The following is a 72,089-nucleotide window of genomic DNA, read 5'->3' on the forward strand; positions in this document are numbered from 1 at the left end:
ATGCATCTAAAAACGAGACAACAGTAATTGATTTAAATACGTAACGTAGGGAGTAATAGAAGAAGAAGGAGCAGCCTCAGTGATCTGTTGGATGAAAAGCTGCAGGCAACACACGCACCTCCAGCTTACCCTGTGCCCTGCTATCAATATTATGACAAAAAGGACAAATATGGCATGTCAGTCAAAATGACAATAGTTTGTCTTGCTGCCTCAGAACTTTGCTGTTATCAGCAAATGAGATTTAACACTACAGGTCACAGTCACTAAAGGTGTCGCTGAATCAGCCACAACTGGAATTTTCTCAAAGATTTCAGTGATAAGACTTCATTTATTAAAATGTGAACTGAACAATTGTAAATTATTGTTATATCCGTATGTTACAACCCTGGAAATCATACAAAAATAAAATAACAAATTTAATAGCTCATTCTTATTAACTTTGTTATGTATTTGCAGCGTGTGCTTTGCCCGCCCTTGGCATCTGCTTAAAGATTTTGCTATGGAACTGAAAGCAAGAGTGTTTGAAAAATCAAACAACCGAAAACCCTCTACAGATCCCTTTAAATCCAACCTTGCATGCCTCCATATACTTAGAGAGGGCATTTCTGCATCAGTCAAAGCTGCTTTGAAATACACTGCGAAACTCATATGTGAATATTGATTTCATTTGTTTTTTCCCCATTCCTCTGCTCCCATTTACAGAGCACCAGATAATTGCTGCCAGGTTGAAAGGCAGAGTGCATCTGTTTTGGAGCTATGTAAGTACTGTTTGAGAAAAAACAAGGAGACCTACGTATAACTCAACTCACTCAAGGAGCATCCATTGAATGCCCCACTGGAGGAAATTACTGTCAAGACAAGAGGGCTTGGAGCCATTATGAGAAGAGCAACGAACAAGTTGAAAGAGCCAGAGATGGCACGAATCACAAGTTACGGTTGCCACCGGACACTTTTTCCTCACCGACTTTCATCGTGTGCATGATGTTTAGTGTGTCATAAAGAGGGGAAGGACAGACGCAGAGAGAAATGCAGGTGGGATACAATGCATTCACACACACTCTGTTTTAGATTACTCTGTTTTGGTCTGTTGCTTTTCACTACCAGGCAGAACACTCCATCTGTGGGCGCCTCTCAATCCTGAGTAGACCAGACACTCTCTCCACTCCAGTGACTGGATGTACAGGAGCGGAAAACTAGCATCTCAGCATTGCATACTGAATTCCTCTTCAAAAAAAGACATAAAATCAGAGGTAAAGATGTTCCACTAGTAAAAATAAATATGCAGGGCTGCCGCATACTATTAGTACAGAGACAGAGATATAGTTCCCATTGTTTTGGCTTTGTACTCCAGCACAACAGGATTTGAAACAAAACATTGAATCGAGGTTAAAGTGCAACTTTTAGCATTCGCTGTTCATTCGTTTGAGATTTTTCTTTTAATCCTTTAGTCCTTTTAATGTAGCAGTAAAATAATCCTGACATGCTGATAACAAAGGAATGAGCAGAGAGAGAAAGAGAGAGAGAGAGAGATGTAAGGTGTATACAAATAGCTATTGTGTCCGCATTAAATTAGAAATTAAATATTTTCTCATTCAATTATTTAGTCATCTAGCTGGAGTTTTGTTGGTTTTAGTTGTGTTCGTCAGTGTTTACCCACTGAATCTATATGAAGATAGATGAGCCTTGTATGACTAAATTCATAGGAGTCCTGTAAAGAGTGGTTTGAATCTCAATGAGGACCCTGGTTGTAAACATGTTTATATCTGCCGTAAAGTTGGGCATTTTATCATTTTATCATAGTATATGGTTATTGACTCGCAGTACTAGACGCAGGTTTGTAGCCAACTGCTACAGCCTGTTTGCTTCCAGTTGAAGCTAAATCTCGACTGGTGATTGCCAGTCTGTAATAAATGTCTTACTGTGCGTAGACTGACATGAAGACGATGAACCATAATATCAAATAGAACAGCCGACATTATGTCTCTCAGATGCCAGACGAGCACAAGCACAGCAAAATCAACCTCCTGCTGCCTCCATCACTTTGGTGTTGGCACACACCACCTCCTCCAGGCAGGAATGACCTCCTGTGGTGTTCTGTGGTGCACTTTGGTATGATGAGTCTACACAGATCAGGCATTATGACATTATGACCATTAACCATCTTGTGACAATTCAATATTCTTCTGGGAAACTTTTGGACATGGCATTCATGTGGATGTTACTTAGACATGTACCACCCACCAGGACAAGACCAGGCACCCCCACCCCATAGCAATGACACTCCTTGATGGGAGCAGCCATCCCCAGCAGGATGCAGCCTGACACAGACACACACACAAAAACAGTTCTTCAAAAAACATGAAGAACAGCACAAGGTGTATAGCCACTAACAACATTCTGTTGCCAGACACCACAGGACACCCTCAGAAGGCCCATGTCCATTCTCTGATGAGTCACAACTGTTTTAGAGTCACAACGGCCAAGGTCATATTGTTATGCCGAATCAATGTATATGTTGAGGGAGGAGCAAACAAACGTCGAGTTGAGGAAAAACTAAACAGAAAGTCTAAAACTCAATAACATGAAGGAACAGAAAAGGCAGAAAAGGTTCAAAACTCAATGTCATGACGGGGCAATTAAATATGACACTGCTGTATCGTTCGTCCATTGTTTTTTTTCTAGCATACTGCTGTACTTTATGATCTCTGACAGCTGAGCAGAGCGAGTGGCGTTCATGATAACGCATATATTTACTCTTAATTGAGTTCACAACGTGATGAAATATTCCAGCTCCAGCTGTGTGTCACGCCTCTGTTATTTGTCACATGTGCTAGAAAGCAAAGTGTACATCTGTGCCCCCCTGCTCACAGTCCCTCCGGCAAGCCTCCTCTCTCCTCGAGATGCAATTTAGGAAGCAAGACATCCTTCAAGATGCCACACTGAGATTGATTTCTGGGTTCCAAGTTTGCATGTTCTCCCTGTGTCTGCGTGGGTTCTCTCCAGGTACTCCAGCTTTCTCCCACTATCCAAACACATGCTCGTTAGGTTCACTGGTGATTCTAAATTGGCCGTAGGTGTGCATGTGAGCGTGAATGGTTGTCTGTCTCTCTGTGTTATCCCTGCAATAGACTGGCTACCTGTTCAGGGTGCACCTCTTGTCCAGTGACAAGATAGGCTCCAGTCCCCCAGCGACCCTTCACAGGGCAAGCGGTTCCAAAAATGAATGAGGCAGGTGACGGAGGAGAGAGGAGATGAGCACAAGATGGCACAAAATAGAGAAAAGAGTGGCTTATTGTTGGAGAACCTGCTCTCAGAGACTTGGTGTCTGTCTCGAAGCCAGTGGTGAATAGTTGTTCCTGATCAGTGTTGTACTTTTGTGCTGACTTGTGAGTGGTGTGTTTGCATGTGGTCTTTTAAGCACAAACTGGTTTGAATATGCTAGACATCTAGTAATCCATGCTGTACTGTGCGATAGAAGTGGGTTTAAAGAATAATAATTCAGCTATATGCCATGTTCTCTCATTAGTAATCTTGCTGCGGTCTCTCAAGACTGGTTTTGCATGATGGGTCTCTGGAGACAACACAACAAGATTAGTCCGCATGAGAGGGAGATCCAAAACATGGCACTGAGCTCACCGTCAGGCCTGAAAGCTGGTGTGTGGCAGCTTTTAGATTAAAGAAGTATGATGACAGCTGGGTTAAAGTATAGCCATAGTCAAGATGTGGCAATTAGAGGTAAAATATTGTGTAAACATCTGTCAAAACCTCTGCCATAACTACACAAAATCACATTTAAACTCAAATATCTGCTGAATCGTCATTGTACTGTCCATTAACATTCAAATAAGGTCTATAAAAATAAGGATTGAACTTTTTTCTGTGACTGTTTAAAAATTCTGTCACTTCTGGATTGTCTTCTGTAGCAACACACACTGCTACTAACACAAACCAGGAATTGTTTGCAGGTAGTATTCACAGATTTTGCATAAGCACTCGCATCCGTATCTTCATTCAAACCTGCGCCTGTTGACTACTTTCATAAAAGTGTCATTCATCATGCCTCAGCGGCGTCACTGCTAGCTGCGGATGACAACGGCTGTCAAGATCTGACAGTGCCATCACAGCAAGTGGGCCAAGTGGGAGCGGCTTGAGATAACATAAAGCAGGGTTGTTTGACTTGAGGAGAGCGACCGGTAGTTAGACACTCAATCAGGAGGGGACAGAAGGTCCTGTGAATCTCTACGGGTCACAAAGCAGCCTCCATCTGTCACTCTGAAGCCCCCCAGCTCTCCAGCGCTCCTCCACATGCAGACAGAAAGACGCTGGAAACCACTAAAGGGAGAGGTACCACACAGAGCCAACATAGCAGGAGGAGAGAAGGCGCTAATGAGGAGAGTTAAGCTCTTTATGGGCCAGTCGCAGGCAATGATAGACCTTAAAAGACAGTCAAGGAGCCAAAAGGGGACGGGAGAAGCCAACATTATCATTTTGATTTCAAGCCAAAGAAGGAAAAAAAAAGGCTGCCTTAAACAACCCAGTATCGCGCTATTCAAAACCACAAACACTTGAATCCACAACCCAAGAAGAGCAAAGGGGAATTTAACGCAAGCAATTAAAGATAGCAGGCTGCATTTATATAGCTTTTATCTGCATACGCTGACACACAAACCAAAGATAACAGGACCTCGGATCCACAGATTCACCAGTATAGCTATTATTTTTGTCACGTCAGGCAGTTAAATTGAGCCCTCTTTTCATGCTTTAAGTTATTTCCGGAGTTTGATACATTTCGCAGCATATGGTACACAGACACCGGCCTCGTCGAAGCACCTTATACAGCGGCGGAGAGCCTTCCACAAGAAAGCAAAGTGTACATAATTTACCGCGCTCGACTCGGCAAACTTATGAAATAATGATGTGGCGTCTGTTTATGCGAAGGGTCCGTTTTATTATTCTGGCACAAATAAGAGGGGGAAAAAAGCAATCAGCTTGTGTAAGTGGTACATTTAAACAATTTGGTTTGCTTGTCTGCTGTCACTCAAATGGGGCTATTCGAGATAAAGGGGCTTTCAGAAAATTCCCTTGAGCTGAAGCTGCCGAACATAAGGAGTTGGAGTGGAAGCCCCAGACTGCGCTGTTTACACAGAGCACACAGCGCATCAAATTAGGATGTGTTTAGAAGTTACTCGATGTGCATATTTGAACTCTGATATGTGCCTACAGTATTATTTACAACGTTATTTTCTCCCCATTCAAGCGTATTTGCAGTTTGAAGAAAGACAGTTCACATTTAGCTATACAAAGTGCACGTTTTTCTTTTTTACCCCCTTATAGGATAAGCTCGATCAGCCCTTAAATCTAGTGTCTGTTTCGTGTCTGACTGCTGAAACAGTTTAAATTATGAATATCTCAATGTAGCACATCCCCGGCGTGCTCAAGACAGACGCAGAAGAGAAAGGGCCAAAGAATGACAGGCGGCGCGGCTGGCAGCACCGCCGCCGGTGGCACACGGGGCGCAATCTTGTTGTGAGAACGCTGATATGCCTTGAGACACCACATTAGGAGGCCATCCTCGCTTGTCATCAGAGCTTTAATTGCCACGGCCAGGTGCAAACAGCATGTAATCTTGTTTGTCAGCCGCGCAGTTTTATTTTCTAATTTCGTCCTTTTGACAAGCGATTTGGGAATAGGGAGGGATACGAGGGAGCGGGCGGGCCGTGAGCCGGCGGGGTGGACCCGGATTTGGTGGAAACCGTGGGAGGAGGCAGCGCGGGTCGCCGGTGTGCGCGTTTGTGTGTGATGGAGACCCCTCACCGCTCATGTTCAACCTTGTAATCTGCGTATCTCCCCAGTCCTTTTGTCCTGAGGAATGAGTGAAGAAAATGATCCTCCTGCTCAGTTCTTCAGCCTCACACACATACACACTTGCATACACACACAGTACCCTGAGCTCATCTAGTTAAAATTCTAAGGGATGTCAAATGGGATCATCTGCTTCCATTTTTTTTCATGGCCACCGACTCTATGCTTTGTCCCTAAAGCCACAGAGGAGTTAAGCTGAAACCTAACCAATCCACGACCTAAACTTCACTAATGGCTGGATCTATTGAGCTTCACACTGACGTCTCAAGTGCTGACCCCAAATGCTTAAGTGTGATCAGAATGGAAGCAGTGGGTTCTGTACGAAGAAGTCCTTTAGTCAAGTTCATTGTTCACTTGTTTTCATTTCTTTCTTTTTTCTTCTTTTTTTTTTTTTTTTTCTCGACTGCCAAAGCAGCTGTGACTAATAAGCCCAAGTGTGTATGCCGGTGCGTGTATATGTGTGTGCGTGAGTCATCGTGTTTGCATCTACGTTTGCGCGCCAGTACAGGCTGCCCTCAGACCGACCTCCCCATTATGTATCCGTTACAGGCAGAAGAGCTTGTTTGTCCACCCTTTCAGGTACGAGCCCCTTTAGTGCTGCTCCCCCCCCCCCCATTTCCTGTGGGAGCTCCCTGACCCACCAGCAATCTCTATTCATGTATTTGTCAAAATGTTTAGCATAGGCAAGAGCCGTTTTGTGTGGCTCAGGTCCCTGCTATGACTTTTGTTATGACGGGAATATTCAGAGCGAGAAAGAGGACGGCTTTTGCGCTCGGAGCACTTAGGCTGTTCTGTTGCCTCTGCCTTGATATGTAAATGCGGAGCGCAGCCTTAGGCCGAGCATGTCAGGTAGGTAGAGGTCAGGTGCAATAAAAGGCTTCTTTCAGAGACTATGCTGATGGTTTTTGCTCCATAAAAGATGAGGCCTGGGTCTGCGCCAGTGTCAGTGAGGGCATGCGAAAGGGATAGAGAAGAAAAGAGCACCTGCCAGCGAGGTGTTCATCACCCCTCATGTCCTCGCTGACAAGACTCTGCGGCTTCCTCTTGTGGATTCCCGTCAGTGTCAGAGGAGAGCGGAAATTAATTTCTCAGTTTCTCCGCTTGGAAAAAAAAATAAAAGAAATTTGAAAAATGAGCTGGGATTTGAATATATAATTGTGACAATGAATGGCAAAGTTCACACACACCCACTTTGGATCTGCAGAGGTGGCGCATTAATAGCTGCTGAAGCAAAGCGTCTGCATGCGTGTAGGAGAAAGAGAGAGCGAAAGAGAGAGAAAGAGGGAGAAGAAGAAAAGGAGAAAAAGAGGGCGACAGAGAGAGGAGAAGAAAAAATTGTGCCACATCCATTTGAAAACTCAGAAATTGTGAAGTATAATGAGTTTTTTAATTAAGTCCCCCACTTTATCGTGTTTCACATAGCACAAGCCACCATTAATACCCTGGTAATTAATTGTTTTGGAAACTTTTCACAGTGTCTGCTGATAAAGTTTTAATCAAGCAACTTGGCGCACTTGCCAAACCATGTCACCCAGATATTTAATTATTTACAGTTTGGTACTGGTTAATGCATTTTGGCAGTCAAGTAGCTGTAAAATTACACCCGCCTCTTGCACTATGGAAGCAGTCAAGGCAGACGTCACGCTTTATTCCTGGTTCACGGGGAAGCAGGAGAGCGCAGGTATGTCTCACCTAAGGGGGACATCCTTCTTTCGCCTGACTGCATACTTGCTGAGATGTAGAGTGAAGAATAGCGGAAGAGTGATCAGGCAACTACACGTGATGAGTAAAGGGGGTCTCGATGTGGAGGATAAAAATATATTATCCATGTCAGAATAAACAAGAAAAAGGCATTTTTCATAGTTGGCACACCTCAGGTCTGACTCACAGTGAAATCCCAAATCAGTTTATGTTAAAGGAACGGTGCATCATTCAGCCCTGTCACCCCGTTACTTCACTTTGTATTATAAATGAAAAACAAATGTATGGCTATATAAGCACACAACTGAACTGTAGGACATTTGGGTTCTGAGAAATAGGATTTTACTACTTTACTACTTTCTGGCATTCACCAGTCAGCCGACAATATGACTTTGATTACGCCACTGCCACTTTCACTGTTCCTTTCCTGCTGATCATTCAGTGCCATTAAGTACACTAGAGAAAGTGCATTGTAATGCAACAGCCCTGCACTGAGTCTTAGCTTCATGAAGGTTATGGTATTCAGCATTTGTTTAAAATAAGAGAGAGAGCTGTTCATTCAACTGTGTTTTTTTTTGTGTGTGTGTGTGTGTGTGTGTGTGTGTTTTTGTGGAGGCCGTGGTTTGCAGTCCCATTGGATTGTATTGTGTTGTACGGACACGTGTTTCTATTATTCTGACAACCCCATTCTAGCCTGTGGGCTAGGCTAAATAACAGAAACACTTCTTAATTCAATAAACTTTATCAGCACCACAACCTACATCCTCCAACATGATCATACTCTAAGATTTAGTGCAGGACATTGGAATATATTTGTTTACAACAGTGTACCTAATGAACTGGCAAGTTACTGTATGTCTCTGCTTGAAGTTAGAGCAAAGCAGATATTATCTAAATACCATCTAAGTGGGCATCTGCATAACGAAGTAAATGCTCATAAAGATATTATAGCAATACTTGGAAAGGTGTTTATTAAATCATGTAATAATGAGACATGCTTCCCAAAATGACATTCTTGCACATAATATATGCAAAAAAAAAAAAAACAACAACAACAAAAAAAAAAAAACAAGCTTAACCTAGCCTCGTCAGCCAACATTAGCCATTTCAGAAAATTCCCACTAAACAAAATGTGTTTATGTTCTTGTACTGGTCATAAGAATGCTCAAAACTTAAATCTACACAATTATAAACTAACACATTTAGTTTTCCAGAAGACAGCGTAGGCAGTGATGACATTTCCTTTAACATATATATGGGAAAAGCAATCCAAACACAGCGTAATAGCTAAAATGTCATTAGCATATGTTGCATTTCTAAATACAGCACATTATAGCTGCCCTCCGTTAAACGCCCTGAAAACATTACGATTATGCAGCTGATTTGTGTGTAGTTGCCGCCCAGCCGTAGGACTGAGGTGTTTAGCCAATATATCCATTCAGGGATATGCTGTTTGGAAAATGAATGCATTTCACTGAAGTTCACTTTCACCAGCTAAGGCCTTGGAGACAAAATATTGATCAGTTGCTATTGATGTGTATTGCTTCTGGCAAGATTCACAGCTATATGAAATGTTGCTTTGATTATTGTGTTTTCCAAAGTTTGCCTCGACTCGATTCAGACTCAACTTTCGAGGTTGCGGTGTCAAGACAGCAGAAGCTGAAATCTCACTTCTAATAATAAAACAGACATTTTATTGGGGATGGCAACCACAGGAAACTCAAGAAAGCGCTCTTTATGTGTCCTGTATGGCAGTATGATTTATACATCTAAAGCTCTGGTCTCCTACTTAAGATATCAATCAAACACTGGACAACTTTCATCCTTTTATCTCAGAAGCAGTAATATAATTATCCTGTATTCACTCACTGGTCAAAAACTTTTCCTGGACTTTGCAGAATCGGCCTGAGGGCTGCGTGCATCTACTTGCAGAGGCTTTTCATTTTTATTTTAGTTTTTTCATACAGAAAATCTTATGACTTCCATGCTCGACCATAAACACATGGCTGTTCGTGCATGCACAAACACACACAAACAGAGGCACAAATCCCTCTGGCCTCCCAGCCCGCTTTCTTCCCCCGCTGCGCTTGATCAGGCGTCCTTTCTTCATCTGCGGAACATAGAGACATGGCTGCGGTCCCATGTAGCCTTGTTTTCATCCTGCCTTTTCCATTTTAAGCCCCGGAACAGCACAGAAAAAGGCAGCTTCATTTTGACAAACTTTTTAGGTGTCCATCTAGCTACTTGTTAGTCTGCCTGGCCAGCCGCCTGCGGGTCCGGCAGCAATCCCATCGGTGACTTCTGTCTCTTGTTGGATTCAAGGCTTCACCCTGGGAAGTCATATTGATGGGGGGACAACTGGCACTTTGGTTTTGATCCTGGAGAGAGAAGCCATTGGAAAGGTTTCTAATAAGACGAGAGGGGACTGAAAGTGGTATTTTTAAGGGTCGCTTGAGTAAGATGGGAGGCGTGTGGGATGAAACGTAAGAGAGAGGACTGAAAAGAAAGGCTGAGATGGAGGGAATGATGGAGGATTTAATGGATGTTTTAAAAACTACCCGAAGCCCTCACAAATCAACCACTTTTGCCTATGGTACCTTGTGCAATCGAAGGAAGATGTGAATTTAACAGATCCTTTGGCTTGAATTTTGTTCTTCTAGGGAGACTATTTAAACACAGTCAGTAAATGCACTTCAGACAAAATGGGAACTAAAACAGTCTGTGTGTGTGTGTGTGTGTGTGTGTGTGTGTGCTTTTGAGACTGTGCAAAAGCATTAAAACATAAACTATTTGATGAGTTCTGATGTTTTAATGTACAGCACTTGCCAACAAAACCAATGAGATCAGTAACAGACGGAAAGGCATGTCTATGAACCTGTGATGGACAGACACTGGTGTTTAGGTCAGCACCCCTTCCGTTTGATGGACTTGTGTCGGCCCAAAGTCTGACCAGACAGACACCGTTACTGATAAACATTACTGTCGTTCTTTCTGCCAGTACCATAAAACATTTGTTTTGTTTGGCTATCAGTGGCATTCATTCAGTTGTGATGGATTGCCAACTCACTAAATATATTCTAATTATCTGTATGTCATAGAACTATATTTATTTTAAACCATGACAACTATGAACTGCTTCGAGATGGAGAAAGAGGAAGAGATATGCTCTACCTGTATCTTATATAAGAATGATCCCAAGGAGTCTGGTACCTGGTAATGGCAGAAATAACACATTTCAGCATTGAATTGTGAATAGAAAGTCATATTTTTGAATTCACAACTTTCAAACTCCTTGCTTCGATCACTTTTTTTTGGATGACAGAAGTTAGTATCAGCTGTGTGGAGTTTGCATGTTCTCCCTGTGTCTGCGTGGGTTCTCTCCAGGTACTCCAGCTTCCTCCCACTGTCCAAACACATGCTCAGTAGGTTCATTGGTGATTCTGAAGTGGCCGTAGGTGTGCATGTGAGTGTGAATGGTTGTCTGTCTCTCTGTGTTAGCCCTGTGATAGACTGGCGACCTGTCCAGGGTGTACCCCGCCTCTCGCCCAGTGACAGCTGGGATAGGCTCCAGGCTCGAGTTAACCAGGTTTGTCCTGTTGAGATCTGAGGTCTGAGTGCTAACATATAAGATAACATAAAATCACATCAGTCTCGACATCGGAATGCTCAGGTAAAACATTTGCACACAGGCAAACAGGACTCAACAGATTTTACTGTATTTTGAAACTTGTTCAGGAAGAATACATTTTTAAGTTTGAGATTAGACTGCAGATTTGTTCCATGCAGCAGGAGCAGAAAGTCTATCCCAATTCAGTTTGTACTTTAGCAACCAGAGAGGGCAACACAGTTTTTTATTGAGTCTATTTGCCTGATCAAAATCCTAACTAAATGTAAGGCTGTGATAATAAAACATCAATGGTAGCACAGACCAGGCTGTTCAACTCGCAGCTTACTTGCAGTTATTCAGGAATTTCTTTAGATCTTGACAGTTCTGATTTTTGTGAGCACACTGACCTGCAGCAAACAACAAACTACTCTTTCCACTCCACTGATCCACACTTTCCATGCCCTTCCCAGCCGTCCGTCTGTTTCCTACCTGCACAGCCCCACTGTATTCCCAAGGCCTGGAGCTTATCGTGTTGATCTCAAAGTGTGAATCAATTAAGCTCTCACCACATTTGCAATCAATAAACAGCAAAGCCACTGACACGCTTTTGCCTCAATGCTCCTCCCATTGTCAAAATGCCCAAAGCACCTAAGTTCATACTCCCGTATGGCAGCCAGGCAAAATGACTATTCCGCACATGTCTATATCGATGGGTGCCAAACAAGGGGACTTGGGGGAACCGTGGGTAACAACAGAAAAAGAGGTTTTCAAGAATCAGAGATGGATTTGTGTCATGATTGTCAATGATCTGTTCTCTTGCCCTCTCAGTCAGACAGTGATGCCCAATTTGTATTCCTGTTTCTTTTTTGTAACTGTCAGGGAGACAGACGTGTGTCCATGTCTGCTGCTGGGCCAGTCAATGAGCCATTGATTTGGAGACCCGTGCTGATGCCTGAGATGCCTCTGTGATGGATGGGCCCTATCTTAAACAGAGGGTGAAAAAAAAGAAAGAATGAGAGAGAAAACAATAACAAGACAACAAGTAAAAGTGTGAGATGTGAGAGTTTCGAAACTTTATAAATTATACACCCACTCCGTGCCAAGTGCCTCTATAGCCATGTTTGTCTTTGAAGGTCCTTTGTTTTTTGAGTTTCTTTTGTCTTTTTTTATCTCTTTTTGTCTCATACAATTACTGCAGATTCTTTGCCCATTACTGATTCAGAAATGAAAAGGTCTGAATCCACTTTTGATGATTTCAAACAAATTTCACATCAAAGGTGGCCATTTCAGCTTGGAACACAGAAAGTGATCCAAGTGAGCATATGTATGTAGGTGTGTGTTTGCCGGTGCGTTTCGCAAATATCCATAATAATCTGCTGTAATGTCCTTTCATTATGCTGCTGGGAAGCTTCCTTTTCTTCTACGCTTTAAGCTACTTTATAAGCTGTTCCTGCGCCATTATGTGAAACAAACAGATAAATAAATTTGAAATAACCACACAGTATCATCAAAGACATAACAACATTTATTAATTTTTATTTTTGTATTGATGAGTTTGTCTGTGTCTAACAACACACACGTAAAGGCACTCATACTGTTTATGCTGACGGCCCAGTTTTTCCCATTTTTGTTTTTTGTTTTTCAAGAGTGCGTTTTATGCAGTCTACACTATTGCAAGGGCGAAACACAAGGCTAAATTAAGCCAGCTGATGCATGCATACGAAGCTTAAAAATAAGACTTGTTAGTTCAATAGAGGATGCGAGCGAACCCTCATTATCCCATTCCATCATTGTGTATTCTGTGAGGGGAAAAAAAATAAATAAATAGATTCAACCATGTTCGTTGGGGAGCGAACAAATGATCTGCTTTGTGAGGGCTGTATCAGTTGTGCTTGCATGCTGGGTCGGTGTGATTGGGCTGGAGGCGCATGGAAGAAGCTCGAGGGGCACTAAAAAATTTGCACAGAAAATCAACCGACGATGCACTCATACTATTCAACGCAGCCGGCGTAGGCAGGGGAAACGTTAACTAAACGCACACCAAAGTGGTCTTTGCTTTGTATGTTTGTGCATTCACTGCTACTTTCTATTGATTTGGAAGATTTAAAAAAAAAAAAAGTCGCTGTGGCAGGTTATTGAGGTTATTGGCTTTGCTTTGGTATCTGATTCCTACACTGTTCTGGGCTTCTACAGCAGTTTTGAGTTTTTTGTTAAAATAGCAATTGTTTTCTGACGCCATGTGCATGAACCCCTTTCTTATATTGAGCTTTTTGGAAAAGGAAAACATCACCTATGAGTCGAGTCATTTCGGAACAACAAGTCAGTGCCAATGCTCCATCTTGACCGGAAATTCACACATACTACTGGCCCCAAGTATCTCTGTTAGATTTTAGGCTGATCAGCGTGAATATACAGTATGTTAGGCAGGTGAATACGGGCTGGAGCTAGTCGCGAATGCTGCCGTTTGGTCAAATGATGCCCAAATGTGCTGTGATAATGCAAAATGATAGGTTAGCACCCTCAAGTCCTCCTCATCACCCGGCAGCATCCACATTAGTCTAAGTGCCCTGATCATTCATGTGCAAAGCCTCTGGGAGAAAAGGGTGGGAGGTGTTGTTGGTGAAGGTGTGGCGGCACGGTCCTCCTTGCATCATACGAAACTCCCATTTCATGGCTGACTAACCTGATGGAAAGTAATAGGGGGGTCCAGGGAAATGAAGTGACATGGCCAATAACTTTCATTATGTGTCTGTAACCTTGTCCCATACGCTAATTAATTTTCCACTGGCAATCATATGCCACTATGTGTTGGACCACAGAGAGACACCCTGGGTAATCTCTCTTCACTGGCTTCGGCCTGACACCGGTGGTATTGCTAGGAAACAGCAGGCAAGCAAATATTGCTGATACTCCAGCCTTAGGTGAGGTTTACTGGTGGAGACCAATATATCTGTTTGCTTTTGCAGAGTCAGATTTGTCTATCCCTTCCTCAGCTCCTTTTTATAGATCATAGCCTCTTGCCAGATGCAATCTGTTGTTCTTTCTCTCTCCCACATAGCTGTGAGCTGAAAGATACTTCTGCATTTCTCAGTTTTACCTTGTGTAGGATCAGTGTATTAGATAGGTGCACCTTCAAACTATTGATCTGAATCCATTTTTGGAAGGTCAATACATCAATAGCCCTCGAGGCTCGAGATGCTTGTTTAGCCCGCCTCCTCTTGTTAATGATGAAAACAGTTTTAATGCGTTGAAATTACTAGGAGTCACAGAGAAGGCTGAAGTTATACATTTCCTACACACAGTGAGCTCCAAAGTGTGCTACACCAGAACTAATCAATTAGCTTCTTTTATTTAATGATGCTGTGGGTTTATGCAAACCAGCTGCAATGAGAAGAATCAGCAGAATGAATAATAGATTATAAGACTAAATCTGAAAACAGGCTAACAGAACAGAAAACTCCCCATCAGGTTTTATCTCCGTATTACCACTGGAACCAAACAGTAGGCTGCTAAGTGCCCTGCTGTTCAGTGTTTAAGCTGGAATTTCTGGAGCTCATTATAGCTTTATTGTATTTCCTTGTTATTATGGCAGTTTTTTTTTCCCTCTCTTCAAAACACAATTAAACCTGGGACTGTAACTCTTGCCTTGCGCCTGCCAAAGTATTTCAACAACAACAGAGTCAGCCTCATTTGAGGAAGCCCATGAGGGTCCGTGGAAGAGGGAGGACAGGATTTCAGCACCACCTCGTGGCTGCCTCTGAAACATGACTCTGTGTGTAGATTAGGTTTAAACAGCATAAACAGCATCCTATAAAGACTTTTTTTTTCATCATATTAATGTGAATCAAATTAGTTTGCTCCGGGCACCTACAACCCTCTGCTGACAGCTTAGAATATGCAGAGAAAGGTGATACTGTCTTTCCTGTAAAGACCACCGCCAGAAACAGTAGAGATAATATGACAGTGCTGAAGAAAGAGGAGTATCTACTTAGCCATCATCATTTGTTACTTTCAGGGGCATTAGGGGAAACAGCACAATGGCTCATAAGCCAAATGGTGTGGTGTGAAAGTGTCATTAAAGAAATGATAGCAAGAAAAGCCAATGGGCAATGGAAATGATAACAAAAGACAATATAATATTGGAGCTGCTTGATTTGGATTGTCGTTCTCCAGGGTATATCATCAAACCACAAATGTTGCGCTCTGATAATGTCTTATTTTTATTTCAATTATGCTTTATACATTCCTAATAGTGATTCTCGGTCTAAAAGCAAACAAAACTAATCAAAGGACGCTGCTAAACGTTGAGCTGTGCCAAGAGTACGCGTCCATCTTGACAAGGTGAGTTCTAAGGAAATAAAATTCCTTGTACATGTGCACCAACAAAGAGGCAGTCACTTTGCTCTCTGCTTTGTAGTTTTTCTCTCGCAAATGTATTGTGGGTTTCTTTGCTACAGATACAGCCGTGGATTGTATTCCACTTTTTTTGTGAATAGCCTGAAAGGTCACGAGAAGGACCCGCATTCAGACACCACCTACCCACTGGACAGTGCCTGCAACAGAGGACGCTGGTGAAAAGAAAGAGACTCCTTAACTATGGAGTTTCATTTTTGGCATTAAGGCTCAGCATACCACAGAGACCGGAGAGCACACTGATGATGAAAAAGAATGTCCTAGATTTTCAGAGAAAGAAGGGGGCTGGGTACGGGGAAAAAGAGATTAAAGGATATGTTTTGACAGTGGTAGCCTGTTTCAGACAAAGTCCCGCACTGCATGCAGGGTGTACACGCTTTCTTCCCTTTTGCCAGCTCAGATTTGTCCATGATATGGATCAGTGTCCAGGCTATGTTCTTTAATTTCTAAGAAAAAAGCAAGTTCAAACCTTTTGTCAGGCAATTATACCTGATACAAACCTATCCACTGAACACAACTATCAAGCCTCCATTTTTTCACCTTCGCCATCATTCACTGCCTCTATCCATCCAGCCTTATCTTTAACTAACAATCTGTCAAAGAAAAGCTGCCAGGATTTTTTATTTTTTTTTTTTACTCACACTTACACACATCCAGACACACATAATAATCAAGCCCCCATACTGAACCTCATAAATTGTCTACATCACCCTCTTCTCTGCCCTCCATCTCTGCATCCTCCCACGCCTATCTTCAGCTAACTGCCTGCCCTCCTTCCCCCCACCCTTACCCAAGGGGTAGTCTCTCTCCTTTGTGTCTCTCGCTTCTTTGTCAGCGAGGTATGCCTCTCGCTCATTGTAATAACAAGGCTTTCAAAAGCCGGTGGCACCACTCTGGCTATTCCTTATGACCCGCCCATGGTTCCAGAAAGATCACTTGTTGATGCCAGGTGAGAGAGGGGGAGAGAGCGGGACGGAGGAAGGGAAGGAGGGAGGGAAAAAGATGGTGAGATATATATAGGGAGGGGTGGATCTTTGCTAGGGAAACAAAGCATTGGCTGTTTGAAGGTTGTCATGTGTCATGCTGTCCATGGGCCTGTCCACACACGGCCATCTTCACACGAATCTGTTCACGTTATGAATAGCTATGATGGACCCAAAATGCCAATCAAATACAGAGACTCAAGGCTGGAGAGAATATAAGCACACACAGAAAGAGAGTGGACAGTGTATTTAACTTTTAACAAGCAATCAATAATGTCTCTTTTTGTATTATATCTTCTCTTATATTTTTTTTCCCGTGTTTTTAATTCACATTTGACCTCCCCCTTTGTCTATTCTTCTCTTTGTGTTTACTTGTCCCGGAGGAGGTGTTGGAAACATGAGCACGCCTCAGGCCGGAAGCAAGGTCAGAGACAACAGCGGCGGGGACCCTGTATAATTGTACTTCTAACGTGCTCAGGTTTTCCATTCAGGAAAAACTGGAGTGGTTCAGCGGTTGATCTCGATCCTTTTCAGAGGGTGACTGACTAATGACTGGACAGAGAGAGTGACTGTATTGTCGGCAATAGCAAAGTTAAGAATGTAATGTATTGCTGTAGCTGTCACTTTAATGTCACATCATTCTGTAAATGCTATTATTTGTGAAACGTGTATTCTATGGAGTCTCAGATCCTTACATCACATCAAAAATCTGTCATATTAGAATGTAAATCTGAGACTAATCAAGAAGAGTAAGTAATATTTAAAATACTAAAGTCAATACATACTACATACATACATAATAGTGTATATCTACTAGTCTTAATTATTTCTAGGTCTCCAATCAATTTCTTACGAGGCAATGCATGCCACTCTCAACCTATTTGCAAAAGGTACTTCATGATTAGTCACCCCAAAAAGAAAATCAACACTTCAACTTTGTTCACTAACGACCACGAAAGCAACACTGATGTACAATTTGCTAAATAAAGAACGCGAGACTCCAATCTGCTAAAGTGCTGTCAAAAGGAGGCTGTTTAATGGGCGCCAGAAATTCAGCTTCAGTAGTTTAGCAGAGTCTCAGAGGACAAGTGGTGAACTTTAAACCACTCCTCAGGAGCGAGAAACAAGACCAAAGGCTTGGAGTGGGTTAAGACAAACCAGCTTTTCACAGTGGATGATTGGGGCGAGGAAGAACAAAAGTACTTACTTCTGAATCTGAGTTTGAAACTTCTGGCAGGAACAGAAGGGTGTGAGTAAAGATGCGAAAGGGACAGAAAGATACCACAGAACATCTTTCTCTCTTCTGTTTGCCTAATATGGTGGTAGGAATATCATAATCAAGGGGTCCTTTGCTGCTCTAAAGTTGAATACCTGCACCACATTTTCTCCACCCTGACCGAGGAGAAGTAGTGCTCCATTCTTCAGAGACATGCTTCATCCTCTGGTCTGCAGCTCTGTGGATAAGGCTTCATACTGCAACAAAATAATGACACCAAACACAACTCACAGCTTTGCGGAACTGCTTAAGCGCCAAAGAAGACGTCTACAGTCGCCTTACCTCAACCCCACTGAACATATATTGCGGCTGAGAAAGCCAAAGATCACAAGACATTCTCTGCATCTTGGTCAAAACACGCTCAGATAGCATGTGTTACCCGGTTCGAACAAACTCGCAACTCGAGTTACTGGAGTGATCTCGAGTGCAGCCGTCATTTAAGCGAGGGTAGCCACGCAAAGATATTTAGAAGTGGAAGAAAGATCTCTTAGCAAGCTTACTGATGGAAGGAGCTAAGTGGCACTGAAGGACTACTACTACTATTGCCACTACTCTAGTCTGTGCTGAACTTCATTATGATTTCATTGTAATTTTGGTGCTATAGAATCTAACAGAAGTGTTTCTCTTCAGTAGAATCAGGGCCACCAGATAAGGACTCAAAGGCACGATGCAGGCAACAAGTAATGTGCGCAGGAAAATGTTCCTCAAAAGAAGATAGGTACGAAGGATTCCAGTTCTACACTCAGCAAACAAGTCTGAGTAGAGAAAAGGGTAATCCAAAATTAAGACAAATACTAGAAACCATACGACTGTTCATGACAATTGTTAATTTTCTTGTCTCAAGGAATAGATATAGGTGTTAAATTGCTCTGCTTCTAATTGATCGTTATTGTCTGTTGAAGACTGGTTTATGTTGATTGACAGTTAGTTCTGGAGAACCTTTACTTTTAGACTATGCCGTCCTGTCCTCTTACTGTTCCGCACTGTCCTGCACTTGCATGTTATGCAAATAATTTCCATGAAAACTTATTTTAGGGCTTCTGCCTTTACCACACTGCTAGATAAACATCAGTGTCAATGAATAGGTTAATGCGCCTCACAGTGCCATGCTGTTTGTCGTCAGGAAGAACAGTTTAAATCGTGTACAGTAAGTACTGATTTCTATGAACCAAACAACAACTGCCTCTCATTTCCTCATGAGAGGCAAATCACCAAGGGGCAAAGACACAATAGATCACACAGATGTACAGTTAACTTCAGAGGCAATTTAAAAGGATGACCTGAATGTGTCACCGCTACTGGGGGAAAAAAAAAACTGGAATAGTGCAAAGTAATGATATGTTTGCTACACAAAGCCCTACATGTTGTCTGGTTCATACTTCCCTCCTGATGTGAGACTTCTCCTCATCAAGAGAACATCGATGTCGTCCCTGAAGAAACCCTTCTAATGCTAGTTGATGTTGTGTTTGTGCTCAGTGCGTTATTGTAGTAGCGCGGACCAGTTTTCAGCCAGCTGAGGTTCTTCTTGTCCTCATAGTCCTGCACTTCCCCGGGCTTCACTCCAATCTTATTTATCTATAAATTACTATGAGGCTTTTTTGATTTTGTTTTGTTTCAACTGGTTTGCACCGAATACCCTGTTTTATGGCATATGTAATATATATCTGATTCACATTTTCAGTTATTTGGTTGCTCATTTTGAGTGTGCTCTGTGGGGAGTACGGCGCATTTTTGCAGTAAGAATAGGAAATGCAATAAGACATCTTTTGAGAATGACATTTGCTGTTTTCACTGGAACAATGGTGATATTTCTGCAGCGCCATCCTATTCCAGTATGTGATTGGGTGGGATTGTGTGGGAGAGTACACTTAAATTTAACTATCTGAGTAGCATAATGCTCTGTTTTGTGATCATGAACACCGACCCACCAATAAAGTCAAGGCCATGTTCTTTAGTACTGTAATTCCAGTGTTTAATTTTGACTTAAGCATCGTGTTTAAAACTCAGATCAATTACATAAAAAAAAAAAGTGAGGTAAAAATGTGTTGTTAGCTCTATCACTGCTGGCAAGGTATTTTAATCTTTGCAGCAGGGATAAGCTGTGATTAAGGCATTAAAGTGTTCCCATTGATGAAAATCAGCATTTTCTTTTCTGACTGCAGTCTCACTCTAAATGAAATATTTTTATACCCATGATATCATTTCTTGTGAGGAGGTGTCTGAAGGCAATTTGGTGCACATCGGTATGCCGGGTTATGCATTTGTGTCTCGTGTCGAGTCAAGAACTGTGTGGGTGCAGACCAGCATGGCCGCTTCAGCTACCGCGCTAATGGAATCCACTCAGTGCACTCTTTGGGCGTCTGATGAGCAAGGACAGGGGGCTGAAAGGTGTTTTTTTTTTTTTTTTTTTTTTAAGAGCAGGAAGCAGGTGCATGAAGGTCAGAATGGCAAGAAGGTATTTGACAAACACTCCTTGCAAACACGCATGAATACACATATGTTCGCCACAATCATCCTTTGATTCTGCTACCCCGTGCCTGCCCTCGCCGCTGCTCAGGCCCTCAGGCAGTACCTGGGGCTAAAGACTTTACAGGGCTCTGAAGCATCAAGAGTGGGCGGGGGGAGCTGAATTGAAGATTAGGAAAGTGTACTGTGTGTGTGTGTTTGTGTGTCTAGCTACGTGCATGTGTGTGTGTATATGAGAGCCATAGCTTAAGAAGGGAAGACAAACACATGCTGTCATCAGCCTCTCTTAGGGTGCTCCAGGGATATCACAGATGCCATTAGACTGGGCCACATGTGGCAGAGCAGTCGATATACGGAGAGACTACAGACAGAGCTTCAAAAGACAACCGCGCAAACAGTGTTTGTTTCAAAAATCCACGGAACTTCACCGTCTCGCTGAAGTTTTTGTAATGTCAAGTGAGCTGTCTCTCACTGAAGCACACATATACTGACAAAAATATTTTGGAAGTGCTTCATGGAAAAGAGTCTCAAAGTAGCCCAAGTGGAATCAAAAATACAGCTAAAGGTAAGTCATATTACATTAAAAGCCAATTAGCAGCACGCTAAAAGGAGTCCGACCAATAGCCCCATTAATGTGAATTTTCAAGGAAACATTAGGGAGTTATCGAGGATTCAAAGAGGACAAATAACCAAATTACTGGTGCATTTGTGCCCCCCCCCCCCAAGAAAAATCATGTTTATTAAATAGCTGCTAACAAGAACAGTCTTTAATTTTGAGAAGTCTCTAGAAACAGATAAAAGGCACAGACAAAAAGAAACAAAATGTGACGCTGTATTACTGTGTGTTCAGTGGCGTTCATTTAAATGTAATATATTTTCTCATTATGAATTTGTGTTAAATAACAGAGAAACTGTAACCCTAATAATTATCTTCTTTTCTAGTGTTTGCCGTTGGCTTTGTACGGGCCATATGAGTAGGCCATTTTAAAACAGTAAACTCAGTAAGAGAATAATAAGAATTGCATCTGAGCGTTTCCATTTGCATATAATGTAAATATTCCTGCTTTATTGTTAACTTGGAAGAGAAAGGGGAAGCCCGCACATGTAAAGCAGGCAGGACGTATGTGACGAAAGAAGCCATACAAAGGAAATGTCACATAAAGTCCTAAAATAAAAAGAAACGAACTAATTATGCTCTTTTGTTGTTGTTTATAAGATGCTAGTGCCTCCATCTTTTATTCATCAAGATGTGAGGCAGCTGGAGTTTCTCTGTCTTTCTCTCTTACGCTCACTCCCTCAAATCTCATTTCAAACAGAACCCATTGAGCCGTGGAACTGCATTCTGAATCACAATGAACTTGTTGTTTTTTTTTTTTCTTCACGTTGCCAGAAAAGGACGGAGGAAGGGGGGAGAAAGCAGCAAGAGTGGAGCTTTAGCACGGCAAACGGATAGAGAGAGGAGGCGCGAGGTGGCATTCTAAATGGTACCTGACAATCAAAACTGTGCAGCAGGCAAAGACGTCGATTCACAAAACAGGACGAAGACGACTTGTTTTGGTATTGAGGGCGGGCCACCGGTTCACAGTCAGCCGGGCTCAGCCATGTGTGCGCTGCCCAACTCGTTTCTGATGCCGACACGTAGACAGGACAAATGGGCATTCGTGACACACACAGCCTTAAAACAAGTCCTTGATTTGTGAAGAAACTTACGTGGGCACGGAGAATTAATTGAGTTAGTCAACCCCACTACAGGCACTTCTCCTCAGGAGGGCCTCTTAATGTGAGATTCACATTATTTAATGGGGAATTTCACACTCATCTCCCGAACTGACCAGAGTGTATCGTCTGGCTATGCCTCATTAGACAAACCGCAGGCTCCCCTCCCTGTGGATATACCTGTTTCTTTTCTTTTGGGATTCGTAGACATGTTACATTTCTCATCTGCAGCCACAAGTTCCCTTTGGGAATAAATTGTGTCGCCTGGGGATTTTAAGTCTGTGTGTTAACAAGACCCATCACAGTTTGACAGCCCTTGGTGAAGGAGCACAAAGGAATTTATATAGTAATAGTGTGTAATGAAAAGGGTTGTCCATACCCTAAAGAAAAAAATATATAGTATTACTTGAATTATTTTTGGCTCTCTAAGCTTGACACGTATTATGGCCCAGAATGTTTTCTCGACAAAGTTTTCTCCATGATTACAAAGAAATAGAAACTTGTGTGTATACTTTGTCAAAGAGATATCACAGAATTGTGTGTGTCATGGCAACTCATTTTAGGCTTATTTACAGAGGGTTACTGTTGGAGCTAAGGGAATGGGGTTATTCATCAGGACAACACAGTGTGAAATAACATGCCTAAACCACAAACTGTGTAGACGTAATGTACTGTTACATGATACCCTGCTGGTTTTATCTGATCCTTACCTGTCTTATAGCCTACAATCTGTTAATTAAAGTCCAACGCTGGGCTTGTAGGTGAAATGGTAAAGTGCAACATAATTTTAAGATACAAATGAAAAAAAAAAATATATATATATATATATATATATCAGGATTTCACAGAGACCTTTGGAGTTTATGTGATCCATCTCTGAGCCGCCATCTGGCCTCGGCTTCTGTTAATAGAGGGTTTTGCTCTGAGCTAGCCGACACGTGGCGGCAGACACCCGCAGAGATGGGGAGGGAGGAAGAGGGTAGGAAGCAGCGAGAGGAGAGGGAAGGTGGTAAGAAGAGAGAATCGTGAAGGTGAGAGCGGGAAGGAGAGGGAGCAGAGGAGGGGGCTGCAGAGGCAGACCATGAGAGACAGCGTGGCGGGAGAAGACAGGTGAAATTAAGTGTGATAAAATATGGGTAGAGAGGGATGTAGAAAAAAGAAACGGTAAAAGATTGAGCAGGAGAGACAGGAGCAGGAGAGAGAGAGCAGTGCACTCTTGGGGGGAACATGTACTTAGAATAAGGAGTAAAGCAGAGAAGTGGAGCTTTGGAGTACATGTGCCCCAGGGAGGATAGTGTGAAGTACCTTTTGTCTTCCCACCATCAGGAGCTTCTTTTGAATAAACCAACCCAAGCATTTCCTCTTTGTAAATCTCACTTTAAAGAAGGGCAAAGCTAAAGCTTCTCCCACAGTGGCGATCGAGTGTAGTTGTACCTCAGCCCACACAAATCCCTTCCTCAATAGCTGTGGGTGTGTAACAGTTTCATTTCCATTTTAGAGCACAGAGAGAGATTGCTCACCGCCTAGACGTCAGAGCAGCCTCACCTTGGTTGTGAGCCTGCATATGTTGTCCACGGTGACTGGCAAGGCTGTGTGACCAATTTGATTTTAAAGCTTTATGTCTGCTTCCTTCATCCCAGAGACTTGTCAAAAGTGACACGTGGCATCGTGAAAGACAGTTGTGATGCTTCTGCCGCCGCTTCTGCTTTGGCACTGCCAACAAATCCCACTGGGAAATAACAAACTCAGGAGTGGAATTCATCACCAGTGATCGCTGTGCTCTTTCTTTAATTGTTGCCTTTTTTTTGCGCTCAGGTCCTCCGCCAGAGATGGGCGGGGGGGACAGTAAAAGCAGGAGAATCAAAAGTGTTTCTCTGGTTGCGAGCAGATTGAGGAGTTAAAACGAGATTGCATCGAAACACGAAGTGTTGCATGTTTCTGGGGGGAGATGGTAATTAAGCCCGGGGCAAAGTGGTAATAGATCAGCCCAGAACTGTCATCTGCAACTCTCCAGCGCCCTGCGTCTGATGAACGAGCAGTTTTCTGTCAGAGCACGGAAATCAAAGGGGGAAAAAATGAATAAGAACTCTGACTATTAGTTTAGCATCAGTCGAACGGCATCTGGTGTGTAACACAATAAAAAAAATAAAAAAAAGGAGGGAAACACAATATGTCAAAAACATATGAGAAGTTCAAAACTATTCCAATGAGTTTTTTACACTAAAGATAATGCAATCTGAACACATAAGACATTTTATTCTATGGATGTAAGCAAGTAAACATTGGATTATTATAGTGTTTGGACCATGTTGTTGAACATAATGCTTTTGATATGCTTCTGTATTACAACTGATCAGAATAAAGAATACAAGAGAAACACAAGAATTTGGCAATTTCATTATCTTTTACTGCTCAAAAGTGGTTTAAGTATGCCTGAAGGCTCAATCAAATTCAAACACACATGCACACAGACAATTTCACACTAATTATGAAACAAATTGGCGTAAACTGGAAAATTAGCATTCTGAAGCACTAAAAAGACGTCCTTTGCCTTATCTGCTGTACTATTTCCAGGATGCTGGCTGTGCACTCTCCAAGTCTTTGTTGCAAGCAAAACAAGTGAGGGATTCATTGGTCTGCGAGCCAGATGTTTTGTAGGGTTGCTCCAGTCAAATTGTACCACTTTAGGTGGTTATGGCATCTGGTGAGGATGCCTCCTGGGTGTTTCCCTTTTGGATTTCTCTCAAGGAACTGGAAAACACTGAAATAATACAATTACTGCCTTATACAGTGACATAAAAGACCTACCAGTTTATATGTTTACTGTGACTAATTTCTCTAATGTGTAAGAGACTGCTGTATGTTTAATAAAAGTTTGTTTAATGAAAGTATTAATTAATTATTTTTAAGCACATTTTTCACCCAATAGTTTTTCTTCCATGCTTGAAAAACGATTAGTACACACACGCTTGTCAGCATGCACATGCCAAACCCATGTGCACAGAAGCAGGCTACTTACGCACACAACAACTCTCAACACAGTGATAAAGACCCATAAAATAATAAAAATGCGTTGCTTTCTCGGTTGCCCGAGGACTGTTGGTATTGCTCTGCAAAATTGGTTGTCTCTTTGTATCTCAAAGTTCTCATTAAAAAAATTCACACATTGCCTGTTTTCTCAATTTCACTGTTCGCATGGACAAATAAGATAGCCATGGAACAGACCGGAGGCTAATCATCTTCTTTTTCTTTTTTATTTTATTTTTTATTTTAGGATTTTGCTCATAAAATATGATAACACTAATAATTTATCCACCCAGACATTTAAGGACAATCCAGCTAGTAGCTACAGTGTGTCTGAGGATTCACTCAACTAGTAAGTTTGTTTCTTTGATGTCTGGAAGAAAAACTTTAATGGCAATAGGGCATTATTGCACTTTATTGCACTCTATAATGAAGAGCCAGCATCTGCAGCAACTCCTTTTGCTTTAATGCATCCAGTTCTTGTCAGTTTTAAATAATGAATGTAACATCGTAGATACCCACTGTTGTACAGTGATGCAGAATACTAGAACTGTGTTTGAGCCCTGAGTATGTATAATACAAAGTATTAAGGAAGAATACATATTATAATATAAAAATCATGAAATAGAACCGAAGAGGCAGTAAAAGCAGTGAGGGAAGATGACTCAGAGGCAGGACACGTGGTTGTTGACCTAAAAAAGGGAACTGTCAGGAGGAGGACTTCAATGGGAGCCTTAGCACCAAATGCAGATGAAGGACAACAGCACATATGCCCTTGTAGCATGAAGAAGATGATATCCACATTCCAGTCAGAGAAAGCAGAAGGCAGCATTGAACTGCAAGGCCAGAGGAGTGGTGAGAGTAGGCAGCCAAGTTAAGAGAGGAGTGATAGGAAGATGCCTAAACTGAATTGGCCTAGGGCTAGGAAGAAGGGCAACTTTGTTATAGGTGCACTTGAAAACCTGAAAGGGACAGTTGTGGAGAAGCTAAGAAAAGATGGGAAAAGGGTAGCATTAGGGTAAAGTGAAGGCAAACAGGTTTCTCAGTAGAGATGGTAATCTAAGAGTGAAACCAGTGGAGAAAGACTACAGATAGTGGAGAAAAAAAAGGGAATACATATCCTGCAGGATGACCTCAAATCTTCTTTGGCCACTTTATAGAAGGCAGAGGGAAAGCTCTGTATAGGTACAGCCAGGCAATATTGAGGGCTGGGACAAACCAAGTTAATAGTCGGTGTAGGGCCGACGCTGTGAACCTTCTTTTTGCGGTGTGTCCCACACCACTACCACTAGCTGGACCCTTGACAGCCACTCTTCAGTTGATTCATCATGCTGAATGGGTGAGTGCGTTGGTAAGAGATATCACTCGAACTGGCCGTTCAGGTTAGCGAATAAGTGCATGCCAGGAGAAACTGAAGTGACAAAAGTAAGAAAAAAGCCAAAGTTAAAAAAGTCGGGGATCTTCTCGTTAACCTCTTCATCTAATTTGAACATTCAAATAGCAAGACATTATCATCTAGCATGAATAAAATAAAATGTAGATCAACTAATCAGCCTGATTCAGGAGAGGTCAGCGCTGTCCAGTAGTTTGGTGCTCTTCATATCTCCCTAGCCTCCCTGCTAATAGCACTGCTTCCTTTTCCGTTTTTCTCTAATGCAGGTGCAGAATGGATGTGCCAACTGGCAAAAAGGTGGGAAATGCAAAGCAACAGCCACTAGATCTAATGGAGGGCCCTATAGGCTGCATAAAAATGCTCCTGATGTGTTATGCTGTTTGAGGATTCTTGTAAGGGTAGCATGGCAAAAGCAGCTTATTGTTAGACCTTAGTGAAGGGCTGGCAAGGTGAAACATTGGTGGTGAAACAGTTCAGGCCTGCGTTTCATCTCAGTGTAAGATTTTCTTCCGTTCAGTGGGACTGAGGTTGTGCTGTAGAAAGGAACAAGACAATCAATCCCAGAATTCCAGGTTTTTCTGGGAGCACACATATGATCCAGCATCAAATTCAGTCAACAAAGAGGGGGCAAAGAGATTAGCATTCCGCTATTTTTAGATTTAGCAAACGCGTTGGTTCTGTTCCACACAGTCGGCTGTGGGAGGCATTAGGGTACTTCAAAGTATCAGAGCTAGTCGTGAGGGAGTGTTCTCAGAACATTCAGATATGTTTCGCATCTGCAGTGTTTGCCACTGCGTGGGAACAGCTGGAGATGGGCATCATGGTGGCACAAGTTCAGCAAGTTTTTTTTTTTTGCAGCAGCAGCAGCAAGGGGTGATGTTATTAGGAGGGCTTCAGGGGCGGCAGGATTTGCAACACATACGGGAATCCAGGCACACGGATCACATGACAGCCATCACTAGTGCACTGCCATGTGCTATCAAGCTGATGAATATGCTGATTATGTTTAAGTCCCAGATACATAAATATCAAGTGAAGTCAAAGAGCCGTGTGATTGTAAAGGGTGTGCGTAAAGGAGGGGGTAAGTTCAACAGTATGGTGTTAGCAAACCCAGTTTATTAAGGCCTTGTTTCAAAGGTAGTCCAGCTGGAGAGATTGCTTAGCTCTTTATTGAAGTGGCTAGTAGTCCCGCTGTGTTTTGGCCTGCATGCAACAGAAACTGTAGGGCTCCCTGTAACCAGGACCATAGTTTGCAGGGGGGTGACACTGCCAGAGTCTTCAGTCCCACAAAGGCAGAAGAGGGTCCCAGGAGAAGCAGTCTTACAGGCGCAGGTACAGGTTTCGCAGGTACAGCATGGACATATGTGGAGCAACAGCAGTTCACAAGAGAAATCTGTCTGTGCAAGTATTTCAGAGGCAAGTGCTTCTAGCAACAATTGGGAGTGAGAGCTCAGAAGCGAACTGACTGCATGAAAAAAAAAAACAAGCCGGCAATTTGTTCGTAAGGGAGAAAACGTCAGGCATGATGTAGAGCAGCCAGAGGAAAGGAAAGTCTGAGGGAGTAGATTTAGGGAAACAAGCCGTAGTCCATGGAGAGCTCAGTAGAGAGCTACCACTAATCTAATACCAGAACATGCACTCTGGTCAGATACACAGCAGGTTGTGTGTTTTGTGCAGCTACCATGGGAGGATGCAAGAGAAATTGCTTGTGAGGGGGAAAAAGTTAAGACACTGTATATAGAGTTGTCTGCAGAGAAAGAGGAGCACTGTTTGAATCCTGGAATTTGGCTGGTTGGCCGTAGGGCGAGTCGCTTCTGCCCCTGATTTGAAGTGGCTCAAGTGGTGCAAAACGTGACACACCACAACCAATTCTGGTCAAGGGCTATAGATTAAAAGAAAGGTCAGTGCCTGAGATAAGACACGTAAGTGCAAAGCTCAAAATATGAATTCATGATGCTGTAGACATAAGTATATGGTGTCATGATGACCCTGTGGAAAAGGGCTGCCGTACATCTGGACACAACTTCAATGTAAAGACTTGCAAGACCATACTTGACTTGATGGCTTATGGAAGTCATTTGTTCCTTACATCTGTAGTTATAGAATGTACCTAGATTATGATTATGACAATGATTTATATAGATTTGTGGCCTACATTCATGCATTTTCAGTCAAACTGAGGCATACCTTTAATTTCCATGCCCTATGCATCTCAAAACCTGGAGAAAGAATGACACTCTGTTTTTGAATCACTGATGTGATGCCACTTGTTCTGTCACACGAAGTACAGAAAGGCGGAAGCAGCAGCAGCCTAAAGGTGTCACAGCTGGGTGCTATAGATGTTCCATAGTGACTGTAGAGCGGACATCGTCTGTACTGCATGTCTGTCAGTCTGCCGGTGGCTGCAGACAGTCAGCATGCACAGTAGCTCCTAGGAAACCGTTCCCTGGCGGAAGCTGGGGGAATATCAGAAGCATGATGTGTAATTTAAATATTGCAGCACTTTATATTTCTGAATCTAGGGCACAGTTTAATTCAACAGAAATCGCTTCCGTTAGAAAGAAAACAAAACAATCCCCAATGTTACTATGCATAAATAAATATTTTTCTATATCAACATATTCATCTCAACTCGTGCTCCAACTTCTCCCAGATGGACTGCTTTGAAATTAAGATGACACTCTACACACTGTAGGTGCTAGACATGATATCACATAGGCAGTTGTTTCTGCAAATAGAAACAAAGATTTGGTGCAAATACACAATCTAACACGGTTTCCCCACCTCATGTATTTTGATTAATGCATATCTTAGCAAGTCACTTTGGAGAATGCAATTCTCACTCTATATCCCAAACCAGAAATTGCTTTAGAAATCAGATGAGGGTCTAAAAAAGAAACGCATCCGTAACCCCTACTTGAAAACACCCAGCACCTGCAAATGAAACAACAAAACATAGGTAACACTGATATGTACGGAGCGCCGTTAATTTATTCCTCCTGAAAATTAACATCATACAATATGTGGGTGTGGGACAAAATAGTACACTTATTTTCTATTAAGACAGAGCCTTCTCTGCAGCTGCCCCCTCCCTCTGGAACTCTCTCCCCAAACACATCCGCGACTGTACCGACCTTCCTACCTTCAAATCTCTGACAAAAACACACCTTTTTAAAATTGCTTTTAATGTTTAGCTCAGTTTATTGTGTTTTTGATGTTATATTTCACATTGTTTTGCTAATTTGATGTCCTTTTTATGTAAAGTGTCTTTGAGTATCTTGAAAAGCGCTTTTTTTAAATAAATGTATTATAATAATTTAAAGCGCTACTGAAGATATCAATGCGGATATTTAAGTGAGCCATTGTCTAGCTGATACAATGCCTGTAAAGTTATTTTTAAATGTTTTGATGTGAGGAAGTCAGATAGAAACCGCCTCACCCCCCGTCTCGTTAGAGCGACAGCCTGTTGCAGAGAAAAGCCCAATGTGTGATACACTCGACATCTTACGTTACAAGAAATAGGTGTAGAGCCATGTTCTCAATCAGCCACCATCGACAAGGAGGAGGCTAAGTCGACATGAGGGCTTTGGGGAGAGATTGTGAGCAGCTTCGACTGACACTGGGGTAATGTGCGACATCACAACGGCCTTGGTGGTGCACAGGAACTCTGAGGCTACAATAAATGGCTACTGTGCCTCTTTCAGTGATCTGATAAAAAAAGCAAGACTAAAAGAAAACACGTTCATATTGAAAATAAAATCAAATAAATTGCCACTGGCTTTTAGCAGATTGAGAGCAGTTTAAGGATGGGGAATACTTGCAGAGGAAAGCGTACTCTGTGGCCCTTGCAACTGATCATGTCATGGTTCTGCGTTTTGATTTCCTGTGTTCATGTTTTGAGCTTTGTTCATGTTTCATGTTTTTGAGTTTCCTGTTTTATTTTGTTAAGTTTTTCCTTGTTTCCTGTCGTGCGTTCTTCCTGTCCTGTGATTTCCCCACCTGTGTAATTGTCTGCCCCGTCCCGATTGTTTTCACCTGTGTCTCCTCTGCCCTTGTGTATATATAGTCCTGCCTTTCCCTTTGTCGTCTGTCGTGTCATCTGTCTTTTTTCTACTGTTTCTCTGTGTTCCCTGTGTTTTCAAGCTCTGGTCATGTTACTTTGTCTTTTTTGAAGGTTTTGATTTTTGTTTTTGCATCTCTTGCCTTATGCAGGGCCTTATTTTCCTTGTGGTTTAATTAAATTCATTTTTTGCCAACTTCTGCCTCATCGCCTAGTGTCCAGCATTTGGGTCCTACCTCACCCTGAAAACCTTGACAGATCATACCCATCTAACATGAAGTATAATTGAATCAGTTCAGGGTCATGGATTATATCCAGTTCATCAAATAGCAATATAAGTGCAGATCAAAGTTTACCAGCAAACTGAGAGTTGTAGTTGTGAGCTGTAAAACGACAAGCAAACTGCTCTTTAAAATGGAATGAAAATGTTCAGTTGGCAAAATCAAGTGAAGTCAGACCTACCGACCTCACAAAGCAGACTTGCAGCACAAATCAATAAGTAGAAATTATGACCTCTGAGACTTCTTACCACGGAACCAACTGCCCTTTAGCTAAGTGATACATTTTGACCACACCTTGCTGTCACTTTTTCAGACAGCCGTGCATTCACTTTGGTTTTCTAAGTAAAGCCTTCAGGGTTCTGCAAAAATTCAGCAAGTGTCCTTCACGCCACCTGTTCCGCGTTTGTTTTCAGGGATTTAGTTCACACCCATTGAATATGCTGATGTCGTAATGATTCTGCCATCTGGTTCTTGCAAGGTGCTGATATTTTAGCTCCCGAAATAACTTATTTTTTGTCGAAATGATCAGAACTTCACAGCAATCCCCGACATAGACAATGAGACCTACCAGTTAAAGTGAATTATTGGATCACAAGAGAGTAAGGCGTGAGGAAAAAGGAAGGGATTTGGTGCTATGTGCACAACAATAAGACTAGACTCCATGAAAATCTAAAGATTAGATTTAGCTAAAGGTCTTGCCCCATGCAGCTTGGTGTCATTTTACAGTATATGAGCAACACAAATATCTCATTAATAATTCCTTTTACTATCTGTACCATCAATACATTCAGAGGTTTTGGCATGTTATTTCATACTTAGTAGTCTTAATGAATGGCTACATAGTCCTAACCAACCAACAAGTGTGCCTGAAGTAGCTTGCTATTTATATGCAATTTCATGAAATGACAAGGACGCCCATGCATCTGCAATGGTTTCTGTGACAAGAGATGGAAGCCTTTCATTACACACCGGCACCACAGTCTTTGTACTGCATATATAAAAAGACTTTTCTACATAGTCACACCATATCACACATTCCTAATGGTGCGGACGGAAAAGATTTGTTTGCTGTGCTGGACAAAGCACACCTTCACAGGAGTGTGAGCCTTCTCAGCCCCACAGGAACTGTATGAATTAAACATAATGTTACAAATCCAGCTATACACCTTCAGCCATCCAGTATTGAACGGACAAGGTCAGAGACAAGAAAGTACAGAACATTTTTTATTTTTTTTCAGAAGTTATATTGTACTCGTACAAAATGTCTTACTGACAGCACAGACAGTAGGTGTCATTCAGAGTGTGTCACAAAGCGATGCAGACAGTTTAGTACTTTCTTGTTTATGTGGTAAAATTGCTGATATGTAACAAGTTTATGTTACAGGATTCACAATGGATGATGTGTTGTCATCATTCACTCTTTTAATACATAAAAAGTAATTTAAAAGCGCTAAGCAAATAGTGAGATCTTATTCTTAACACACATATTATAAACACTGTAAATCATTTCAAATGAGTTGATCTGGCATTTAGGATCCAACACATCTGATTCCATCTCAGCTGCTGCCAATAGATGGCTGTGGCCAGTGTGATAGAAGTCCAGTGCAAGCTCATATATTTTGCGAGCAAAACTATAGCAAAAATATCTGCCGGAAGCTGCCGGACATGTTCTACCAGACTATCTCTTGTACGCTGTGGTGTGCTGGGGAGGCAGCACTAAGAAGAAGGGCACCTTGCGGCTGGACAAACTGATACAGAAGGCGGGCTCTGTGGTAGCTGGAGTCCCTGGCATCGGTGGCAGAGGACATTGAACAAATCTATCTATCTGTGATGTGTTCTGTTTCTCTGTTCATTGTCATTGGTTTGGCCATATGTTGAAATGAATTCCCAGTTTTTACCAGCGTATCAGAAAAGTGGCAAAGTCAGACCCATGCGTACCCACACTGGTCATGTGCAAACTGCAAACAGTCCTTTCCTCACCTGTAATGTGAATTGACAGAAGAAGAAATCAGGTTAAACCTTTATAAGGTCATGCTACAAAGACACTATCTTTCGGCAGCCATCCAAACCAGTTTAGACTGACTGAGCACAAATACCCTTGTATTACAGAGCTGAAATCACAGCTGCAACTTGAATCGTATCACCTTCATTGGGATCTTTTGTAAATGTACTAACTGTATCTCAGATTTGCTCTACGTTTAACAGGATTTCACGCGAGGAGATTCGGGAAAAACAAGATAATCTGCGGTGCAAAACAGGGCGGTAAAGGAAAAAGTGGAGGTGTGCAAGCAGGAAAGGTGACAAGAAGAGAACACTGATTCATATGAAAGAGACTGACATACGTGACAAGGCTTCATGCGTCTTGAATAGCAACCACTTCTCTGACGCTGAGTTCAGTAACACAACACCCATCAGCTGCTACTTCCTGATCTATGCTTAAACATGCATCCTTTAAGAATCGAGTGCCTTGAATGATTCAAGGATTGGATCAAGTAAAAAGGCAGAAAAAGGAAAAATGTCAAACAAATCATTCCCGGTAATCTTCTATGTTGATTACACTTATAATAGAAGTAATTGAAAGAACACAAGGAGTAAGTAGTGCAGCTATTGCTCCAGGCAATAAAGGAAACCAGCAAAATAGAGCATTTAATGGAGTTCTGTACGCCTACCTAGACGGTTACCGTTTCAAGCCTACTGTAATATACTGTATGTGCTTCCTTCTGTGACGGTTAAACACCATAGCTTCTGGGTAGAGCTCCTCTCACGCATTCATGCTTTTCTGATCAGAATATGAATGTCAAAAAAAACTGAAGATTTGAAGGGTTTTGTTAGATCCCGATGATTTCCGACTCTTATTCATCCAGCTCCTTTTTTGTTGTGTCTCTTACAGTTCTACGCTGTCTCTTCTGCAGCTTTCTCTGTCATGCATGTTTAAATCTACATTACATACTTACCTCCGCTGAAAAGAAGGATATCTCAGCTCTTTGCCTTCTCCAGCTTTTGTTTGATAAATCTAATCAGTCTCAGTCTGCTTGGATTATTGGACAATAGTATCAGGATGCTGGATGGAATGGAAATGCACAAAATATTTACTTGTATTTTTAGGTTGCTGGTGCTGGTATTCATATCATCAGATGCAGGATATTTAGATTTTAAAAAATGCAACTTTAAACCAGGAACAAAGACATTTGGACATACCATTCCTCACCAAAGTCACCCTCTCGTAATTATGCATAAGACAAGAAATGCATTGGTTTGGGGAGACCAGTATCTTTTTACAAGACCTTACGCAAGCACCTAAATGACTTTTTATTCATGGCCTGGTCCGCCTTTATAAAGAAGAGCGCATGACAGAAGAGCAAGAAAAACCCGAAGAACATTGACAGAATGCAACTAATGATAGGTAATGTACGACAGCAAGCAAGCTGGGAATTTGTTTAATAATTGTACAGTATGAATATGATATATAAAAATGATTTGATTTGGTAGAATGCTAATTGAAATCAGTTCCTGCTATAGTAAACAACACGGACATAGATTGATCATGATGTTGTGGTTTGTGGATGTTGGATTTTTTTTACTTTAATTTCTTACATCTGTGCGTGGGCGTCCATAAGTTTTTCAGCAGGTTGTATGGGCGCTGCTGCTCTTGCCCCATCTTTTTACTGCCAGCATCCCGCTAGACTGCAGAGAAGAACAGGGCGGCCTGTCTCGCTGCCCCACTATCTCCCAAGAGAAACTTCTAGACCGAGTCATCCATCATGCGGAGCTCATCTACCGCGTCTCAGAAGAATCGTGTTCTTTGTTTGTGAGTAACACTGACCATTACCCCAATATGGACCTGTGCGCCTTAAAAACAGAACAGTTTAGTTGTTCAACAGACTCATTGTATCTGGATGCTCTCAAAGAATATGCTCAAAAGGACATAGATTTAGTTTTGTGTGTGTATAGATCCTAACCCTAGCATAACATGATAATAGAAATTATTTAATTTCTTTGGGACTGGAAAGAGAGGATTCAGCTGGATGACAGTCTAATAAAATCACTGTGAGAATTCTTATTTGAAGCCTATGGGCATGGTCTTTTATATAATATATATCAATCAGACATAACATTATGACCACTGATAGGAAAAGTAAATAATATTGGCCATCTTGTGATAATTCAATGTTCTGCTGGGAAGCTTTTGGACCTGGTATTCATGTTCCCCTCAACCCATAGGACCCAAAGGCCCCCACTAACAACATTCTGTTACCAGACACCACAGGACACCCTCAGAAGGACCATGTCCATTCTCTGATGAGTCACAACTGTTTTGGAAGCACAAGGGAGACCTACACAATATTAGGATGGTGGTCATAATGTTATGCCTAATCAGTGTATATTTTTATGACACGTGAATTCAGCCTTTATTAACAGTAGTGCAACAGAAACGTAAAGAAAGTCACAGAATAATGTGAATACTTTACTGAACAACAAATGTCTTGTTATGTAGTAAAACTGAGTCACCCAAAGAACAATGAAATGTTCTTATACGCCGAAGATGTTAAAAAGACACTGCTCATCAGTAACAGTTGTAGAAGTGAGCACCGCATTTTCTAAGCTAAACAAGAACACCAGAGCAAAAAGCCTTTTTGTCAGCCGTTCAACATTATTCCGGACCAGAAGCACTGGCACTGTTACATACTGTGTGTTATTTGCTTTTGATTCTGACATGATCATTGCCTCGCTGCCAGGTTTCAAAGTAATCTTCTATCTCTCTTGCGAGCCAGAGATGTTTTATTGAAGAAGCAGGCCCGCAGTGGGGAAATATGAATGTGATAATGATACACTGCAACAGTACAAAGCAAAGGTTTTGGAGCCTGTTGAATCCCCTTCAGTTTTGTGGCTCGAGAGTCAAAAAAATGAGCTTTGAGATGAGATGATGTAGGGCTTGTTACTGCGAATATGTCGTATGGGGTCTACAGATGAGAACATGCCGGAGAACAAAACGTGCCTCTGCTGTGTCTCCAGTGGCAAAGCCTGGTGAAGCTTTTGTCATTGTTTTCCTGATGTGTCTTTTTGTATGGTTTCTTTTCAAATCAGTCAGAGAAATCTACCATAATGTCGCTCCTATTCTGTTTGCAGCAATTTACAGTGAGGAAGAAAGTATATATTTTTGGATATACTGGTTAAAACTAATAGAATTCTAAAAGCAACTATAGAATTGCTTCTTGTGTTACTGAGTTTTAAATGTAAGCTAATCGATGTATTTTTTCCCCCATTTGCGAATGGGCTATAGGAGGACATGTTCATCCCATTCCCTTTGAGGCTCCAGACTAACCAGGCCGGTTATGAATGCATCACTAAAGCCCTACCCATCCCCAGCTCCAAAAGTGAAATCCAGCAGATATCCGTAAGCAGATCGTCACTGATTGACACACAGTGTTTTATTAACAATGTTTTACTTTGTCAAAGATTTGATTCCAATCTGTTAAAGTCCAGTGTGTAGGGTTTAGTGACACCTAGAGGTGAGTTTAGAGTTTGCAACCAAAAAATACCCCCTTTTTCCAAGAGAAGCTACAGTGGCAATGCCTTTGAGGTAAAAATGCGAAATCCACTGTTCCAGTGATCCAGTGAAAGCGTTTGTCAGTTCTAGAAATGTGGTGATGAAGCATGGCAGGGCATTATGGAAACGGTTCGGCGTTCATACTAAGAGTGACAGCGCTATGGAAGCATTGGGCATCATCCATTTTAAAATGAACTGGTGAAACAATCCGCATGGATAGTTGACCCTTCACCGCTGAAAAAGACTGAGGCCAGCTCAAACAGTCAGGCGTCAGTTTGCTGCTTCACGTCTCTGGCTTCTATTAAAAATGACTTGGGCCGTGGCTTTTTCGCTAATAGCCTAATTACAGCATAAGCTAACGATTTGTAGTTACGACTGATTGCACACATTGGAAAACATTATGAATAACCATCATGAAAACTATACTTCAAGTCCGCTAAAAGATCACCTTAAATCTTACACACTGGTACTCTAAGAAGGGGAGTTATAACCTTTGCCGTTACCCCATGCAGTGTTTATGGAGGCAGGTTCATTGTGAGTGCGTGTGTACCAACAGATTAAATACAAGTATAGTTGTGTGTGCTCATGTGAGTGCATAGAAAGTGTGTCTATAATTGTTGTTGTGTATGGTTTGGGGTATGTTAATGCATCACTGTTGTGCATGTGTGTGTGTAATGTTGCAGTGCCATTGTCTGCTGTTTGCGATGATTATATTGAAAGAGCTTTTGACTACCATCCAGCAGGGCAAAGACTTTTAGGACAAAGGTCATCTTGGTCAGTAGAGTGGACACAATACTGAGCCACTGCAATTTCTTTAAAGGCTCATTTTAGCGGCGCTGAAAGTGCTGGTTAAAAGATATGTCATCACATAATAGAAAATGTGATCTTTGAAACTGCATATACAGCAAGGTCCTTCTTTATTTTAGTAATTTATCCTCTGCCCTTTCTGCTGGAGTATTGCCGGCTCTGCAGTTTAATAGCCATTTGTATGGTGGTCATTTGCACTTGCTATAGAGTCTGCTCTGCTCAGGGGACTTCAAGGGGGCTCGTCTGCTGCACCCATGGCGTTTCAACCTACCTTTACTGCGGAAAGTTTTGCAGCTGACAAGCCTTTGATTAAAAACCATGCTGTTTGTTAAGTTTATTTTTACCACTTCTATTCATTATGATCTTACAGATGATATGGGGAAACAAATATTTGCTCTTTGTTACATAGGACAAAGTCACTTCTGCTGTAGCTTTGAATTTCATCTATATTTTTATATAGACTTTGTAACCATTACATTTTAAATCAGTCATTCATCCCATTCTCTCCCCAACATGTGCCCTGTAGGACAAATGGTTGCTTCACTCTGTCCTGATGCTGGTCCAGTCGTGGATTGAGCCTTTGGTCTACCTGCAGACCGCACTGAATCACTACGATCACGCTCCTGAGATGCTGCTCAACAAGACAAAGTGGGTGTCCGACAAACTCATCAGTCTGGAGCAAGGGGTGGTGGTCCTCATCAAGAAGGTGGGTCAGATTTTGAATTGCAACTCTATGCAACCAAACGTTTTTTGATTATTATTGGTATTATTACAACCTTTACTTACCCAGAAAAAAAGTTCCATTGAGATTAAGAATCTCTGGAAGTGCAGGTGGTCAAGACAGGTAGCAGAACGATTTAGGCTACAGGGCTGCAGACAGGGGTATTAATATGCGTAGAACAATTTGTGTGATAATAAAGAGCAATTTACAGAATCACAGTATTCACATTCATTAAATATTATAGCCAAGCGTGCCTGCCTCAGATTCATTTTAAATGACTTAAAATCCATTAAGTGAGAGTAGCTCCCCAAATTTTAGGTAATTTTGCAGCTGATTCCAAGTAGAAGGAAGGCAATACAGTACTAACTTCATTGACTGATAGTAAGAATTAGTCCCAGGGGCAGAGACTAAAACTTCTCGTCCTATTTTTGGAGGAAACAGCTCCACAGGTATGAAGGAAGGCGACTATTTAAAAAGGAGTATATCAGTAGTTAAGCCTACAGGTGGACATGGCAGACCATCCAATATTGCAATGGTGTGTCAGGGCTTTAATAACTGGTATTAAAACAGTATCCAATAGTTGCTAACATTACTGGGAGGGATACATGGATCTCCATAGTACTGCCCAGTCACATTTCACTGCTTATGAAACAACCTAAATTTAAGATTTAAAATAATTTTCTTTTGTTTTCCAGTGTAATTTTATTTTAATGACCTAACTTCAAATGTTTATTGATATTAAAAATTCTAAATCTGTTGTTTGTTTTGAATATTTTTGTCATGTCTCCTTGTGTGGCCGTGCAGATGCTGGATGAGGCGACCCTGACCACAACCTACAGTGAACAAGGCCTCTTCCAGTATGATCTGCAGCCAGACATGTTGGAATCCATCATGAGAGACTATGTCTTACTCAGCTGCTTCAAGAAAGACGCCCATAAGATGGAGACATTCCTCAAGCTTCTCAAGTGTCGTCAAACTGACAAATTCAACTGCGCATAAAACAAAAGCCGCAGCTTTTAAATAATCTACTGTTTAGCTTTAAATTAATTCCTGAGGTGGTTAGCGTGCACTTAAAGATATCACCGTGCCCTGGGCAATTCAAGCCTGCTTGTAGTAATGCAGCGCATTCCTTATTGATTGTTTTGGAATACCTTCACACACAACTAAGTAGGTGTAATGCTGTGTCCTTTCTTCAACATACGTTATTATATATATCTATAAAAAAGAAGATATATATACATATATATGTATATATATATATCTTTTTTTTCCCAGCTCAGTTGTTATTTTAACCTGGCTAAGGCAAGAGAGGGCAAACTCCCAACAGAGTATTTGCGTGTCAAGCTGTCAAAAAAATCTTTATATCCTGCCATTGATTTCCATTTCCTTTGTTCTTAACTGGAGTTTGTATTCCTCTCTGGCTCTTGCAGTGTTTTGATTATTCCCACGGCCCCTGGAGGATTGAGTGAGGCTCCCTTGTTATGGAGTGGGTTTCACTTCTGCATTAGTGAAATGAAACACTTCCACCGTAGAGGGGAGTCAAACAGAGAGTGATCACTATTTTATTTATTTATTTTTTTCTGAAAAAAAGGGACACATTTTGATTGGTGAAAGAGAGTGTGAGAGAGACAAAATGAATAATAGCTGAAACGGCAGCCAGCGCCCTTGAAGGACCGTTAGCCTTGCTTTGAAAATGTGTCTAATTTTACATGAATGAAATGAATTAAGAATATCCCTTATTCACATAATGTGCCCAGAGAATAAATTGTTTAAATTCATGTTGTTAGATGTTATTATTGCAGAATGTCAATAGTATGTTGATAGAAAAAGCCCTCTGTAGCCTACTGTGAAAACCTTTCTAGTTAGATGCTATTGAATTAATAAAGCAAAAGAGAAAAAAAACAATAACACATTGGTTTCTATGTGATTGTTTGTGTGTTACCTTTTATATTTTGCTTTTACTCCATGACAATTTAGAAATTAGATTTAGAGAATCAGATTTTCACATGAAAATAAATTATTGTTTTTACTGAAGATATACATTTGGCAATTTGGGAATAGGCAAGACAGGCATGGAAGTGTGGATTGTGATTTTTTTGTGCTTCATACCAGTGTTACTAGAATTCATAACTCATATCCTTGACCTGACCAGACCTGAGACCTGCAGAAATAATGATAGATACTGTAGCTAGCTAGCTAGATAGATAGACAATTGTCTGTGCTCATATAAACACACATGGTATAAAATATACTGTATTAAACTTGTATGAGCTCACTTGAAATTGCAAATATGCAATCTGCACGATGCGGTTTGTAACATGTGCACATCTCCGAGCTATGATCAGACAACATGGCAAAGATAAGTTAGATGATTAGCTGTAAGCCTCCTCCTGTCTATTTAGCGAGCATTATTAATCCACTGAATCCTGTTATCATGATTGTTGTCTCCCTTGATGAGTGTACCAAATTAGGTTTGGTATGCAGTACCAAAATCCAGATCTTTGATTGTTTTAGGTCCTTCTTTATGGTCACATACACTGATCTGCCACAACATTATGACCACTGACAGGAGAAGTAAATAACATTTACTTTTGGACCCGGCATTCATGTGGATGTTACACTGACACAGACACACACACGAAACGGTTTAGGAACACTTCAAAAAACATGAAAAACAGCACAAGGTGTTGACCTGGCCTCCAAATTCACTAGATCCCAAACTGATCAAGTATCTGTGGGATGATCCACAGAGGCCCTTCCCATCAACCCATAGGACCCAAAGCCCCCCACTAACAACATTCAGTTGCCAGACACCACAGGACACCCTCAGAAGGCCCATGTCCATTCTCTGATGAGTCACAACTGCTTTGGAGGAACAAGGGAGACCAACACAATATTAGGAAGGTGGTCATAATGTTATGCTTGATCGGTGTATGGCCCACCCTATTCCGTAACCATTTCCTGCATATGGAACCCAGGTTCAGCAGTGTGGCTTAGTATTATTCGATTCACATTTCATACACTCCAAAAAATATTCTCTTTTCACAGGATCTGTTGACAATGATAAAAATATAGAATCTCACCAAATTTTAAATTTCTACTCTTGACATTTCCAGAGCTGGGAAGTCAGGTGTTGTGTCAGCGACCTGTGTTCTTCTCGCGGGCCAGGTGTGTTGACAGGTGACGCTGTTTCAGTGTAGTGCTGACCAACAGCTCCAGGAAGGAACACGCTGTCTCCTCTCTAGGCATACATGCTTCATGAGTGTCAGCTGATTTTTTTCTCATGTTGAAGGGCACTCCCTGTTAGAAACTTCATGCAATAGAAGTTGTACCTCACTGCAACTTCATGAGACAAAAAGAATGACTATAGGCTATATTTGTAAGTTAAGGTTATGTTTCGTATAGGTCAGCAAAGCAGTTTTTGTAACCTGTTACAGTCTAAAACTACTGGTTCTATTAACTACATTATTAGGACTATGTCAGCCTAATAATATTTGAGCAGGTCCCTGGAACAACATCTGAGATTTCTGTCCAGTATTAGGATCAGCTAAGGCACAGCGCAGGGGCCTCAACTGCCAGGACCCCTGCTTGAAGGACAAAGGCTGTGCAGGGATGAATGGAAAATTAAAAACCAAAAATAGAGCAAATCACTTTAACCATCAGTTTAACTCCAGACTAGAAACAATAGAGGTCTTACTGTGACGTGAAAAGTATCATTACATTGGAAAAGAAAAGAGAGCATTTTGTGCACGTACTGTGTATTGAAATAAGGTTGTTTAGTTATGAGTATTATTTATTTCAATCTGGATAAAATGTGCACAGATTGTTAATGAACTGTAGTGTTTTCTTAAGCTAGCAGGTCATTTTGACCAGGGTCAAGATCACTGTAAATCAAGTGCATTTCCGATAACCATGATTCTGCCTTTTCCACCCCAGAACACAAGAGGGCAGTAGTGACCTGTCATGAAGGTTTGTCAATCAGTGGATTACCATGTACTGCCCTACTTGAACTTGACATTTTTTTTCACAGGAACATTTGACTCATCTGTAGGGAAGGCTTCTTATTGTTCCAAATTATAGCTTACACATTAGTTTACATAACTTTTCCCAGTAAAAACTATTTATTAATTATTTTTTTTAAAAATACAACACAATATATTCATTCATTCATTCATTTTCTATACCCGGTTATTCCTGTTAAGGGTCGCGGGGGACACAATATATTGTTACACATATCTCATCACATGTGATTCCAGAAGCCAAATAAACCACCTGCAGTACTTATCCCACTTGCAGCTAATGGTCTTGGATTTGGCAGGCATGGCTTTTTTTCCTGTTTACATCTGGGACAGATAAATAATAAAGGAAGGTTGTAACAAGCATTTTTTTTGTCTAACCCTCATATTTTTTATTTTTTTTCCACCTGATCTCAGGTTTCTTCTTGGCATTCTTCTACTCTCCTGAGTGCCCTGCTACATCCTCTGCTCTTCCATCCTCTGCGCCCATATCAGAAGATGTAAATCAGCCAGCGGTTGCCACAGTGAGTCAGGTGTCAGCATAGAGAGGTGGTGTCATGTGGTGTGGGTGGATGCTGAGACAGGATGTGGTAAGGGGGCCTAGTGTCAGCAATGTCAGGTTCAGCTTCCTGTGGCCTAATCACTTCAGCATGGGGGCCAGGAGGAGATTGGGTAGCCCCTGTTCTGCTCTGCGAGGCTGCAGTTTCTTAACCTTGCCATCGTAGTGCAAGCGGGCACCTCGTTTGGTTCCCGACAACACCCAAGTAATCACAGGCGAGGTAAAGCCTTGTACCCCCACCTACTTCTCAAGCTTTGAGGCCATAAATATTTAAGATCGCCTATAGGTAGTAGAGGAGTCAGGGGATAAGAGGAGGAGGAGGAGAAAGATGGTAGGGAAGGGGAAAGAAGGACATAGGTATGAGTGAAGGGGTACGGCACTGGGGTGATTTCACACTCTAACTATTATAACCTGAGGAAAGGAAATCTAGACTGCTGGGATGCAGAAGTGGAGCAGAGGAGACATTTAGAAAAAGGGAGGAAAGGAACTGGACTAGGGAAAGAGGCAAGGAGAGGTAAAAAGGCCAGTTGTTTCCCGAACTTAGCTTTTCTCCTCAATCGTGATATGAAATTTGTCAGTTACATAAAAGGTAAAAAGAAAACAAAATGTAGAAACGAGAGGGTACATACAACCAAAATGACTAGGATCTGAGCACAGCTCTGAGCAGTGTGACATGCAGGGAAGTGGGTCGGATCCAGAGAGAAAATGGATGGCCGGAAGGCAGGTACACAGCCAGAGGAGTTAGGCTGGGAAGCGGTGTTGGCTTCATATGAAACCGGGACTCAGAGTAAGAAGTGCTTGAGCCTCCGCTGGCTCGGCTGGCTCCCACACTGTTGTTCTGCTTTCATTTATGGCTCAGGATGACTGCTTGGAGAGACCTAAAACGGTCTCACAGCCCCTGTATGATCTTCCTCACTGAAAACCATGTTGCAACTGCTCTGTGCCTTTCCATCCTCCTCATATTCTCTGCTTTAATGACATATTTACGCTGAAGTGAGAGCTTGTCTCTAAGAGGCTGCGAATGTTTGCTTATGTATAGGTAGAAAATAAGGAATAAGCAGAGGTGAGAGGGGGAGGAAGGTCTTCCCATTGCACCACTACTTCTAACAGCTTGGCTGCTGCTTTCGAGATACAGACACGTCTGTCATAACTGCAGACTAGAGGGAATTGGTTGGGGCCATCAAAGAATGGCACAAAGTCTCAAACAGAGCCAGCCAACCACTTCTGAGCTGAGTATTCTTGAGGCTACTTCACACAGAGCTGTCAGTCCCTGCATTTGTTTGTGTTAATCTTAAAGTCCAGCATGTCTCTAGAACTAGTCACATATCTAATTCTCTCGTTGTCCAGCCTCGCTTCACCCTCTGCCTCCCCTTCGGATCCCCAGCTGAGGCATCGCTCCGAGGTTGTGTGAAGACGTGAGTTAGTGCCATGGGATCAAGAGGTCATGGGATCAAGGCCATCCTAACTGTTCCAATATGTTAGGAAGATGTCAGGTTGTAGCAGCAGCAGATTCAGGTTTCACCCCGAAGACGTGAAAGACAATATTCTAGTAGGTGAAGGAGAGAGCCATCATGACTGCTGTGTACAGCTGGAAACATCATGTGAGGAGATCTTCCCACAGAACACTGTACGCCCAGTGCATATAACCAAACATAAATTAATATTTTTTTTGTAGTTCAATCTTATTCTCTGCCACAGATGACTACACTGCAGCCATTTAGAGAAACCTCAGAGATACAAGATCAGAATTGTGTTTTCTATTTCGTGTCATGCCTTTGTTTACTCAACCATTAAATCAATGCGGTGTTATGTGAAAAGCTTCCTGTACAGTGGTTTTCACAGTTGTTGCCATTACACAGCCTGCATGTGGTGCAGACATAAAAAAGAGATAGGCTCGATATACAGCTATGATTAATAGCGGAGCATGTTGGTCGCGGTGAAACAAGCCCTCTTTTTGTTTGCGGCAACTGAACACTGTGAATGGCAGGATTTACACCACAAGGAAATAAGGTGATTACATCGGAGACTGTGGGGAAATGGGCTGATGCCATGTGAACGCAGCAGGGAGGCGGCCATCAATCGTCCCAAACCGAAGCCCATTGCTGCAGCATGGAATTGCGGATCTGCCGTCCTGCAGAACATTCCAAAGCTGTGATGGCATGGGGGGAAAAATTAGTTGTAAATAAAAAAGCCCCATATGAGGAACTAAAATATCCTTCATGTTGCAAAAAACAAAAGTGTTGCAGCAGCTGTTGAACAGTAGCCTATAGGCCTAAACTTGTCTATAGTTTGAACTAGTTTTGGAAATGATTCTCAAATAAGGTACCTAAAGCACAAGCACACAAGGATTCAGTCATTTACATGTGTTTGCTTATGTATGTATATACTGTAGCACACAGTAGGCCTATGTGCCATGCATATTTTCTTCTACACATTTAGTGCTATTGCTAAGTTTTATTTTAACTATTTTTTCATTTAGTCACTGAAAAAAAAACACACTTGGAGGAGAATGCATTTTAAAGAACTGCTTCCAGCAAGGTTGCAGCATTGTGATGTCTTTATTAAAATTTCCAAGTACTGAATCAATGACATCCAGTTTGGCCTCGTTGGCAAATACTTAACTATAACCAGCAGTTATGGAGGAATATCCAGTTTCTGGCCACATGGCAAGTTCACTTCTTTGCCTTTGGTCTCTTACACTACGGGTGACGTAAACTACGATTCGGTCAGCGGGCACTGACCGCATAGGCAATGGGTGAAGCAAGCACATATGACTGGTTGACATGTCACCACGTCAGAGGAGTAAAACGTTTAAGCCAGATCAACTTTCATGATAACTAACCCAACACTAAGCGACAAGTGTCGGATTTCAGTTTGTCGCTTAATATATCCAACATAGTAGCTTGTCGCTCTCTCACTGGTGGACCTTAGAGTGTAAAAAAAAAAGGATAACATGACAGCTCCTCAAAAGTGAAGGCAAAGCATGTGGAGCTCCCCCTGGTGGCTGACTGCAGTATAGGTCATAAGCTCCACCTCCTTCATGTTAGTAGATGGGACTTAGGCCAAACTAAAACACTTAAGTACACGTCGAATACATTTCTTTCAAGCAGACGTATGTTTAAGTGTCAGAAGTGTTCAGAGAAGCTTCATTTTAGTTAGTTAGTTATTTGACGCTATAAAAACGGGATGTGACATCATGATGATTGACAGTTGCCACTGACAACCGCTCCGTGAAGCAGTCCCATAAGAACGTGAGAGTAGGAAAAAAAAAGTAGTGTATAATCCAACATTTCTTTGAAACTAGCCGATGTAGAGCAGAGCGCTGTATTAGTCAATGCAAATAACAGTTAGTCTCGGGGAAGTGTGGGTGAGTCATTGATAACGCCGCTCCACTCTCGGACAGTACTGCGCAGCCTATGACTCCAAACTCGCGAAATGGTGTCGCCCACAACCCAGAGATAATAGCGTCAGTTTGACTAATGGGAGGAAGTGGAGACACGTCATCCCCTTTTTTTTACAGTCTATGGTGTGAACGCACCATCATAAATTGTAGGGAAAGTCTCTGACTCTTTGGTCCAAATGCTTTGTTGCATGCACCCACTTGTGATGATTTTCTGCTTTTACAGTGGGTGTGGAGCAGGTAGTGGGTTTTACAGCTTTCACAGTGAGAGACAGAGGTGATGATGGTGAAAGTTTATGAACTGCAACAAAAGGAAGGTCTAGAGTACACACTGTAGCATGCTAGGTAATTAAGTGGGCATGATTTAAATCATTATTCTTTGCCGTACACTTTTTATGTTTAGATTAAATAACAACCGCAAGAGTTTGCAAGTCTGCTCTGCCTTCTTCACACGAAAAAGTCTGATTGTGTTTGAAGTTTACAGTTTGTGCTGCAAAGCGCTGAGAAGCTCTCAGTCACATCCACTCATCAGCCCGCTGTGGATATAATGAGAGTCGAAGAAAAACATCTTAGCTGACTGTATCTCAACCAGCGGCTGAACAAATGCTCTCACTTTAGGAAAGAAAAATGAAGAAGGCGGACAGATGCCAAAAGAAGCTGAGTTTAAATCAGTGCAATTTCCTCCCTTCATGTCTCTGGCCAGAAGGACCTTTTGGAGTTTTCCACCACTTTCACAAAAAAAGAAAAGGGAAAACTCTTTCTTCTTTGAGATATTCTTTAAATCACAATGCACATGGAGGGGCTGAGCTAGCAAGAAAAAGGGAGGGCATGTATTTGTCTTTCTGCCAGTGCGCGTCTGCTTGTGTTTTTCTTAGATCAAGACACAGGCCTAAAAATCTAGTGCATTTCCTTCACTTCAGGAAGCACTTTCATAACTTCAAATATAATAATTTCCCCTTTGGAAAGACGCGGAGGATTATCCATGTGTATTTGGCTTTCATTTATCTGTTTTTCGTACCTTGAAAGAAAAGGATTGGAGAAAAAAAAGGGGGAGCTCACAGATAGTAAATGGTTGGACCTCTGGCCTCTGATCCTAAATGGGTTTTGATAGGTGTGGTGAATTCAGTTTCGGCTCAGGGATTATGATTTACCGCCTCTCTGGTTTGGTTCCAGGAAAGCAGCACTCACATCCTCTGCCTATTTTCCTGTTTGTTTTGCCTTCCCTTGATGGCAGCAGTACTGAATTTAAATGGTATGCAGCAGGGATCCCTCCCTCACTCCCTCCTCTGACATATGGCACTATAAAGAAGAAAGACTGGAGACGGAAACTGAAGTGTATTGATGAGAATATGGGCGATTTATTTTAGCAGAAAAGAATCATTTACTGAGGATATTTTTTATATATATATATATTTTTTTTTTTTTTGTATGCCACACACAAACAAAACATTGCACTTTGAAGTGTCCATAAGAGTTATTAATTTAAATACATTCTGTGGCTATGTTGCTTCATTAAGGCTGAAATGCTGAAGTTGAAATAAAGATGGCAAGTGAAAGAAGTTGAAAGAGTGAAAGCGGAGATTTGAAAGCCTTTTTATATGATTTAATAGCTTATTTACTTCATTTGCAAGCTTGTGATGCTGTGGTTAGATAGTGACTGTATACTGCAGATAAGATATTTAAGGTGTCTGACATTCAGAAATTAAGATATTACTTACACCCACATCTGTACCATTCAAATGAGGCATCTTTGCCCCTGATGCACAATGATTCTGCTCATACTACCCCATGGCACTGAGGCCTGCCAGAAGAAGAAGCTACAAGTGCATTAAAACAATGATGTAAGATGCTCGCAAAGTGCCAAAACCATGAAACGTACTGTATTGTTCCGCAGCGGTAGTAATAATGAAGCACACCGGGTGTTTTCTTAATTGGAAAAATCATGGATACTGTATTCATAAAAAAACACTGGCATCCACGCGCATTTTAACAATTACAGCCCCGCTGCCAGGATTACTTCACTTATGGTGTGATTTGCCTTGTTTAACCGAGATGAGCGTTTGGCCGCTTGTCAAATTTCTGAATTACACCCAACAGTTAAAGTTCCCGTCAAATGGCAAGCAGTGTGATGTTCTGAATATTTATACATTTCCTGTCAAAACAGAGCAAGGGAAGACCCCCCCCCTCCCTTCCAAAAACCCAAGTCTGCTCTGATTGGTTAGGTCCAAAGGCCAAGTGAGGGACATGAAAATTTGAAGGGAACCAGTGTGGCCCTTCAGCCAAAACGTTTGCCCACCCCTGATTAAAAAAAAAAACAAAAAAACAAAAGACTTGAAGAACTGAGCTGAAATGGCTTTACAGGGCTCTAAGTGAAACAAGACGTGCACATAACAGTGACCCATCCATTCCTAATCCACCCACACTTGATGATTCTTTGAATTACAATGTTTACTTGCTGTGGTCCCCCATACTCTAACCCCAAATTAGTGGCTTCCTCCCATACCCTCTGCAGCTGACCGACTGTTTGACTTTAAGTGCAGCCCAAACCGCTGAGAACAGACCATGAGGGTGGTTCGATTTTCATGCGGCCGACTGAGGTCAGATACTATTTGACAATACCAGAACAAGAGTGATGTATCTGGTGCGATGGCAGCAGATTTCGGAGTGGAGACGCTACGTCAGCGCATGGCCGTGGTGAAGCAAAATTGGGAGTTGGAAGTATTAAACAGGCCTCATGGTGAGCGAATATCTCCAACCCACGACTCTTTCTGAGAGCATTCGCAATTAGTTCCTACAATATATTTCAGCTCTGTTTCAAAAAATGCCGGGTTGTTACTGGCGTGAATAAGTTTGCTGTTATAAATAGCAATAAACTGACTTGAAAGGGCTATCTTGAAAGCTCATTCTGAAACCAGAGAAGTTACTCACTTAATCACACACTTATCTCATATCCAGTCTCCCCACAGAGAAGACTGGATAAGGAATAAGAAGGGTGTAGTACTGGAGCCTTATCCAAGGGCAATGTGAACAACATGTGACGCAGCAGAATCCATCGGCTGCATTCGCAAGATTCTATTTCAATTTTTCCCCCCCTAATCTGCAGTTAATCCTTGTTTTTATCTGTAACAAAAGCGCATAAAGCTTTAAAGATCCATTATTCATTGACTGACGAGAGGATTAAGAGTTTGGCAGTCGATATGTGCTTAATTTTAGGGCTCTAACAACATTTTACTGAAAAAGTTGGCAGTTTTGTAGTAACAAAAAATAGTACAGAGGTTTCAAATGCTGCAAAAGCATCGTGTCTACCGTTATCTTCCAGCTACACTAGTAGCTCATGGTGTCATATGGTATGTAAATATTAAAAAGGAAACAACAGAAAGATTTTCATTACATTTATTTAAATTATCTGGTTTAACAAGTAGATGTATTACAATGGTCTAAATTGTCCACTGGCCGTCCCATGCTCTACGTACCAGAGACCCTCATTCTACAGTAAATCCCTAGAAAACATTAACAGCAGCTTAGGGTAGTATTCAAACCATGCTTGGCAGCATTATAAATTGGACTGCAAACTGCAAACCGGATATCTGTGGCTTATCTGGCTGGAGAGCCAGGTCGAGAGAGTGGAGGACAAGGTAGCAGAGAGGTGGAGGGCTGGAGGTGGAAAGTGTTTGTGTGCGCACGTGCACAGGGCGCGAAAGAGGCGCACCGCAGCGTGTTTATGTACATGTGCCTGATTAACGTCCGACTGTAAATCAGACGGGGAGCGGAACTGGTGATGGCAGTTTGTGTAGCCACACCACGCAGCAGCTGCTGTACACAGTAGCTGCTGCGGAGGACAGACACACACAGGCACACTTTCAGAGTGTTTTGCACTGTATTTTAGAGCATCCTAGGATTTCTCGTGTGTGTGTGTGTGTGTGTGTGTGTGTGTGTGTGTGTGTGTGTACTTCACCCAGTGCTACTTGAATGGCACTTAAATGCAGAAATGAAAGAGCAATCTATTCCGAGTGGGCATTATATCTGTCCTTTTCTCATCTGTTGGTCTTACAATCGACTAGAACACAGTTCAGCCATGTGACATGTTCGTTTAAGATCTTGTGTGCCACACCTTTATTCTTCTTAATATAATTTTGCCTGTCTGAGTCCTAATAGATCAAAGCTGAAAAGCAGAACAGAGTATCTTTAGTACATTAAACATGCATTTGGGCTGAAAAATAGCACTTATCTTTCAGTTCACAAAGGCAGGAAAATCAAAATGCCCCTTATGACAATGGGGAAATAAACACCATTAAGTCGAGAAGACAACTAAAACAAAACATTACTTTGCATCTTAAACCACGCTAACCTAGTATCTACTCGTGGCCAGGCTTTTTTTCTCTTCTACCCCCTTTTTTTTTTTCATACATCCCAATTACTTCCCCTCCCTGTTCTATTGTTCCAGCAACATAGTGTGAACACAGGTTCCTGGATTCTCACTCAGCGAGGCGAAGGACAGCATTCCAGCTCCCTGCCAAGACACCTTATCTGTGCCTGGCAGCCTGCAGACAGGATGGAGGGGTGAGGGCGAGGTGAGGGGTGGAGGTGGAGGGACGGCCGGGGAGGGCAAAGGCTACAGGATGGGAATGGGAAAGAACAAGAGGGGGGCTTAATGCAAAATACAAAGATGAAAAATGTAAAATGTAAAATGTCCGCAGAAGGTTTATCATCAGTGTTGGTTGATTAATAAATGAACATAGTGACTTATTAAATAAAGGTTAAGCAAAATGTATTGGCAAAATAGAAAAGTATGGACTAGAGGTGGACAGGATGGGTTACATATCTGCCAAGCTGTCGAATTATTTGCATTGTTTTCATTTTCTTTCACCGCATCAGTGACAGAAATCTCACATATCATGTCAGCTGTGTGAGACAGATCTAAGGACATCATTCATCTGCCTTGTCTTTTTGTCCAGTTTCAAGGCCACGTGGCTGCCAAGTGGTGACTTTTAAAAGTCAAATGTCTAATTAAAGGTACAAAAACATGGTTTCGTCTGGCAGGAGGATGATTCAGCGTCTCCTTCTGTTTAAAAGTGATAACGGTGATTTATTTGACTTTTCAGCTCTCTGCTGATGTCTCCCTGTTGTTTGTTTTGCTTTGCTTTGGCACTGAAGCATAACTTGACACCAAATTGATTTTTAGGTGTGAACGAGATTCAGAGTTCGCCATTTTGCTCCCGCTCAAACTTTGCATTGATTAATTGTGCGTGCTTGTTTGTGAGTGGAGATGTCTTTGAAGGACTTTGAAGAAGATTTTTTTTGGGTTCTTTCTGGGACGAGAGGTAAAAATCACAGAAATCACAGAAACTAGCTATAGCCTGCAGCATCCCGAGCCTCTGGGGATCGGCTCAAGGATGCCTATTGTCGTGGCAACTGAAAGTCAGTCGCTTGTCTAGTGCGGATGAGAGTTGGTCAAATACCAAGTTATGACACAATATTTACACTACTCATTGTACTAACATCTCAACATACATCTCATGACACACATAACACTTCTCCTTCACGTTAACCATCATTGTGTGGCATACAGTGACCAATTTCCACAGAAGAGGTACCTCAAATACCCCCTCAGGCTGAACTCCTTCATGTGGGTTCCTTATGTTAATGGAGCATAGAACAACATATCCATTCATTCCTTGCAACCACATGATTATCATAAGGCAGAGCTTCTGACCATACCATAAGCTTCCACCCTACATACAATCTAATGTTGCATCCACATATGTTGAGTTTAATATTAAAATAATAAGGGACATTTAAGAATTTCCCTCACACTATACGTTTGTGGTTTAAATATGCTGTGTAGTTATGATTTTGTGCAAATCGGGAGCGAGCTTTATGCGTCGTACGAAATAATTCAGATTCAATTTCTATGCTGATTTCATCATTCTTGTTGTCAGAGTAGCTAAAACTGTCTGAAATGACCTGACGCTCCTCACTAAATTACCAATTTCGCTTTGCCTTTGTTGTGTTATGCAGTGATTTCTGGAATACTTCCCTCATACATAAAAAGAAATTGCGTGGTGTAAAGTATTCCCTGGATGCTTAGTGCTGACAAATATATACACATAATGAAACATTGCTGTCTGCAAGGTCCTCATTTGCAGACCGTCCTGATTTTAATACTCACTTTGTACTGCTGCACATCACATTTGTAAACCTGAAAAGACTTTAAAAGTCCCTGTGTAGAGTCATTCATCCATTCATTCATCTTCTGTAACCGCTTATTCCTGTTAAGGGTCGCGGGGTCTGCTGGAGCCTATCCCAGCTGTCATCGGGCGAGAGGCGGGGTACACCCTGGACAGGTCGCCAGTCTATCGCAGGGCTCCTGTGTAGAGTCAAACTCCTCATATCAAATCATCAAAATATAAAACTCGGTCACCTTCACTAACTTAACTGCCACATCTATTGTCCTGCACTGGATTTTCCTCTATCACTACATGCCATAAGCATAAGGCATGCTACAAAGCAGCCGCATGACTTCTGTCAAGGACATGATCTCCTTCGACCAGGCTCACTGTATACGAACATCAAAGGCAGGAAGACCTTCAAAAAGCCTTAAGTTACCTCCATGTTTCCCTGCATCACATTGGACACTCAGTCTGACTCAAATCCCTTATGATCACCTGCCCGCACTGACATGGACCACATCCTCAGGAAATGTTTTAGCAACCCCAAAAATGGAACATCATGTTATTGTTTTCTTTGGACGGAGAAAAAAAAAAAGAAAAGAAAGAAAAAAGAGCGGAGGGGATTTTTAATGAATCGGGGACACTTGGGACCAACTGAAGATTACAAGCTCCCTCAAACTTTCACTTTCTGTTCGGTTCTTCTTCGAGCCTTCTGTTAATCTGTCTTTTGACGATTAGCGTCTGACGAGCTGGAATGACAGGTTTTTTATTTATTTGTCACATGCACAGTTATACATAGTATAATACACAGTGAAATGTATTTTTGTACCTGCAGTCAGTAGTAAAAAAAGTACTACAGTAAAGCAGTAGTAATTGCACATACCACACAAGGTAAACAATACAAGTATAAATGTAAAACTGAGAAAAATTAAATAAAATATAGACTGTAATATAAAATATAAAATATAGGCTGTAAACTCGAAATGTAAACTTAGAGGGGGTAACTCGTATGTGCATACATTTACAGTACTGAAAACTGCTATGTGACTAAAGTGCAGTGGTGCAGTGGTCCAGTTTAAGGCTCAGAGTTGAGCAGACGGATGGCATGTGGATAGAAACTCTTCTTCAGCCTCTCAGTCTTTGTCCTCAGGCAGCGGAAACACTGGCCTGATGGAGATGGTGTTCCAACGTTTTATTTTATTTTATTTTTTTCTGAGGAAAATGCAGAATTTGGAATTTAACTATTGTGATGAAAGATAGGTTGTGTAATTAGTTGCATTGAGAAGCTTTCTTAAAATAATGAAATATCAACTTAATATATATCAAAATAACAAGGAAGCCCGTGTTTTTGTGTCTTCAAATACTGAATTAATACACTGCATAGTTTGATCCACATATTTCTGTCTGTTTCTCACCGAGAAACTAAATCATTGTGATGAGAATGGGAAGCTGTCATTATTTTGAGAAAGTCGTATTTTTCAGAAACTTTTTCATTACTTTGAGATCTTTTCTTATAATTCGTAGAAACTTCCTCACTGATTTAGATACAAAGTCATTATCTGGGGAAACTTTCTCATTATTTTGAGAACGTTTCTAAGGATTTTAAGATACTTAGCTACTGTTCTGAGAAAATGCCTCACTAGTTTGACATTTTTCTTAAGATTGTTATGAAATTTCTCTTTAATTTAGATTAAAAAAAAGTTATTATTAGAGGAACTTTTTCATTACCTTAAGATACCAAGTAACTATTCGGAGAAAACTTCTCGTTATTTTTAGATGTTATGTCATATATATTATTTGAGATGCTCATTCTATTCTCATTCTAAGGATGTTTTTCTCTTTATAACTACATTATCAAAAACCTTAATTAAAAAATTCTTAGACATATTTATATAATTGTATAAATATTGTCATATATGACATATGCGGCCAAAGTTATGAATAAGGAAATTAGGAAATAGAATTCTATTTGCGCACAAATTTATGCTAAACAGAAAAGAAAAACGTGAAGAGAAAAAAAATATATAACAGGTTTTAGCATTAATAAACAGCCTGATACTGTTATGGTGAGCTCTGACATCCAGCAGGTTTCAACTCTCTCAGCAAATGACAATGAACCAGTGCCACTCTTGCAGCCACCAGATACATCCACTAGATGTCAGTCAAGCTCCTTAAATGCCCTCTTCTGCACATGGACTCAGAGGGTGAGTAGAATAATGAGAAGGATGCATGTCTTTGGGAGATTTGAGTAACACTGTACCCTATTTCACTTTGGCTGCCTTTGATGAAATATGCAGATGGAGCGACAGTACGGTATGCTGCCTGCACATGGCTCCTCAATCATTTCAGCAGATGCTACTTTCATTCTTGCTCTCAGTGCTTTTCTCTCTGTCTCTGCCACATTTCAGCGTTTGGGTTACGTTTCGCTGAACAATATCAAAGACCAACTGCGACGTTCAGAAGTGAAACTGGGCTGTGATGGGACGATGCATGAGCGGCGCGGAGGCTTTACACGGCAGCGAAAATGATCTGTTAAAGGTCCTGCTTTGTTTACGGTATCTCCAGTCTGTTGGTTTGTGTCTGCGTTTGTGTTGCAGGTGCTGTGCCTGCGACGGCGTGACTGTAGCAGGCAGTAGCTTGCTGCTGAGAGCTCAGGGGCCCTGAAGGCTCTCATGCACAAATTAAAGCCTACTGATATTTACTCAAGTAAATATCCCTGCTGTTAAACTGAGTGGTAATTTTTTTGAATTAACCAAACCGTAAAAGATCACCCACATCACTCAAGGTATTACAGGGGAATAAATCAAACTTTTAATGTGTTAAATGTGCAAACTGAAAGGATAGCTTCTCCCCAGACATGGTTGATTACTGCAGACAAATGAGAACATCAGCCACCGCGCTTCGCTGGTGGCTTTTGTAAATTCAATAAGAAAAAAACTGAAAGACAAATCCGTCAAAGGGTGACAAACTAATGCTCCCTTATCAGACAGGATGGGTCAAAGATCAGATAGTATTTAGCAAAGTTGATGGAGGCCACTGCTGCATATTTGTCTTCCTTCCTTCCTTAATTCTATCCTTCCTTCGTTCCTTCCTTCCTTCCGTCCTTCCTTCCTTTCTTTCACACTTTCTCTTAACCCTGTGCTCTGTCTCTCAGTGGGACCTCGTGCAGACTCTACCCAAACACTGCCCTCTTGTTTAGGGCTGGGCGAGCTCCCTGCCCGACCACTCCCTGGGCCTAATCGCCACAGAGTTCTTTCCAAATTGCAATTACTGATAAACAGAGCTGGCCGATGGGGACAAGTGATTGTGCAGGCCATGGCGGGCAGTATCTGGCATCAGCCTAATTGTCACAAACAATTTGCCTCGTTTCTTTGCCCTCGCTGCTGGAGAGTGATTGCGCTGAGCACACTTGAGGGGCAAACCATTTACGAGCCCGCTCATTTGGGACCACTTTGAAGTGCTCTCTGGTGCTTCTCAAGAAAATGTTCTCCTCCTCAACAGTCTGCGTTTTTGGGATTGTCTCTAAACAGTGGTTTCAGTCTCTGGCGATAAACAGCCTCCATTTAGAGTTGTTTTGATTCGTCATCAGAGATGGAGGGGAAAATATTCGCGCATGACACATGATTTAGTGTTTGATGTCGCTTTCACGAGGCTCTGAGCAAATTCCTCTTTTGAGTTGTAGTTACTTTGTGATGTGTGTTTTCTAGTAACTGTCATTTGTACATTTTTAGCATCCAAAAAGGATTTTAGCATCACATCACCTTGCATTCCTACCATTGAATATATTACTACACATGTGTCAGCTTCCCAGAGAAACCACAGCGTGACATACACATGTTACCGTCCTCGACCAGGTACTGTAAGTTCCTTGCTAAAGGGTATGTTGGCATTACTCAAGAATTTTTCCTACTCCCTAGCTAAGCCAACAACCTTCCTGTCACAAGCCTGTTTTTCAGCCCTTTATACAGCCATGATCCCCTATTTAGAATTATATGAGTCCCACAGTTTCACAAGGCCTCGTTGAAGCCCAGATGTGAATTTAAGCAAGTGTGCTACATGGGACTTGTATGCGGTTTTCAAATTCACTACTGGTGCACAGATTCTTGAGACAGATGTCTATAGGAAAAAGGAACAGAAAGCGTTCAATATGTCTTTTTACATGTTCTGCATGTGTGAGTGAGAGACAGGTTGAAATTGATTAAAAGGGAGGAAGTTATGACCTTGTTCACTCCTCATCCCTCCTGAGTTTCGACTTCAGGGAACACTGAACCCTCCCTCAGCAGAGAGAGAAAGAGGAAATGACCCAACTCAAACAGGAAGTGCTGCAAGGTGACCAGTAGCAGTGTGCAGGGAGGTGTGGATGCCATGCTCTCATGGTTGTGTGCGTGTGTGTTTCGTGTGTACATGCGTGTGGCAGAGAACCTTTGGTTTGGGTTGGCCCACCTCTGGTACTGCTACAGCACTGTTTCAGCAGTTTGGAGCAGGAAACAGCTGTGGAGAGCGGGGCAGAGGTAAAAGTCTGCACACAGACGTTTGAGGGTTACAGTGTGCTGCTAGCCAATATCAATCAAATAGCATGAAGTTGAGCTTTTACTGAGCCTGAAAACCACAGCGTGTTAGCACATTCGCACAGGACTCAGCACAGTGTCAGTATGCGGCCACCTCGATAAAGGTGGATTTCGTGAAATTGTGTAAATTCATCATTGAAAATGTAAAGGTAACAGCGGCCTGAATGAGCCACCAAGAGTGTAAAAGCAATATTAAGATGAACTGTGATTTGTGTGGATCGAGGAAAGAGTCACTGGAGCGTGTGGAGCTTCATAGCTCGCAGAGAGGACGTGTCACTCTCTGCATGAATTAGCCACACCCCTCGCCCAGCCGGCCACATCACCACAATCAACTGGGTGGCTTCTCTGTGGATTTTTGGCCTTGACAGTTGACATGTCTTCCACTAATGAAAACCATAACACTGCAAACTGGATAGCTGTGTGTATGTGTGTGTGTGCATGTGAACACACAACTGTGCATTTGTGCAGGGCTGGTATTCATAAAATAAGAAGCAAAAAAAAAAAATGGACAGAGACACTTACAGTTCACTCCTGAAGTGCAGCCTGAGGCAAATTTCATTTGTATTCCCATGTTTTCTCAGCATTTCTACCTGCAGCTAGTCCCTGCCAAAGCAGTGACATTTTTTTTGGGGGGGGGGGCGCAAGTCCCGGGAGCCTGTTGTCAGCTCTATCAGGTAAAGGTGAAGTGTGACACTTGTATCGAGCCTGTGGGCAACGCCAGCATTCACGGAGGATCCAGTAACACAATAACCAAACCTGACACAGCTGGCTCAGTCCAATGTGGATTTGACTGTGAATGATTAGATGATGTTATTTGAAGCGATATATTAAAGCGGCAGTATTCTCAGGTTTTTGCTCATCTTTTTATGAGCTTATGGACAAAACAGCAGAAACATATTAAAATCTGCAGTCTAGTACATTTCCTTAACTGAAGTAGCAAAAACACATCCCTGACACAGTCTGAAAAACTTATGAGCACATTACTTATTAATATTATTCACAAAGGCTATATATATTGCATTATATTTCGAGAATGTTTCTATTGCATCATCTGCCAGCTGTACTTTACAATAACTTTATGGCTCCCGGACCGAAGGAGAAGTGTGTGTGCTTGTTTGGGTGTTCTACATCTCTCGACAGCTTCTGAACTCGGAAAGTGCGAGACAAATTGCAGAAAAGGTGAAACCCCAGACCTTTCCAAGTTACGCTCAACCCAAAGGCTTGGAGCCCGGGAGGCATGAGCAGGTAACAGGAGAGGCCCCTCGGGAAGGCAGCTGGTGGGGAGACCAGTGAAAGATGCTGTCAGTCCCCACTTCCACGACCTCCGCATATTATTCCTCGTAAAACTCTGCATAAACTAATGCAGCAGGAAGGACAACACAAAGAAACAAAACCTAGGCCGCAGGGAAACCCCCCAACCTTCACGAACCAACCAGGCGGAATGCTTCATAATCCATTTCTTGTCAAGTCAGCTTAAGGCGCTCGTACCTCTTTCTGTCACCCCGTGCCCCCTGGTTCTTGTTGCTCAGAGGCTGGTGTGTCCGGATAAAGGGACATTATAGCTCGATATCTGATAACAAACAGTTAATCTGTGGCGCTTTTTAATAATCATCTGACATTAACTGGAAGCAGCTGGTAGTGGTATTTATAGAATGATCTAAAATTTCATTGTATCTGTTATCCAGCTGCCGAGAGTGCATCTGGCAAGCAGCCTGCTATACCTTGGAAGCCTATTTTTCTTCCCCTCTCTCTCTTTTTCCCGGCTCTGGCTCCCTTCTATGCTTTGTTGTCTCACAAAAGAGATTTCACCGAGTGTAACCTGGAAACGAGGTAGAGTTTTGGCAATGATTATGCCAGTGTTTGTAAGCGAAGCTGGATGGATGCAGCGTTACGGTGGGAGGAAATCGCTGTGCAGAAGTGACAAGCACCATGCTCTGTTGGTGCGGTGCAACCACTATATGTACCGCAAACATATCTTTGTTGCAGTGATGCCTAATAAAGCATTTGCACATACAACCTCACTGTAAACATTTTCAAGTCAGTATTTTATATGACCTGTTATTTAGTTCACAGATGACGACCCCCTCCAGTACGAGCATGTTAAGTATATTTAGATGCTAGTATATGTCCTGTCACGAGAGCAGACGCTCTCAAGAGCTATTTACAATACCCCGTGTCCAAGTTGTAAATAATACAGCCAGTCTGAGGCTTGCTTTGGAAGCTCCGTTGCATTTTTATGGAATATAGTTCCTTTAAGCAAAATTCCATGCAAAAGTTAAATTCCCACATGCTTTAGCTATGGCAGACAATTCCTCTCCTAATGGTGGGTATTGACATGGCTCGCTCAAACACAAAGGAGTTGTGACTCTGATTAGAGATTGCCACCCTGCGCCCTTTAGACTGCCAGATAATTGAAGGCTTCGAATTGATTAAATGTGTTTATTATTATTATTATTATTAGTCGAAACTAGGCTTGTTATATTGTCTTCTCTCCATCTGCAACAAAGTCTGAGGTCAGCCACAGTGCAGCAGACCTGGACCGTGTCTGGCTTCAGTGTCTTGTTTAAAGTAATTTCAGCAGTCCTTTCATGCCTTTGATTGCATAGCTGATTGCAGATATCACCCATGTTCCTATGCCATCGCTGCGTTACAATCCTCTGGAAGAAAGAAATGCTAATAATCTAGGCGGGGCTGAATTTTTGGTACAGCTTTGATTGAATTGACTGCAGCTATAAACAAGGTGAAGGTAAGACAAACATAAAGGATAGCCAGCCGTTTGTATGTTGCACATAAACACACGCAATTTAGTTTAGAGCGCACGAATGTAAATAGAAGGTCTATTTTTGCATGTCAATTTACACAAACGTGCTGATCTCCAAGTCTCAACAGACACGGATCGGCGTCAGCGCACCCACACACACACGCAGACCTAAACACACCATACTAAATGGGTCTAATATTTACAGGCTGTTTGTCTAGTGAATCCAGCCATGGGTATTTGTCTGAATCCTCTCAACGTCACGCTACGCCCACGTCTCATGGAATGCCACTCCCTCTGTCGAGTCTCCCTCCGGGTACAGATGAACCACAGACAGCAACATAGTGTGTAACTGAAACAACTGCCACACCTCATAATAAACAATATTAAGGTGATCAGAAAAAAGAAAAAAGGAAAGCTGTCACTGTGTAGTTCATCAAGTATCTACCCAAAAGCACTAGTAGCATGTGTGTACCCATAATAATACTGACTTTGATGGAATATTATCCAACGCTCCAACTGACCAGGAAAATAAAATGAATTACTTTTATCGTGTCAGTTTAACTAAACTGGAATTATTTAAGTCATCTTGACGTCGAGACCATCGCCCACCGCGTATGAAACGGTGTTTTATGTAAAACCTCTCCACATGTATAGTTCACTGTGGGTTAGGTTTTGGGTGTGCGTTATTTCTGATGTAGTTTCAGTTTTGTAGCTTGGTTTCAGGTTTAGTGTCTGAGTGGTTCAGTTATTTTTTTTATTTTTTGCATTGAGAGTTTGTTAATGTTTCCTTCTCGTTAAGATACCCCTGATTCAGTGTTGACTCATCCGTGCGGGGCTGTGACAGAGATTCTGAAAAAAAAAAAAAAAAAAAAATGTGCTAAATTTTCAAACACGTGGCCCCGTCTGACTTCAGTTTGGTGTCAGTGTGGCACGTCCCAGCCGGGTCCACACTCGCACCTCACTGGATCACGGTCTGTTTCTGTTGGAGCGCTGGGCCACATATTTGAGCCACATGTGTGGTTGAGACAGAAAGCCCAAATGAAACACACATTGGGACGCAGAAGTGCTGCGTCTGCTGTTGCATTCCTGGAAGCAGACTCACGGGCCGACAAAGAGGGGGATGACTGTCACGGCTGAAACGGTATTCCGGGAATTATTTGACGGACATTTCATTGTTAAAGTTTTATTTCTTTTAGGTGAGTTTGGGAGCACTGCTACTGTGCCTCTTTTTTTCCCCCCATCTTGCTGCAGTAACTGTCATTTTTTGACAGAGGGCAGCAGTAAGCCATTCAAAAACAAACACGCTGCACTTTGGGTTCCGACCAGAGCCGCATGCCAAACACAAGCCATGAACTTAAGTTGATCACACTCTTCCTAATTTGTCCAATTTAAGCTTGTTTGATTCATTGGTTAAAAACTATCTCTCTGAGGGGAGCCAAACCACCACTTGCTCCATCTCCAAAGCATATTTGAAAGCCTGCCAGCCATATTTGGGGTTGCATGCACTTTACTGCATTGAAACAATATGTCAGTTTGGAGCATGACTTAATTTGAGCAACAAACAACTATGCCGGTTAACCCATCTCGATATCGTGCTGCGAAGAGGATGACAAGGGGAGTGTCAGGGGTTAAAAGACTCCATCAACCTTTTGTCATAACTTTTTTTCCCCCTCCTCTCACATCTTTTGGATCATTGAGTTGGCCTTTAGAGGCCATTTTTATTACTTCTGTCTTCCATATAAGAGAATCTAATAGTCCTTATGTGTCTCTTTAAGAGATTACCCCAGCCCATATACCAAACCTGTGAAAAGTAATTCTCTCTGTGACAGCCAATAAGTCAGTCTTAAGTTTCCGTCATTGTCTTCAGCTTTTCAAAGCACATTTATATACACAGCCTGAGTAGTTCATCGTGTGTGTGTGTGTGTGTGTGTGTGTGTGTGTGTGTGTGTGTGGTGCTGATTCAAAACTCATGCGGCTGTCAGATTAAAACCGTGCCACTCAGACTTGAACAGTTTCATATTTACTGGAAGCTGGAGCAATTATAAGAGCTTGTGCATGAAGTGCAATTGAACCAAACAGGGAATTAGCATGCGTGCATGTTAGTTATTTTTTTCGGGTAAAACTGAAAAAGATCGAGATCACGGTAATGGTAGATAATGGGGTTTCATGATTTGGCTTAGTGGAAAATCGCTATCTATCAACACTGCAGTCCATGACCAGTGTCCTCGCTGACCTGCTACGTGGCTCATAATGTTTCTGATCAAGATGGATACCGTGCTGCTCGTTGGGTAAGGCGGAGGGAGGGCAGAACATTAAAATACTCTGAAGAACTGACCGTACTCGGTGGCGTCCCCCAAGGCCCCTTTGAGAGACGTACTCGCTTGTCTTCATAAACAGAGGTTACTCGGGCACAAAGGGGGGTTTCATTCCTGCAAGGGTTCATGTACTCCAGCTTGGCATTTTTCATATTTACATTGCTTGATAGTCTCAGTAGATCTGTTTATGATATTTCCCCTCTCACTGTTTGTTTGTAGTTCTTTCTTCTCAGCTAATGCTCTCTCCCCTCCATCTCCCTCCCTCTTTTCGCTCTCGCTTTTTATCTCTCCCTTCTAAATTCATTCTGCAAAAGTTTCTGTTTTTCATTGTTCCTTCTCTTCAAGCCGCACCGATGTACTCAAGCTAATGAAATATGTTTGTGTTCATTTAGGGACGCGTTCATATTTCAAATGCACAGAAGAGAGGTTTGTGCAGAAAACTTGGCTGAAAATAAAATTGATGGGCTACTTGTTTCAGATATTTGACAAAAAAACACCCCTGGCTGTTGCGAACAGAGCAGCGACAGAAACCAGACTGTTTGTGATTGCAGCAGAAAATCTATTTCCCCTGGCAAACCTATAAAAAAAAAAAAGGTGAAAAAAAGGAAAAAGGACCACAAAATTTTGAAGCACAACCATTTCCACTGCACTCGGTTTACTTTTAACTGTTTCAGGCCGTCTGTCCCACACCTGGTCGCTGAGCGTGGCACTGCTGAACAGAGCACACTCTGTTCGGCGGCGCCCTGAAAAATCTGCCGAGCCATACGGAAAATAAATCAGGTCCATATTCATTAAACAAAAAAGCTGTGGGCAGATTTATTTCATTATTGAGACTCTCGGTTTAGTTTTTTCCCCTTCTGCTTCCCCCCCCCCCCCCTTACAGCAATTTAACTCTCTAATGTAAAGCTACATCTCATTCCTTTCAGCTTTGGGCCTCAGCTCTGCTTCTCCGGTGGATCCTCTTCAAAGGGACCCAATGTATTGGTTTAGTGTCTCCACCTCTTTGCTATCTCTTGTGCTGTGGCTGTGAAAAACACTGGCCCAGCCACCCAAATTGCTGCATAATGACCCAGTGAAATGTCCCCTGCCAGGAGAGCCTAGGCTCTCTGAAACAACACAGACAAACCTGCACAAATACACGGCTCTGTTTATGGAGAGGCAAAGCCCTCATGGAAATAATCGGCCTATTAGGGTCAGATATTTCAAAGTGTGCTATCTGTTTTCCCTCTTTACCCCCACTTATGATCTTTGATACAATTCCCATACCCCGTCTCCCAGCAGTTGTGTGATAAAATCCATCCTTCACTAATTCTCTCCCTCTCCTTCTCCCTTGCTCTCTCTCTATCTCTCTCCCTCGTTCTAACACATGGAACGGGGATAAAAGTGTTGATTTGTTATCGTTCTGACTTTGCAACGCTGGCGCACATTGAGGTCACAGAGCAGAGAAACTGTGAAACCACAGCACCCAAATCTGACATTCTTGTGAAAATAAACATGGAGGTATGTCAGTTTCATTTAAAGTCTTGAGAGATCGTGTTGATTTTGATTTTCATTGCTTTTCCGTTTTGAAACTTTGCTAGATAATGGCGGTAAGTCGTGAAAACAAATGTGTTTGTAGTTAACTGATTATTCTTACATTACTGAGTTTCTTGAAAAGAATCACCTCTTTTACAGATATGGAATAGCCTTGTCTGACTTCCAAGCTGCTGGCAGTATCACCAGGTTTTAACCGGTATCAGCTCCATCCTCTCAGGATCCTCTGAGGAAGGAAGCAGGGCAGGCTGCTTTGGTGCCCCACAAGCTTTGCAACCACCGTCTCCTGCAGGGACACCGGTTATTTTTGGACCGAGGGCGGATCATGTTACTGACTACGAGAAGACCCCTCAGACAGGAAATCACCCAGCACGCCACCTAGCAGCTCCCGCATTCTTGGCCCTCGGCCCGACCGGCTGAATGCTGGTTGGTGCTGCAGCGTGCAGACGGTGATGAGAGGAAAGCCCAGCAGAACAAGAGAGCCATCTTCTTTTCAACTCCAGATGACCTCTTCCCCGCCGAAGCCTCGACGCACACCACCCCTCAGCCCTGTGCGACACCAACGAATATCACCACACCCAGACGGCACATACATGCGATGGTTTGTGGTGCTGCAATGGTACATTTCCAAGTAAAGATTGTTGCTCATCGTCTTATCAGTTATATTGGTCGTTGTCTGTTCCTTTTTACCTAACTTCATGATTTGGCATTTCTGTGCACCCTCAAAAATATTTTTTTACAACTGGAGAGGCTGGAGAGGGGAGGAAAAAAATGCAGTACATGTAAATATTTGGCTTATAACTGTTTATTAAAACTATTTAAATCTAACATATAAATGTGTTCATATTTGGTCTTGAGTCACCACACTGCAGCAAGTGGGTATACATGCAGTTTATGCTAAGCCATTCACGCTTACACCCGTGACACCCATGTTAAAGCTTATGTTACAGTTTCTCATAATGAGGCGGACTAATGCCTACACAAACTATGGTTTAATCCTGCAATGGTCTGCAGAAGTGAAAGGGAGATTCAGTCAAGCTCGTACATGACTGAAATATTTCCTGCGTCATTATCATATCCCGGCAAGACACTGCGCAGAGAAGCCATGCGTCGTGCCATTTGTTTCATATGAACATTCCTGGGGTTAGCTGAAAAGCCACTAAGTTATTATGTGGGAAATATCAAAGGCTGTGTGGCCACCAGGGCTGAAGTGAAGAGCGTGGGAGGTTTGCGACATACCCCCCGATTTCTCTCCATCTGCCCACCGAAAAACACTGCGTTTGTGTGCATGTCTGCGTGGCTCCGAGAGGGGAGCCTTGCTGAGGCTAATGAGGCTGAGGCTGCCTGCTTTGCCTTGGAGTTTCACCTAATTTCAGAGAAGCATCGCGGCACCCTCAGCCAAACACCTTCCAGGGGAAGCCTTCACAAAGGTCATATGGATTCTGTGCTGTCTATGTACCCCAGTTGTTTTCACGTACAGTAGATAAAACTGTTTAACATAATGCCAGTGCCGATTTAAATCAAATATGTATAACCTTCTATCTCATCATTACAAAACAATTTTGGCTAAGCTCTTTTGTTGTTGGAGGAAGAAAAAAAAAAAAAAGAATGTGTGCCAGTGCCTGGTTTATTAGTGTTTGAGTCAGTTTGACCTCAGGGTGTAAAGGGCTGTTTCTTCACCGTTACTTCACCAGCTCAGGTTACGCACCACTCATCCACCCAGAGAGCAAGCAAGACGGAGGCGACCACTCCGTGATAACTGCTCCCCGCCCCGCTCTCTCTCACACGCCAATCAAGAAGTGTGTCAAATCTCCCCAACGCCGCATGGCATTTGGCCTCCATTATAGATTGTTTTGTATGGGCAAATAAAAAGTTCAAATGGATCCCAAATGCACCCTTCGCCCACATCGCTCCTTTCCACACGCACTGAGTACACGGAAGAAGCACGTCTGGAACTGATCTTCGCCGGCTCACATTTGACGTGCGGTTTGTAATCGCGACATGAAAATACGGGCGATCGCGACTTACCGAATAAGACGCGGGGATACTTGACACAGAAATAAATGTGGTGAATGTGTCCTTGGGAGCATCTGTGCAATCCCTGAAGTGCACTTGTTAGATGAGTTTCATGTGGTCTTTGGCTAAATAATAAGCACTGTGCAAGCGTGTAAACGATACAGTTAGTGTTACCTAGTATATATTGGTTTAGTTTGTGAACTTCACCATTAAAGCCTCTGCAATGACTCACACAAGCTACTGAAACGCAGCAAAACCTACAAACCACAATTCTCTCCATTTATCAAATGTAAGGAAATCGGCGTACAGGGTTGTGAAACTACGTGTGATAAAAAATGTGTATCGTTAATGCTGCTTTAGATTCACATCTAAAGCGACCTTTCACTTTGTGCAGTGTGGAGCTAAAACAGCACATGTGCTAACTCTAAATGAATGTATTAAAGGTGACCTACTCACCCATACAAGCTTGGGTATAGTATATTCATTGACTGGAAGGTGCAGAGAGCGAGGAAGAAGGAGTCAACCAACTCCCCCTCTTTCATCATTTCCCCCGCTCCCTCCACCACACTGCTGCTGCTGCCCCAGAACCCACCTTCATTAAAACTCACTAGAGGGTTATGAATGGGCCTGTCTGGCCCACTGCGCGGCCTTGAAAGCCCAGCTGGTTCCTATTACAGACCCTTACAGTGCACGTGGGTGAGTGTGTGTGTGTGTGCGAGTGGGTGTGGGTGAGAGAAAAAGAGAGAGAGAGAGAGCTCAGTCATCTGACACTGAGGGGTAGCAGGTTCTGGTTAATCCCTGGCAGGTAGCTCTGATGAGACCCAGCATTCAGGTGCTGCCAGAATAGAGTATGATTTGGGGGAGGGGAGGAGACTGACCGCGTGGAGGTGGAGGAGAGAGAGAGGTATCCCCAGGTTTTCAGACCACAGGGTTTCCATCTAAGCCTCCAGGACCTTCATCTTCTTTGTCCTCCAGATCACATCCTCCTCCTCATCCTCGTGTCCCTTTTTTTATTCTCATCTTCTCCCCGGATTTGCGCGCCGCGTTCACATCACTCACCTCTTTCATTGCTCTTATGCTCTTCTTCTTTCACGTACCTGCCCTTTGAAATTTATAGTAATACACTTTTTTTTTCTTTTTTTTTTTTAAGTGTTGCCCTTATTTTTGGTCAGACGTTAGTTTCCTGGCTCCGCTCCAAACTCAGGGATGGGATTTCGGGCCCCGAGCCAGACGTTTTGGGCCCATTTTTATGAAAGTGTATAAATCTAAGTGAGCCACAGAGGAAAGGTATATAGCTCACTCCCATGGCCTTTTGTTCTCATGTTGGTCTCTTATTGCAACAGTGGGGGGTTGAGGGCTGAAATAAAACTGGTCAGATGAACAGCCCATGGTACAGTAGCTTCATGTATCATCCAAACAAGGGCGCGTTATGCATGTCGGAGCATTAGCGGTCGATTTGTTAAGGGGAATAATGGGAGTTACAAGATGACTACCATTATGAATCATAATTACAGCATAAATCCATGTTATCCCATCATCTTTGAATTATATGCCTTAATAAGCTTTAAAAGCTCAAAGACCATTTATAAAGCCACATGTAATAACATGACTGCATGCCTGGTGGAAGCCTGTATCGATATTTGAGCCATCTGTGTATGTACTGACCGATGTCAGACCGCATTGAGTGACAAATGCTGTAGATCACAGAGGACACAGTGACAGGGAAGAAAATCACAAAAGGAAGACATGTCTTATTTACGACAGCACTTTGTTTGCTGAACAATATGGTTTAAATCGAGTCCACTCACACTCACACACACACACATACTACCCACCTCCACCCCCACTCCGAATTCCCAGGCTTGAGTAAATCGCCTCACTTACGTCGAGGTTTACATTCTCATGCCCTCCCAACCACCAGACCCCCTCTCCCACCCCCCACAAACAGATTTTTTTTCTCCCCCTCCTCTCTTTCTTTCTCCCATCACTAACACCCTCATTCACAATAGCACCCCACACCGCCCCCCTCCGCCCCGTCCAAATCATCCTAAACTGCTGCACAGTGCAACACATGTGCTTCCACTTAGTTTTTCTTTTGCAAAGAAGTGAGGCTCCTCGGGCCTTCTTCTTGGGTTCACACACCCCCGCATTAGTTAACGGGGACACACACGTATGTGTACAAAGCACACGTGATGTTCGCCACAACACACATCCTGGTCATGTGCATATTTCTTTAGGCTGCCTCTGTATTTAGAGTAAATGGGATTTGATTGAAACAGGCATAAAACGAATCAGTGTTGATTGTTTTTCACCACATTTGTGTTACCAGGTCTAAATACAGAGGAAATTAAGGAGTATGTTTTGCATACAGTGTCAGGCAGTCTTTATTTCTTGATGTTCATGACTAACATTCACTTCACACCACAAATACGGCTTGATGTAATTACATGTGTATATAGCTTAGTGTTTTCTGTCTCTAAGGAGCTGTGCATAGATAGTTAAAGAGCCTCATCAACTTTGTGGAGTTCTAGTTGTGACCACTAGAGGAGCCCCTACGACACATGAACACAACAGCCTACTCTGTGACAAGACCAAGACAGACCAAGTGGTTTCTGGTGTCTGTGACAAGGAAGTGTTTTATTCTTAAACTTCAGTAAAATCTTTGCAATCAACTTTGCGATCATCTTTCAACCACTAATGGTTAGTGTGGTCTCCTCTTACCCTCATACATCTGAGGAGTCATGGAGGTCTCTCATCGCACATCATCGTACATCCACTTTTATAAAATTAAACCTTCGGGAAAATATGGCACGCAAGCACATGTTAAGTCATTGTTTACCGGTGACTCACATAGCAGCATTGTTTAAGTGTAGTTGTTTTCTAGGCCGCCGCTGCAGCTTGTGATTGAAATTACTGTTGCCAGGGAAACGCTCTAATTTGGCTTCATTGTAGACATTGTGGTTAGAGCAACAGGTGCCTGTTATTTTTGGTTGCTTTGTTGCAGCGCGCTGTGTGTTTAAGTACCTTTGTTTGTGCGTGCGTGCGTGTGTGTTTCTGCAAGGGTGTATGCACGAAAGTCTGTGTGCTGATGTGTGTCCTACCATGCTACCTTTGCATCTTCAGAGGGACAGAAATACACAGCCGCAAGCCGAGACAAGCAGGAGCAAATAAGGCTCTGCGGTTCGCCGAGCTCCACACCCATGGGATGCTTAGCATTTGTTTACCAACCTTCATGAAGGTGTGAGATTTAAAAAAAAAAAAAAAATGGGGTTATTTAAACCTTCCTTCTTCGGTTCACACAAGCAAATCAGGCGGAGAGAAGAAAAAAAAATCAGGTTAGCAAAGTTGTTGTGTGCACTGAATCAACCGCCACTCAACTTGACCTTTCAATTTTTCCATTCCTCTGTTTAACTAAGCCGACGCAGAAGGGTTTTAGCTGACAGGTTGTGTGCACTGATACGGTGTGGTTAGACTTCAGAAACACAGATTCCCCCCCTATCTTTGACGTGAAACCGAAAATAAAAAAATATTATTAATTATGAAATGTAAGGACATCGCAGATCTGGAGATACAGACTTTCCAGCGTCTTCACGATGAACGCCTATAACTGACACCTCAGAGATGTGCAGATTGCGTGCTGAATGTTAGTCCACACAGAGCTTGATTTTAATCAAGAAGACCAAATGGCATTTCTTTTAAAGTAGGTGTTCTGTGGGGGGTTGTAGAAGTGATGTGGTTGTTCTGTTATCTAGTTATAACTGATGTATTTATGCATATATTTGAATTTGACATAATTCACTAGTCACACATCAGTGCACATCAGCATTAAATAAATGAACAAGGGTGAACAGAAAAGGCAAGACGTGCATGTTTGTATAGGTGGGTGTTTAGTGTGCTTTGTGAAAGCTAACACAAAGCAGCTGAGCATAGTAAAATGAAAAAAATCTAAAAGAATAAATTCAGAATAAAATAAAATACGGTATAACACAAATGGACAAACAATCTTACACACCAGAAATATTGTTAGTGCGGCCTTACAGTTGAGTAATGATTAAACCTGTGAAAGAAAATAAACACGCCATAGAGAAGCTGATTAGTCAATTGCCCCAAAGAGCTAGACAGAGCTAGTTTTTAATTTAAATCTGAAACTGTTGAAACTTGCAGGAAGCCAAGCCCATCTGCACACGGCACACTAGCTAGAGGCTCTGACTCCAGGCGTCCCCAGCTGACTTTTTCCAAAGGATCTAAGGTACCTACTAGGTTTATAGTCCTCCAGGATATCCCGCACAGTCCTGCCTGTGTAGTTAAGTCTGATAAAAAGACACATAGAAAATTTATATAAATGTTATTTTAGTGTAATTGGACAGTTGTCTTAATAGTTGCTTGGAAAAGGAGTTAACAGCTTTTGGGAAACTCAGCGTTTCAGCCATCCACAGTGATGGTGTCTGCAGACTGTGGCTAGGCAGGATTTCCCCCACAGAGCTGCCTAGGCAGGGCTGTACATTTTAGTGCTGAGTGATTACTACAAGAATATTAAATATTCTGATGCTAACCAAATTCTTCAAGCGAGCGGCCTATGCAGCGGGTTTCACCACACGGCCATACGTGACATACAGTAATACCTGTGCACACACGTGTACGCTGACATACAGATTTACACACACAAATGGACCTCACGCCTATTCTTTCACACATGCAAGGCATTCGGTGATAAATGTCTTGCAACGGGGGGGTTGTTTTGACCTTAGCCACTGTGTCCACCCACCACAAGCCCCAGGGAGCCCACCTCGCTCTGACCTCCTTCTGGCTGATCTGTGTTTGAGAGAGAGAGAGAGAGAGAGAGAGAGGGAGAAAAGGAGAGATGGAATGGAAGACAGAAAAAAAAAGTTCCCTTACCCTGTGACCTCTCTCCAGGCCCCGAGCAGGGAGTGGGGTTGAGCCCACCGCACCACATGGGGCTCCGCCGCATGGTGCTTTTCTCCTCTGTTATTCCAACTCTCTAGTTACAGTCCTAAACCCAAGGGGGTCTTTAACTGGGGCCTTGGGATCACAGGCCCGACTGTTAACAGCTCCAAGGTGAAAGGCCCCGGACGCTGCCCTAAGCCCTCCATGTTACATACTCCCCTGGCTTAGCCAACTCCTTGGAGACTTCAGTCTCCTCCTTGGTTCTCTCGTTAGCATGCAAGGCCTAGTTTATGCCTTGCTCTAGGCATGCCATGGTTTTACATTACTGCCTGTCCACATTGTAAAACTGGTGTTTGCTGTTTGTGTCACAGTATAATTGAACACATCTTACATGTTGCTGATAATTAACTCTCACCTTTTCTTCAGAGGGACTTCATCAGCAGTGTTTACTTGATTCGCATGTGTCAAGTAAGTCTCAAGCATCGTCAATAGATTCCACCCCCCTGCAAAATGATGGATGGCAGTAGAGAATGTGAGCCTTTAATCATTCAAATATATGCACACTCGTCAACTAAATATTCAGCTTTTGTTTAAGACCTTTTTCTGACCCGACAATTTATCTTTTTGACAGTGTGGCAGTGTTCAGCTCAGAGAAATTTCCATTATCTCTCAAATCATTATCTGCTTATGTACCGCATTTAAACCTGTCAAAGTCGATACGAATGCGGTAATTGATGTGTGATCCATTGCAGGCCCAAAGACCTTGTGCTCTTTTAGTCAAAATTACACTTGTCATTTTCTATCCGAAAACTTGCCTCTCAAGATAACAGTTGTTCCTCTCCCACAGGAGCGATTTGTCTCATCTGTCAGTTCAATTTGACTCCTCGGCCCCCTCCCCCCCACCGAGTTGATTACATTTGTTTTAAAGATATGCTATGTGTGATACACAGGTATGTAATGCTGCGTATAAATGTTGACTACAAAATGTAAACTTTCAGAACTAATATATATATAATAATGAGAGTTATATGATTCGCAGTATCCTAGATTTAAAAACCTGACAGCATTATATGAAATCATTTTTCCAATCAAAAGTTAACTCCAAACTTCGAGGAGGTTATTCTTTCGTAGTTACTTCTGTATTTCAGGGTAATTAACTTTCATAGTTTGCAAAGCCATAAAACTTTATCATGAATAATCGTCATACACAGATCCACTTATGTGTATTTCTCATCTCAACTTGGCAACCCAAAAGTGGCGCAAGCAGGCATGCCAGCTATCATCAGAACAGCTCCTCCGGCTGCCTGCACAGAGATGAAAGCTGGCGACGGCAGCGCAGCGCGTGTTGGTTAGAGTTCTGTCTTACTTGACGGTGATTTACTCCGAGTTCATTCAAACGCAGGCAACGCAAATATAGCAAGATCGGTACGGCTTCAGTTTTCCTCACCTAATCAGAAAGATGATCAACAATATGGTGTTCTAAGAAACTTTTAATTTGTGGTGGACTGGGGAAGACGTTTGACGTTATTTGTTTGATATGATCTTATCTTCAGAAAATGTGTGATTAATGGTTATGTTTATTGGTCAGAGGCTGAATGCTTTCATACAGCAGATCATAAACTGCTGAACGACACTTGGTGCTGTAAGTGGGATGTGAGGATTGTTAAAATAACATCTGCACATGTATGAAAGATATTTTGCACGAATTCACAGCAGAATATGCATAAAATGTAGGTTGCACCGTGACTGGAGATTACAGAGTGCTAGTAAAGCATTTTAATACGGTACTCTATCGTCGTTAAAGCAAGTGGAAACTACTTGTATACTGATATATGGGTTTGATAACATTTTATAGACCGATATAAGAGGATGTGAGAGTTTTTGGGACTTCGTGTACGACTTCTGGAAACTGTCCAACTCTACTGCGGCCTCCTGCTGCTGCCGTCTGCTCTTCGCTGTCTAGGCGAGGTGCAGTTCATCTTGAAGGA

The 72,089-nt window shown here is 42.2% G+C and overlaps 1 protein-coding gene across 1 annotated transcript; it reads left to right on the plus strand.

Annotated features, from left to right (window-relative positions):
* Positions 1-7,479: 7,479 nt before the first annotated feature.
* Positions 7,480-39,063, plus strand: smtla (somatolactin alpha; the record flags this gene model as incomplete). The annotated part of the gene is made up of 5 exons (XM_084558126.1): positions 7,480-7,543; positions 34,400-34,590; positions 36,064-36,177; positions 37,664-37,843; positions 38,663-39,063. The coding sequence occupies 5 exons, from the start codon at positions 7,480-7,482 to the stop codon at positions 38,855-38,857; spliced, it is 744 nt and encodes a 247-aa protein (XP_084414252.1). The 3' UTR covers positions 38,858-39,063.
* Positions 39,064-72,089: the final 33,026 nt, after the last annotated feature.

This window comes from Chelon labrosus (assembly GCF_963514085.1).
Source record: "Chelon labrosus genome assembly, chromosome: 13".
Classification (NCBI taxonomy): domain Eukaryota; kingdom Metazoa; phylum Chordata; class Actinopteri; order Mugiliformes; family Mugilidae; genus Chelon; species Chelon labrosus.